Here is a 60,948-nt window from a genome sequence, read left to right on the forward strand (position 1 = left end):
TCGGAGGAAGAACATACTTTTCTGGAGCACTTATTGTAGCAATTTCTGGAGCTACAGGTTTTGCTTCTTCAACATGTGCTATATTTTCCTGCACTTCATTATCTGGATATCCATATTATTCAAAGTATGATGACTTGGCCCAGAATTACTTACCTCGGATATCAGATCTGGACTAGGGTTGTCACTTTGAGAGAAAGACTGTAAATCTGCGGAAGGAACACTCAAAGTCGAAGTAGTCTGAATCTCGGATGAATATTGAATCCAACTCAGTTTGTCACTCTGGTTCTCCCCCTGACTACTGAGTTCCTGAGAGTAAAAATACTTGGTTTCCAAAAAATCACAGTTCATCGTAGTAAACATACGACGAATTTTTGGATTATAACACCTGTATTCCTTTTGAGTAACCCCATATCCCACGAACACATTTTCCAGCACAAGGTTCAAGTTTATTACGAAAAGATTTTGGAATATGGACAAAAACAGTACAACCAAAAACTTTAGGTGGTAAGGTAAGAACCGGTGGAAGCTTATGAAACTCAGTGAGGACTTTCAAAGGAGTTTCATATTTAGAATCTTGGTAGGAAGTCGATTTATCAGATAAGTAGCAGTGGCTAATGCTTTTGGCCAAAAACTTTTTGGAACCAAAGACTCAATAATAAGGGCCCTAGTCATTTCCAAGAGAAGCCTATTTTTCCTTTCTGCAACACCATTCTATTCTGGAGTATGAGGACAAGTAGTTTGATGAAATATTCCCTTCGATTGAAAGAATGAATGCATTTGTGAATTCACATATTCTCCACCATTATCTGTTCTCATAATTTTGATAGATTTTTGAAACTGAGTTTGAATCATATTATAGAAAACAGTGAATCTATCATAAACTTCATCCTTATTTTTAAAAAATAAGTCCACGTCATCCTAGTGCAATCATCAACAAAAATCACAAAATACTTTAAACTATGACCCCCAATAACTTGAGCAGGGCCCCACATATCAGAATGAACTAATGAGACCAGAGTTTGAACTCTTGTATTAGTAGGTTTAAATGTTTGCCTATGACTTTTAGCTAGAATGCAAGTCTCACACTCAATTTGTTTATTCAAAGAAAAAAGTTTTGGAAACAAAACATGTAAATAACTAACTGAAAGATGTCCCAATCTTCTATGCCACAACCATGCTTCTCCTTCACTTGTTCCATGAGCCAGCAATACAGTTCCATTTTCAACGACTTCATCAACATAATACAGTCCATCTCTCTCAGTGCCACGTATTAGTCCCAACTACAAATAGATGAGTGCTGAAGACACCTCTATGTCAATGGTGAGTGTACTTTGCAACACGTTCACTTAATCTGGACGTGACCAATTTAGAGTGAACAGTGTACCAGGTTAACTGGAGTTATACTTATTAAGGTGACAAGTCGAATAAGTAAATGCAATGCAATAAAGTAAAGTACAAGTAAGTAAATTTGGTGAGACACTATGTATTTTTCAAGTGTATTTTATTTATTAATTGTTAAATAAAATACAAGGTTGTTGTGGAACCAAGATAATACAAAGATGTAATATCCTAACAACCTATGAAATACAATTGATCTATACTTGGAAAATTCTTTTAACAATCGAAACACTTAAATTTGTGAAATGTTCCTTTTAGCAACTGAGAGAATATTTCACAAGTTCACCAACAATATTGCAGAGAGTATGTGTTTGCAAAGTTGTGAAAATGCTTGTGCAAGGACCTCTATTTATAGTTGAAGGTTCAGCATTGGGATCTCAACTTTGATGTACAATTATGGTTGACAGCACACAAAAGTATTAGTAAATAATTCTTTGTGTATGCCAAATAAAGAAAGACAAAAGGTTACTTTGTTCAACCACTCTACATCTTTGCACTTTTATCCACAGACAAGATTATTATCCGGGTAAAAGAATGTAGTGGAAAGGTCCTCCTCATAATCAGTGTAAAGCTTTGTAAAGGCATTTACACTGGAGGATCTCCAGTTGATTAATCTGGTAGAATGTCAACTGGGTTTCGCTGCCATTGCCATTCTCTGTCTTCCACTTGTTGTCATCGACTTCAACTGGAAGGTCTTCAGATGTTGGTCTTCAGATCTCAACTGTAGGAAGTCATCAGTTGCATAAACTGTACATTGCAACTGGACTTCAAATATTTCGGACAACTCTTCATGCTCTCCAGTTGCAACTGGAGAGCTCCAGTTTTCAGCAAAACTGGACCTAACACCACGCCCAATAATCTGTCCCGTCCTGATATCCTTTAACATGCAAAAAGTTGGATGCATGAGAACTGAGCAATTAAGTTCCTTTGTCACATGACTTATTGACAAAAGTTTATGTGATAAGGATGGAACATAAAGACAATTAGTTAAATTGATGTTTGGAGAATTTGTAACAGTTCCCCCATTCATAACATCCATTTTCCCCCGGTTGGCAGCTCGTATATGAGTTTTTCGAGGTTTAGAAAATTTTGAAAAATCAAACAACTCATATGTCATAGTATCGGTAGCACCGCAGTCAAAAATCCATGACCCGTTTAAATTACTGTTGGATTGCGCCATATATACTTTCCCGTTAATTTTTTGTGGGCTTTTATTATTTGATGGACTATTAATACCAGCCGAAACCCTAAGCCCACCCAAAACATTACACCCATATACCCCTTTTGATTTATTATTGTAAGTATCTTTGATATATATATGTGTATCAGGAAAGTAAGCCTTAGGGTCAACACTGTCTCTTGGAGCTCTTGATGGCACGTTCAAGCGAGTTTATGAATGAATGAAATCAGTTGAAGGAGCGGCCAAGGACGAAAGCTTTGATTGCGTTCTTTCTACCTTCCACGACTGAAAAACCACCCCCATCATCCTCACTGTTTACGGCCGTCGCGACCCCACCAACACCTCTCTCTGATCAGCGATTATCACTATTATTATCTTTGATTGTGGGGTTTGCTTTGGTGGCCTTTTCGGTAGGATTGAATCGCCGCCCCTTTTTATTTTCGAACCACCATTCCGGATATCCCACTAGCCGGAAACATTGATCTTTTGTGTGTTTATTCATTCCACACTCATTACAAAAAAGATGTAATTTGTCATCAAGAACTTCTGATTTGGGTTTATCGCCTTTGAATTTATCATTGAAGCGGTTGAATTTTTTTGTTGCAAAAACTAATCCTTCATCTTCTCTTGCTACTAATCCAGTGGCGATGCCTGATGATTCACCCGTGGCAGTGTTGGTTGCTCCCAGAATAATCTGGTGAGCGGCCTCCATTCGAACGGTGGCGTAGGCTGCTTCGACTGCCGGTAATAGATCGGTTCGAAGAATCTCCCTCTTGATGGACTCGAATTTTCGATCCAGTCCATTTAAAAATTGGAATAACTTCTGTTCGGATCTAATCTTGGCATATGTTTTGATATCATCGGCACACTTCATGGGGTTTGGGTCAATACGATCAATCTCACCCCATACCCCTTGAAGTGAAATCCAGAAATCTTCTAATGATTTGTCTGATTGTTTGATGTCATTGGCTTTGACATGCAGATTGAAAGCTTGTAAACTATCCTTACCACTACTATATGTAGTAACCAAGGCATCCCATAGTTGTTTAGAGGTGGAGAACTTGGTCAGATTTTCGGAAAGGGCTGGTTCGATATTCTGTATTAGCCAAGAAAACACAATAAGGTCCTCTTGCTCCCAGATTTCATAATTTTCATATGTTGCCTTTTCTGGGGGTAAGTCGGTTAAGTGTTTTAAAAGATTTTTTGATTTTCCGCCTATGGCGACTCGAATCATTCAAGTCCATAAGGCGTAGTTATTGACTGTTGAGTTTGAGGTTAATCTGAAGTTTATCGGAGAGTTTTGGGTTTTGTGATTGATTATTATTGTTTTGTATCAACTTTGCCAATTGAAGCATTAATTCAGAATTTGTTCCTGAGCCGCCGTCGCCCATGGTGGCACAGATTTTGAACAAATTTTCCGAAGAACTTTAAGTTGTAGATGATGAGCCTAATTTACAAGCTCTGATACCATGTCAATTAGAGGGTTTTGGAACTGAATAATTGTTTATTGATTATCTAATCGATTACAATTGAGGAGGATATATCCTCTATTTATACAAAAAACAATTATCTAAATAAGGTAATAAAGTCTTGGTTAAGAAACCGACCCTAACTCTAAGTCCTTAAAAGAATCAAATTGTGTGTGCTCCAAGCCTTGATCTATTTTAGGGAAGTGATGATCTTCTATTCTGATCCCATTGTCTAACAAATGACAGTGACGAACATGTGATTATTGTACTACAAATTGCAAAGTATAACACTTAGAACCGTATATATTCACAATTATAAGCTTTTATGAATTAAATGTATGAAAATCTAATACTGATAATATTGTAAACCCTGTGTCCAGTATTAAACACGAGTCTAAAATCTAGTTTATTTATTATTTGAGGTTTCCTATCCTATTTCCATGAAAAAACTTATCAATTGTATCCCAATTTTCCAATTGCATGATTAAAATATTGAAGGTTCTCCATCACCGTATAACTTACTCTGTTCATAATAATGCATATGATGTGGTTCCAACCTTTCACAAGTTGGCCAAAAGAAAATAGATGGAAACAAGATAGAATATTTAGGGAGAAAACTACATGTTCATAATTTCATTAATACTTCAAGCAAAGTTAATAATATATGGCTATAAATAGTTAGCCTTACAAGCTACTAACCGTTAATCCTTACTTACATACTAAAGGAGGGTAACTTAATTTTTAAAAAAAGTGACGTGTCACAAAGAGGAGACATCCACATTGGAATTATGACATAGGCCATGACGATTTTGGTGTGTGTTTTGAAGTGTAGAGTGTGTGCTGGAGGGTGTTTGGGTGGGCCACTTGATTTTTGAAAAGTGAAAGAAATTGGGCGGGACATTTGATTTTTGAAAGTGAAAGAAATAGAGTGAAGGGACAGAGAGATAAATACTAAAACAAAAGGTAAGTGTTACATCTTTTACTGTCTCTTTGCTTTTATCAAGCTTCTTTCAAACTAAAGATTGTTATATCAATTTGATTTTGATGAAGAACACTATGAAGATATTGATTCCAATCCAAGCAATAAAAGTTTCTGATATTTTCAAGGTATTTTGTTATGAACACTTTAAAAGTTAGGCTTTTTTGTTAATAATGGCTGGATGGATGGGACTAACGAAGCTACAAACAACCAAATCAAATCCAACCATGAAATCCTCCAAATCAACAAAAAGTTGGTCATGATTCGATTTTCATTAGAGGTGAAGAAAATCAAGTAACACCTCACCTACCGCTACTCTACAGTAAGTTTGATTTATCTTTTATGATTTAGGATTGGGATAAGTGCCCAGAAATGCAGTCAACTAATGCTCAAAAGTTATTGTGTGCACAAACTCTAGGTCAGCTTTATTGTGTTCACGAAACTTGAAGTTTTGGTTATTGTGAACATAAAACGGGATTATGGCTATGTGGGACCGGTTACTTTCGCATTGACCCGTTCACTGCCTATGTGGCATGCACACAATAACTTTTTGGGATTAGTTTATGGATACAATTAAAATAAACAGATTATTTTTTTTCAAACTCGTCAGAAACTGCAAATACTCGCCGGAAAACTTAAAAATCCGATTAAACCTTCGTTTCTTCGAATTAGACCACGAAATTCGCACCAAAATACTCAAAAATCAGTCGCGAACAAACTCTCAACAAAATTTAAACCGATTGAGACTCATCAAAAAATTCACCAACTCGCCGGAAAAATTAAAATCACCATAAATTTGTTGTTTATTCGAGTTTCGACTTGAAACCAACACCAAACTGCTCAAAATTGTTGTCCGAAACTCAAAGAAACAACAAAGTTATGGTGATTTTAAATTTTACGGCGAGTTGATGAATTATCCGGCGAGTCTCAATTGGTTTAACTTTTTCCGAGGGTTTGTTCGCGGCTGATTTTTGACTATTTTGGAGCCAATTTCGTGGTCTAAGTCGAATAAACGAAGATTTAATCGGATTTTTAAGTTTTCCGGCAAGTATTTGCAGTTTCCGGCGAGTTTGAAAATAAATAATCTATTTTTTTTAATTGTGTGCATAAACTAATCTCAAAAAGTTATTGTGTGCATAAACTAATCCCAAAAATTTATTGTGGCATGTCACGTAAGCAGTCAACGGGTCAACGTGAAAGTGGTGACCGGCTAACTTTTGACCCGGTCACTTTTGCATGCTATAGGACTATTGAACAAGTTTCCTGAATACAATAAAGTTGACCTAAAGTTCGTGCACACAATAACTTTTGAGCATTAGTTGACTGCATTTCTGGGTATTTATGCCTTTAGGATTTTTTAAATCAAGGTTTCAAAATAAAGATTTGATTCATCTTTTATTAATTAAGTATATATGTATGTGTATTTGAGTTTCTATTTTGTTGATTCAATCTTTTATTATGGGTTCTAATAATTGGTTTTATTATAAAGGTTTTGAATCTTTGATTTACACTGTATATCAAAGTGGTTTTTAATATTATTTTCTATTTTAATTTAGGAAGGCTTGAATATTCATTGACTTGAGTTTGCAGGAATATATTTTTGTATGTTTGATGATATAATGCATCTATGAATCCTCACAATATAAAGTGTTTGATGATATAATGCATCTATGAGATTTGATATGGGTTTTAGATAATCATTCTTTTTATATATAGATCTTTTTATAGATCTGAGTCATATATATATTTTTAATATATATTTTGGTTACGATTTTTTAAAAAAAATCGGTTATATGATGTTTATCAACAAAATGGAAAATAAAAATATAATATATAAACACGTAATATTGGATACATATGTGCAGAATTCTTGGGGCATGAGTACAGGACCAGGCCGGCTGGAGAAAGAAGCTTTAGCATATATTAAGTAAGATCATTGCCTATATAAAAACTATGTTTTTCGGTTCTTAATTTTCCAGAAGTAAATATGCAACTCTGTTTTTCGGTTCTTAATTAGTATTTTAAAAATAATGAATATCATATGTATTTCTTGATTAGTATTTTAACAACTTATATGAATATCACATTCTTGATTAGTATTTTTACAATATTAGGAGGATTGTAGTTCTAGCAGCATACTTGTAGCTCATGTATTTGTAAGTATGTATATGATCTCATTGTGGATATTCAGCTGAGCCTTAAGAACAAAGCATGGGCTGATGGACAACAACTCTTTCATGACTGCAAGTATTTGTAAGTATGTATATGATCTCATTCTTTCAAATATCTGTGTATTGTGTTTAGTACTCATATTTACACATTTAGCAAATAAGAATGTGGTTAACTCCAAATTCAAAAACCAAGTCTACAATGTGGTGGGTTAAAGCAGTTATTTAAAATGATTGACACAGATAACATTGGAACAATAATATTTGAAGAACTGAAACAAGGGTTGCAAAGAGTCGGCTCCTATCTACAAGAATATGAGATTAAGGAACTTATGGATGCGATAAGTTACTTAATTTCTGTTTTCAAAAAGCAATGAATGTCTAACATGTATGTTTTGTTGATTTAATTGTGACTCTATTTGTGCTCCAATGGGTAAGAAATGGGGCCTTAACGGGTGTGTGTACTGGGGCTTTAACTAGTGTGTAAACTGTGGCCTTAACTGGTGGCTCAACTTGGGTTTGAATATATAAAAAGTTGAAGGTTTGTCTGGTATATTTAGGATGGACATTGATTAAGTACTCAGTTGGAAAGATGAGATACCATCAATACAAGAGGACGAGCAAAAGGTGGAGCTTGCAGATGTTTCAAGTATAGAAGAGCAGGTACAGAGTGAATGACTTGAGGTATTTGAGATAATAAGATGTTATTGAAAGAATCTGATGCACTTCAAAAAATGAGGTACTTTCGGGATTTTAATATTCTTTCTTTTAATAGTAGTTATCAATATCAACTTTCTGTGTACGGACTTGAAGTTGGGAATCTGGAACACGAGTTTCAGTTCCTTGACATGGATTTTATTCTTTAGGTTTTAACTTTCTGTGTACTGACTTGAAGGTAGGTTCTCATACGTAGGTTTGACCTATTTACCTGTGAGTGGATCGGTTTGGATTGTCATTTAACCAAGCAGGTAGCATTATTGTGTTTTAATACTTAAAAGTTCAAACCTCTTAATCTTATTTAAAAAATCAAATTATTATTTATCGAGTTATTTCTTTTAATGATGTTGAATATGCTTTTGTCTAAGTATAAACAAATTAAAAAGACAAAAAAAAGTGTTCACGTTTATCCCAAACTGGCTGTTATGACCCGCACGCACTGTGTCATGTTTTGAGCAGCTACCCAACCCTCCCATTTGGTGCCTTTGTGGTTGATCTTTGCATTTAAGCTGAAAAGTCACCATTATAAATCTATTGGTTTCAGGCCGAAGAACTTCAGAATCAAATGACCAAGACTATGACATTGGGTGAGTGATGTAATATTATTTTTACTGAGCACAGATGTTGTTGGTATGTTTCTAAGTCTTTAACCTGCAATGTTATTTGTATAGTTCAACCATACGGGACAAATTTATTCCATGGGCTATTTCGTGGTTCACGGGCGAGGTTGTCCAGGAGGACGAGTTTGAAGGCATAGAAGACGATGACGATGAAAAACTTGATGACGATGAAGACGAAGATGTCAAAGTCTGAGAGTCTACGTTTGTATCCTCAGCCTCCTTTGCTCATTAGGCGTTCTCTAAAACCAGATCAGTAATCCGGTATTATATAGTTTTCATTTGAATCTATAATTACTACTGAATTTCCTATTCTACATAGTTGCTAATGCCATGAACTTCATTCAATTTAATAGGAGGTTACCAAGGGTGATAAACAGGGATATCAAATCCCTGCTGGAACAAATATCTTCATTTCCGTAAGTACTCAACTGTGTTTTGAATCTTTCAGAAACAACATGTGTTTGGGTGCTAATTGCATTAGTGATTCACAAGGTCATAATTTTTCAAATAGATATATAATCTCCATAGATCTCCTTACTTCTGGGAGAAGCCCAACAAATTTGAACCAGGGAAGTTTCTGGTTCAAAGGGATAACAACAGCATTGAAGTGATCATAACATGTATTCGATAGTCTTTATGCAAGTATGATTACGCAACTAAAAAGGGATGTCGAACAAGAAAGGTGCATGTCGATTCCAACTCTGAGAATGATATTGAAATTTTATATTTTAGGAATGAAGCTAAAATGTTTACATGTATGCCATGTTTTTTTCCCTTTTGCATCCAAGTGATCATAACATGTATGCCACTATGAAAGTAATTGCTTGGTTGAATATGTAGTTTTTTTTTTTTTTAATTTTTTTTAAAAAAAAGAGGTTGCTTCCTCATTTTTATTAATCATCAAAAATATTACATCTTTTGAATTCCAATAGAGATGGACATGCCCATCCTGTTCAAATTTATACATCATCTTATATCAATAGATTTTCTATATGACATTCTGTTCAAATTTGTATTTGGTTGAATATGTAGTTATTTGATTTTGAAAGTTTGGTGCAAAATCACGTTCGTTTGAAGGTCATATGGGTAGGAAACAATTTGGTATTCTATTTTGGGTCATTTGGCCTGCTTAACCTTTTTTTTTTTTTTTACCAAAATAGGAAATTTGTAAGTCGGAAGTGATTAACTTGTTATTTGAAAGTAATCTGCAGATTTTGGGTGTGTTTTTAAGTGATAAAGCTTATGGAAATGGATTGAGTCATTGACGTTGCAAATACGGGTTGGCAAGCAACTTGGGTAAAAAGTAGAAATCGCCAGCACTTGCTAAGGACTATATTTTTCTGTTTGTTTTACTTTGGAAAACTGAAAGTAGCTAATGAAAGTAGGGTTGACGGTTTTTTTAAATGGTGTATGATTTGCTGAAAACTGCTAGTTGGAGTTGTGGGTTAAGTTTCTAGCAGCCTATATGACTTTTGGCGGCTGTTGCGAAGCTGTAAGTTAATGTTAAAACATGATAATGAGTAGCCGTAGTCAGGGTCAGTTGGCGTTTTCAAGTATGTATGACTATAGGGATCTATAGGTGGGCAGTTAGATGTTTGTTGGCACAACTGCTGGTTTGTTAAGTCTGCAATATTAGCTCCTTTAAGTCAATACTCACTTTGCGAATTTGAAGGCAATAGTTTGAACAGAATTTTATGTTTTGATGGTGGTTTGAAATTGATTGGGCCTTTATTCTTTAAGTTTAAATATATTGGTTTTAGTGGAAAGAACTTTGTATGGCATATGGTTTCCCTTGGAGAACTTTGTATGGCAGTTTTTGTACGTGTCTTTTTTGTAGTTTTACTTTTAGTGTAACGCCCCTAACTTACAAAACGTACAAAATGATATCAAAAAGAACTTAAAGGACAAAAGGGACATTAATCTTATTGAAAGTCAACCAAAGTCAAAGTAACAAAATATTCAAAAGTACTTATTATTCAACATAAAGAACTATAGCTTGAAGAACTCTAAGGCCAAAGGTGCTAGGTCCAAATCATTCTACACTCTTCGCTCGTTCCCAGTGCCCCCTTGATCACCTGCCGTATAAGAAAGAAAAAGAATACGGCTGAGCAAAAGCCCAGTGAACGGATATGACAAAAGCAGTAATATAGTATGAAAAGCGAAACATGTTTTATAAACAAACTTATTTTCGGAACAAACTTATTTTTGAAACAAACTTATTTCAAATCAAAGTTCAAATATGTATAATTCCATAATACATTATACATCAAATATATATATATATATCAGATATAAACCAGGTTTCACAAAATAATGCATATAAGAGTCAAACAAATAAGGGTCGAATGAAATCATAGGGTACCTACTCCCTAATCATCCATTTTTGGTGCGAAACGCCTCGTATGACACTACGATAAGCGCCCACCGTCAAACAAATATACTTAGGACCGATCCATACGCCTCCTATCAAATATAATATAATGAGCTCGAACCACACCGGGTTATCAAAAGGAGACGCCATAGAACAAATCAAATACACCGCTACGGCCGGTGCCACGTCATCGGTGTCACAATAACGCGCCCATGGGACCTCCATAGATAGGTTACTCTTACATGCACATCTTAAGAACCCGTTTTGACCAACTTATATATATAGATATATCAAATGAGTTTTTATGAGACAAAAATGGAATTTTTGGACAATTATTTTAAGACATTTAAATATAAACTTAAAATTTCATCTCCATCACCAAATTGTCACAAATATGCGACAATATTAATTTTCGTTAATCTAGGGACCTATATGAGTGTACGAAGTGGGGAACACTTGTACGAATCACCGCATCAAATGTAACACCCAAAACGCAACTCTTTCGGGACTATTAGAAATTTGGGATTCAAGAGATGGTTTTGACACACTTAATATATATATCAAAATATTAAAATTTTCGAATCAACAAATATGTTCAAAGACTAACAAACAAATAATTTTTTTTCAAATAATATATCGAATCCATACAAATTTCACAAAATTTAAATGGAGTTTTGAGAAGAAAGATTTTACCGGAAGGATTCTAATACCACCTAGAATATCCGTACCTTATCGCCGATCTCAACGAATTCAAAATGCAAGATCCACCAACGAAACGCGATCACTAAAACGAATCTAATCATATACAAGAGTATAAGCACAAAATATATTCAAATAAGGAGTATGTAATATCCTTTTTATTTTATGGATTATATATTTCGAATTGATGACCTTCTGTAATGTTTCTATATATTCGTTTAACTAGAAAATTGCGATCGACTATAAGTCACGTTTGTCATACTGTATATGCTAAATGTTATCCCATATCCAAGGCATATACAAATTTACCCATATGCCATTCTGTTGACTAAAATATAAATATAGATATAAAATAAACTATTGTTTTTATTTTGGTCATACATAACTAATTTAATAAAAAACGAACCCATGAGGTGTATTATAAAATTTAAAAGTATACTGATTATTTAATTTTAATAGAATCTAAGTTGTGTAAATGGAGGATAAGCTATATCATGATGTCCTTAAAGTTTACAAAACTATTTCGATATTTATATGTACTGGGAATATGTAGATTTAAAATCAAATTAACAAAACTCATATTACAATAATCTGTCAAAATAAAATAAAATAAAATAAAATAAAAATAAATATAAAAATCATACGTAGGACTTGATGTACTTTAAAAAATATATACATTTAAATAGATACAAGAAAAGTCATATTGTATCTAAATTTAAGAAATTAATTATTCTAAAAATATATATATATGAACATGCATGATACGTAAATGTATACATATATTTTTTCCAAAGTTTAAAAAATATGTAATCTTGACTAGTTATCATAATAATCTAGCAACACCCATAAACTAATTTGTTTATAATAATAAAAATGGTTTTCATGAGTATGAATATTTTAACAGATTTATTAAACAAAATATGAAGGGCTTAGAAAATTACCAACAAAATAATAAAGTTTAGCAATATATATACAGTTTTAGCCTTTTCTTCTATCCTTATGGGCTGCTAACTTCAACCCTTATATTATCTCATTTTCATTTTCTTCACCTACTCCAGCCATGTTATATGTCTGAATCTATAGTTAGCATCAAAAACAAAGTTTGGAAGTTGTAGTGTCAATTTACATGGATGGTTGTATGACTTGATTATCCTTTTTATTTATGCATTTCCTTCAAACAACCGTAAATATATAATATAAAAGGTCATGATCTTGATTACACAAAACTTTTAAGTTCCTATTGATTGATTAAATTAGATATTAATGTATTGCTCTTTAGTTTTCGTAACCGATTATCACCACCATACTTATACTAGCGTTTTATTAATTTTGTTTTATTACCATGATTATCCATTTATCTTTATCATGATTATCCATTAATCATATTATCATGGGTGGATTAATTGATTTAAAAGTATTTCCAATTGTTACACTTACTATGACACTTATTATTATTCAAATTCTAATCCTCGTATCATCACCATTAGTCCATTACTAGCTATTGTTATTTTTTTAAAATTTTTTACATAATGTTTTATCAAATTATCAAACTATCAAATTATAATATTTTAAATTTTTATAGGATATTACATTTAGTTTTTGTATATTGATCTATAATTATAGTTTACTCATAAAACATTATACTTTTTTGGTTAGACTATAATTAAATATTAATTTAATAAAAACAATTTAAAAATCTATACAACTTATATGGAGGAGTGGTAGTGTACTTCATCAAATTTATTTGTTTTGTTTTAAAAAATTGTATAAGAGGTATTTAATAGATACCAAATTTAAAATATAGTTATATTGATGATGAATATACATTTTTCTCCTATTTACTAATAACGTTATTAGTATGTCTTAGTAATTGGTTTTTATCTAATATATTAAACTGCTAAACTAATTATTTTATTTTCTCAAATATAATTTTGTATCAATTTACTAAAATCGATTTTTAAAAAAATATTCGCGTTTTTCGCAGGATAAAAATATAGTAACTCCTATAAACGTGGGACATGCAAAACAAAATAACTTAATACATAATATGTAATTATGTATGAACGTGGGTTCCTTAGGCACAGAAGAGCATATAACATAAACAAATTAATTAAATTTATCTCTGTTGTTGAGAATATGTTTTTTTGACATATATGAAAGTATTATGCCATTGTATATAATTGATTAATGGGTAATTTACACAAATCATATATGATGTTTGTTTGAAACTACACTAGTCATACCTACAATTTAAAAATTACACGAGACATACCCATCGTTGTCAAAAACTTACACTGACCATACCTATCACTAACGGTCGTCTATTTGGCCGTTAAGTCAAGTCACGTGTAGTACATGTGAGGTACAAAAACCGTAATTTCGTGTAAACTTCAGGTATCATCCGTGAAAATTTTATCATAATAAATGTTTTAAAGATATATATATATAGGGTATATATATTTCATTTGTTAAAATGGATAGATATTTTATATTAGAATTCACACTTCTCTATATATATATAATTCTCTATCTCAATTTGATGATGTGGCATATCTCAGAGCTCGCCACATCATATTTTTCCTACGTGGCGATCTCACTTCGTTAGTCTCTTAAACGTTGACACGTAAGCTAACACCTATACATACTTGACAAATCATCATCATAGCTTTTATTAATTATGAATAAATAGCATATTAAGAAGTCATAAGCATGATTAAAACCCACAACCTCAAGTTTTTTATGTGAAACATAAACCACTTGATCTAATGAGATTTTTGTTTATATTTTGAAAAACATGATAAATATTCGGACTAAAATCCCACAAAAAATTATTTAAAATATTATTTATATAATTAGATGACACTTAATATATATATAAAAGAGATATATGGTAATAGTTTCTTACCTAAAATATATATTAATGACATATTCCAAATTTATAAAAAAGTTTCCATATTTTAAAGATCTTTTTAATTCTTATTAAAAAATAATAATGATTCTTATTTTTTTTTTAATATAATATCTTTTGAGATGTAAATTTTTTAAATTTTTATTTAATTTTTATTTTCCAACATAAATATATTGCAAAAATATAAACTTTAGATTACTTGGAACATAAAAAAATGTTGTCTTAATTTAAGTTGAATTTATGTTTTTATATACTCTATGTTTAATTCTTTGAAGGTGGACTTAATACGTAAGGAGGCAAGATGGTGATCGACCGGTGACCAGTTGGAACACCACCCGCCCTGTAGGTACCAAAGGGGTGGGTAGCAAAGTGGTGATGGTGGTGTAAATCTGGTTTCTTTCTCACCCTCTCACCTTTTTAGTTTTATCTTTTTCTTTGTTTTTTATCACTCTCAACCTCACTCAGTATGTATATTGTGTATGTTAATATGAAAAGAGAGTAAATACATACAAAAATATAGAAAATTAAGGTGAAACTTATTTCTCATTTAATGACTAAACAAGCCTTAAATAGGCAAAACTACATCTCATGTGATCCTAAAAATAAAGAAATAAACTACCAACTTTACCTAAGGAATTAGTCATGGGTATGACCCATAATATCCATATTCTCAATTGCATATAATTCGGTCAACCCCATAACTTTATACCATTTATTTGAAGCAACACTAAAACCAACTCAAATACTAACTTAAATAAAACCAACTCAAACTAGATAATATGACTGAGTCAAGATTAATTCCTACATAGACGGTGAGAGAATGGTGAAATATTCATTGCTTGTGGAAGGGGTGATGGAGGATGAAAAAAGGTGAAGATTTATCTTGAGGTTTATAATTTTTCCTTCTAATAATGTTTATTACTTTGTCATTTGATATTTTACTTCTTACATAAAAAAATATCTTTGTTTTTCGATGACAGTTTTTTTTTTATATTGAACTATTTGATAGAAATTTATGTTATCCCGTGCAACGCACGGGGCTAAACCTAGTATATATATGTGTATATATTATTTTGTTTTAAAAACCTATTTAAAAATAAAAAATAAAAAGTTATTGAAAAAATGTGATCAAACCATACATGTTAAGGCTTAGAAATTTTATAATCAGACTAATGACTAACCCTAGAACTTTAAACCCAAAATGCTACAAATTGCTAATCTGAGGTGAAATTGTATTCGAAAACTGTGACGAGTTTTCAACTTTGTTTTACCTCTCTTACATGATGGAGATGTCATCAAACCATACGGAAAAATTATATTGCTTTTTTAGTTATTTTTTGTATTTTTTTAAATAGGTTTCTATTAAAAAGAACAAATTATAATAAATAAAATAAAATAAAATAATATAAAAAGTGATAACTTTAGAGGTTTTCATGGTTCTAATTTTTGTTTAATTCACTGTACACATATAACAAAATAATAATGATATATATAACAATAAATACATTTTTGTATCAACTATTTTTCTTGACATATTTTTTATTGAAAAAAAGAAAACTATTATTCCATAATAAATTCCATATCTATCCAACTTAATAAGTGAAGTATAAATAAAACTCTAAATTCTTATTAATTATATTTAGGGAGAATTGTAAGGATAATACCTGAAGTATGCGGAATTTACGGTTTTGACACCTCACATGCATGACACGTGACTTGACTTAACGGCCAAATAGACAACCGTCAGCGATAGGTATGGTCAGTGTAAATTTTTGACAACGATAGGTATGTCTCACGTAATTTTTAAATTGTAGGTATAATTAGTGTAGTTTCGAACAAACATCAGGTATGATTTGTGTAATTCACCCTTAGATTAATTAATACTCCTATCAAGCAAACTTATAACGAGAAGAAAACATTCATTCTTGTTTTGCAAATGTTCGTGCTTCGGGCCAAACCACACCAAGGTGACCCCTTATGTAACCCGGACCAAGACCAAACCACTGTAACATGGGCCAGTCCTCAAGTCATGTTTCTTCTACTTAGGTTGCATGGATAATGCAGACACATTGGTCTGACTAGTAATGTAGAAAAATAATTAAATAATTGGCAAATAGTAGAATCAATTAATCAATCCCCTTTCCCTGCTTCACATTACGTGGAGTTCATACATAATTGCATAAAAAGAACTAGTCAAAGTAAAGTAGTGGTTGTGGCGCGTTGATCGAGCCACTTCTTCCCGTACACCCGGCCTGCCATTTGTTGGTTACTAGCGGCATCCTGAAAACGTCCAAAAAAGTCGAAAAATATATATGGCGAGACAAAGACGTTTATATATAGAATTTAGTCTAAGGTTCTTCTGGCCATACAATAAGAGACACACATATTTTCACATTCTAGTTTTTAATATCAATCAATACAAAAAGATGCAACAACCTAACCACCACAATCTTAATCCCAACAGCCCACTACAATCTAAAGGTTTTTTTTATTACAAACTAATCGTTACAAACATAGGTGACATGTTAGGATGACAAACAGATTATAAACTAATTGTTATAAACATAGGTGACATGTGAGGTGGTCCAATGAAACAAGAAGATAGAAAAAAGGAAGAGAACACATAGAGATGGCTTAACTAATGAAAGTTGAGTTTGTAAAAAATTGTTTGTAAAAGGTTAATTTGTAACTTTAGAATTACTCTTTTAAGTAATTACTGTGATTCAATGCTTATATTGTTTGACTGATTAACTCATTGATTGCTTTTTAATACATTTTACACCCAAATTAATTTTTGGAAATAGCAAGTACTTGGGTTTTTGTAAATGGTTCAAACATTACTAAAGAAAAAGTTCTTTAGCGACCACTAATAATCTTATTTAGTTAGCCTTAAAAAAATGGCCACTGGATTTGGTCATTAAACAACATTAGTGGCACCATTTTTTTTGTCTCTAAACATAATTAGTGGCGGACCTTTAGTGACAAAAAGTGACCACTTAAAATTTGGTAACTAACCACAATAGTGACCAAATTTTGATTGTTAGTGCGAAAATTTGGTCACTAAGATGACCAAAATATGCTTTTTTCGATTTCCGAAGTGATTAATTATAAGACGTGCAATTAGAGAACTTTGATGAAATTGTAACGTTTACGCTAGCTAGCAGGAAAGTTAGTTTCCCAGTGATTATCAAGGTTTGACATTATGATAAACAATTTGTAAATAAGGTTATATATATGTCTTTTAAATAATACAGTACTACGTAATACTAAGATTCATTATATATTCTATCTAGAAAAAGTCAAGTAACACTACTACACGCTATATTTCTTATATATTTTGTTCCCTAGTTTCCCTATAAATAAAACAAAATAGCAAGAGATGTAATTCACCAAAACATGAGGAACTCTCAACCAAACTCTTTCTTGTTCGTCTTCGTTACAACCCTTTCTCTTTCTAATTTATTGGAAGCACAATCCTCCATTGGAGATTTCATTAGTTGTGTTGAATCAACCTCGGATAATTTTACTGCGATATCTGAGCTTATTTATACCCCGGTCAACTCTTCTTTCTTACCTCTTTGGGAAGCTAGACTTAGAAACCTTAGATTCAACAAATCCTCCACTCCTAAACCTTCAATCATTGTTACTCCGGACAACGAAATCCAGGTCCGCACGACTCTTTTATGTAGCAAGAGATACAAATACGAATTGAGAGTCAGGTGCGGTGGCCATGACTTTGAGGGCCTTTCGTCCATTGCTGATGTTCCATTTGTCATGCTTGATCTCAACAGAATGAGATCCGTAGACGTTGATGTTGGAAACAGAACCGCATGGTTTGAAGGTGGCGCGTTGCTTGGTGAAGTCTACTACGCTATTAGTAACAAGACAAATAGTTTGTATTTTCCAGCCGCTCTTTGTCCTACGGTAGGTGTTGGTGGCTACTTAAGTGGAGGTGGTTATGGATACCTTATTAGAAAATATGGTACTGGTGCGGATAATGTTATTGATGTTCGATTTATGAACGTTGATGGTGTTATTCTAAATAGGAAGTCGATGGGAGAAAATTTGTTTTGGGCGATTCGTGGTGGCGGTGCTTCCAGCTTCGGAATCGTTTTGGCATGGAAACTAAGTTTGGTTTCCGTGCCAGAATTAGTAACTGTTTTCTTCGTGACTAAAACTATAGAAGAAGGTGCAACAGAAATTTTACATAAATATCAATATGTTGTTCCAAGTGGTGATAGGGATTTAAGCATTAGAGTTGCAATAATTAACACCTTTATTGGCAACACCACCACACAAACCATAAATGTTACGTTTCAAGGGCTCTATCTAGGCAGAATTGATACGTTGCTTCCCTTGATGAACCGAACGCTCCCAGAGCTTAACCTCACACGACAGGATTGCGAAGAAATGACAATCGCCCAATCATCACTTGCATTAAATGGCTTACCCAGCGACACCCCACTTGAATTTCTTCGGTCCCGGGAGACCACCCTTTCAATGAGAACTAAAAGCAAGCTAGACTATGTACGAATACCTATTCCCAAACACGGACTGAGAAAAATCTGGAAAAAGTTGTTTGAAAATGAGGTCGGAACGGGGATGCTGTTCTTGCACCCTTTTGGTGGTAGGAATGATGAGATTTCGGAGACTTCAACTCCATATCCTCACAGAGCTGGGGTGTTGTATCAGTTTCACCAAATAATCACTTTTTCCGATCAAGCATCGGACACGACGCCAGCATCACTCCGACGTATTAACTGGTTAAGATCCTTCAACGATTTTATAGCACCTTATGTATCCAGGAACCCAAGAGAGGCGTATTTGAACTACATTGATCTTGATTTGGGTTTTGAAGCCGGCTCTTATGAACAAGCAAGTGTTTGGGGGGAGAGATACTGGAAGAGACACAACTTCAAGAAGTTGATTAGTATCAAAGCAATAGCTGATCCAGAGAATTTCTTTAAACATCCACAAAGCATACCGGTTTTCCCAACATATTGATCAAACAAGTTGGATTCTTTTTAGAACGTTTAGTTTTCACCCATGGTCATCAACTATATGCCGCTCGATCTTTATAGAATTCACGAAAGTCGGGTTGAAAGTTCTTATTGTGAAAGGTGGAAAAAGTTCAGACACAACTGCCGATATGGTCTATACAAAGAAGTTCTACAATGTTCTTGCAATATAGTTGCATGATACCCATATGTTTACCAATAGTTTTTATTGCCGATCAAGATGATGGATTTCCAGTTTATAAGAGTAGACGAATTAACCATAGAAATGAAGTTAAAATGGGTTCTTTATATATGGCTACAAAATACATATTTCCTATTTTATCACATATTGATTTCTGTTTCACAAATTTCCATCACCTAGTTATTTAGTGTATATATAACTGTTTGTATCTAATTAATACATTGATTTACCAAAGACTTGTTAATTATAACATTATTTCCTCAAACCGTATCAATTACATGTAAATGTCGATTGGGGTGACCAGCAGGTTAGAACAGTAAAGTGCCTTTTCAAATACGTGAACAACGGTCGATCTGGACAGGACAACTTCTACGATTTTCCGTTTAACTGCCATGTTTCTTATTAACAAAATAAAGATAATAAAGGTGCTATATACGCCTATATATGAAACATGTTGGAGGTTGTTTGGTTTAGAGATACGTAATGAGACACACTGCAATTGAACAAGTGTCATCTCATCTTGCTGGTTAACAACCGAAGACCTGATTTTAGTTGACAAGTTTAAGTGGTTTGAATGCAAATTATCTCTGTTAAAGTATTATGCTATTCAGCCAACATACGGATTGATACTCCTATCAAGCAAACTTATTAGGAATTGCAAATGTTCTTGCATCGGGCCAAACCGCACAAAACTGACCCCTTATCAGACCAAGACCGACCCAGTGTAACATGGGCCAGTCCTCAGGTCATGTTTCTTGTACTTTGCAGGTCCATCACCCGTCTGGGTCAGGTTTAGGCCCATGATCACCCTAGCCATATGGTATATAATGCAGACACATTAGTCTGACTTGTAATGTAAAATCATTCAAATAATTAGCAAATAGCAGAATCAATCAATCCCCTTTCTCTTCACGTTAAGTGGAGTTCATAATTGCATAAAAAGAGCTAGTCAAAGTAAAGTAGTGGCTCTGGCGCGTTGAGCCACTTCTTCAACGATTCCGTACCCCCAGCCTGCCATTCATTTTTTATTAGCAGCATCCTGAAAACGTCCGGGTCAAATTATGGCGAGACAGAAACCCTTTATAGGTTTTAGTCTAAGGTTCTTCTGTCAAACAATGACAGACACACACACATTGATCAATACAGAAAGATGCACCACAATCGATCTTAACCCCAACAACCCCCGTTAAACTCTGCTCCTATATTTTCGCTCGATTCTATCACTACTATACCGAACAGATCGACTTAAAAGGTTTTTATGTTTTAAGTTTTTCTTATTCAATGCTTATTTTGTTTGACTAATTTATATATTCTTTGATTTCTTTTTTAAACATTTTACAACCAAAGTACCTTTTAGGCGTGGAACTTATTATAAGTTCAAAATATGCTATTTTCGCTCGACTTGGGAAGTTATTATAAGGCGTGGAACTTTGTTGAAACTGTAACGTTCACGCTAGCTAGCCGTGATGTTATGCAATTATTTCCCAGTGATTATCAAGGTTTGACATTAATTATAATAAACAATTTGTAGATAAGGTTATATGACCCTTTAAATAATACTGTATCAAGATTAATTCATTGTTCTATCTAGAAAAAGTCAACTAACAATACTACACGTTATATTTCTTAAATAACATTCGCTACACATTATATTTGTTAAATAAAATCGACAATGTATATATAAATATATCTATATATATTTCTATTCGTTCCCTGGTTTCCACTATAAGTAAAACCGAATAGCATAATATGTAAGTCACCAAAACATGAAGAACTCTCATCAACCAACCTCTTGCTTGTTCCCCTTGTTTCTTCTAACACTTTTTCTTTCTGTTTCAAGGGGAGCACTTGAGATCACGCCTGACGGCGGAGATTTCATTAGTTGTGTTGAGTCAACCTCTGATAACTTTACGGCTTTTTCTCAACTCATTTATACCCCAGTTAACTCTTCTTTCTTACCCATTTGGGAAGCTAGATTCAGAGACCTTAGATTAATCAATAAATCCTCCACTCCTAAACCGTCAATCATTGTGACTCCGGACAACGAAATCCAGGTCCGAACGACTCTTTTATGTAGCAAGAGATACGGATACGAGCTGAGAATCAGGTCCGGAGGCCATGACTTTGAGGGCCTTTCGTCCATTGCTGATGTTCCATTTGTCATGCTTGATCTCAACAAAATGAGATCTGTAGACGTTAATGTTGGAAAGAAAACCGCATGGGTTGAAGGTGGCGCGGTGCTTGGTGAAGTCTACTACGCTATTAGTAACAAGACCAATAACTTGTATTTGGCCGCCGGTATCTGCTCTACGATTGGTGTTGGAGGGTACTTAAGTGGAGGTGGTTACGGATACCTTATAAGAAAATATGGTACTGGGGCTGATAATGTACTTGATATTCGATTTATGAACGTTGATGGTGTTATTCTAAATAAGAAGTCCATGGGCGAAGATCTGTTTTGGGCGATTCGTGGTGGTGGTGCTTCCAGCTTTGGAATAGTTCTGGCATGGAAACTAAGGTTAGTTCCCGTGCCAGAATTAGTAACTGTTTTCTCAGTGAATAAAACTTTAGAAGAAGGAGCAACGGAGATTGTACATAAGTTTCAATATGCTATACCAAACGGTGATAGAAATCTAAGCATAAGAGTTGGAATGATTAACACCTTTATTGGCAACACTACCATGCAAACAATAACTGTTATGTTTCAAGGGCTCTATCTTGGCAGAATTGACACGTTGCTTCCCTTGATGCACCAAACGCTCCCAGAGCTTAACCTCACACGAGAGCATTGCGAAGAAATGACAATGGCCCAATCATCAATTGTATTTAACGGCTTACCAAGCGACACCCCACTAGAGTTTCTTCGATCCCGTGTGACCACACTCACGAGGAGTACTAAAAGCAAGCTAGACTATGTACGAACACCTATTCCCATACACGGGCTCAATAAAATCTGGACAAAGTTTTTTGAAAATGAAGTTGGAACGGGGATTCTGTTCATGCACCCTTTTGGTGGAAGGAATGACAAGATTTCAGAGACTGCAATTCCATATCCTCATAGAGCCGGGGTGTTATACCAGTTTCACCAATTAATCAGTTTTTCAGATCAAGCATCAGATACGACGCCAGCATCACTTCGGCGTATAAACTGGTTAAGATCCTTCAATGATTTTATAGCACCTTATGTGTCAAGGAACCCAAGGGAGGCGTATCTCAACTACAATGATCTTGATTTTGGTTTTGAAGCTGGCTCTTATGAACAGGCAAGCGCTTGGGGGGAGAGATACTGGAAGAGACACAACTTTAAGAAATTGATTGATATCAAAGCCAAAACTGATCCAGAGAATTTCTTTAAACATCCACAAAGCATACCGGTTTTCCCAAAATATTGATCAGACAAGTGACACTCATCTCATTAAGTTGGCAAAAGTTGGATTCTTTTTAGAACGTTTAGTTTTCACCCATGGTCAACTATATGCCGCTCTTTATAGAGTTCACGTAAAGCCGGTTTGAAAGTTCTTATTGTGAATAAATTAAGGTGGAAAAAGTTCAAACACACCTACCAACATGGTCTACAAATAAGTTCTACCAAAGATTTGAAGTTTGTTTTTCACTTGTGTTTCTGCTTCGTGCTTGCATAGTTGCATGACATATATGTTTCCCAATAATTTAATGTTGTGATGATGTATTTCCATTTTATAAGTGACACACCATAGAAATGAAGTTAAAATGGGTAAAACACATACAGTAATATTTTTTAGGGGTTTGCTAAATAGAACCCCTATATATTATTGATCTCTGTTGTATAAATTTCCATCACCCAGTTATTTAGTATAAATGGTTGTATCTAATATATTATTTTTCCATTTCTTCTTACAACACTCCTTTCCTTAAACGGCATCAATCACATATAAATGTCGAGTGACTAGGTTGGATCAATAAAGTGCCTTTTCAAATACTAGCATGGTGCCCGCTTTGTTGCGGCGGTACCTTTAAAAAAGCGGTGGTTAAGTAACGGTAAAGTGTTATTGCGTAATGCCGTAATGGTACGATTGAAGTCGAGTGTTTTGAGGTAAAATATAACCAAAGTTGGTATCACCACATTAAGCTAACTAATATTTTGAGTATAGTATCAAATATCAATTTTTATGTGCTGACCAAATGAACTTTGAGTATCAATATCAATAATTTGGTGACCAAATGAACCTGAAATATGCATAGACTAAATGTGCTTGCTTATGTGTGTCATTGATTCAGTGGGTTGCCATTTTCACATTTTCAGATCTTGAAAGCCTATTACAAATTAATGAATTTCATGACATATTGGAATACAGAAACTTGGCAATTTCATGACACATGATTCAACAACGTACTCCAATCGAATTGTTGGTAGCAGGGGTGTGAAAAGGGTGAGTGTTACTTATATAGATATTCAGACAAATTAAGGTCAAAATAAGTTGTGTCAAACCGAATTGAGGCAATTTACCAAAAATATTGATATGAATATGTTTAGTGAAAATAACTTATATGAAACAGAAACTTAGCAATTTACCAAAAATAAAAATCATCATCAAGATCAATAATATAGAAACATGAATTCCAACCTACAATTCCGCAAACTATAGTTGAATAACAAATTAAGGTATAATAATTATCTTAGTTTCATGATTCAAACCTAAATTGGTCAAAAAGATAGAAAACCAATTTCAGATGTATGACAACGGTGACGGATAACAATGGTGGTGGAAACCTGCATCCAAAAAACAAATTTGATTGAAACATGTTTTAAAAGAAACCTGAATACTAAAATAAAAATCTTTCAATTCCTCATCATCATTATGTATAAATGTGAGCAACCAATTTCATCACTTTCAGCACTGTGAAGACATTTATTTGCAAAATATATCATGATGGATCGGATATAAATATAAATTGGTACAAACATTAAGTAAATTGAAATACATAAAATCTAAAGTCTGTATGGGAAAGTCGGCTAAGAGTTTGAAATAGTCTTTATCAAGGTTTCTTATTATGATAAACAGTTTGTTGCCTTTCAATAAAGACATCTTTCAATAAAGACATTAGTACAAGTAAGATTTTTCCATGCATCAACAGAAAGTCAAGCAATTTGTCTATTTCTCAAATAAATTCAACCTTTTTGTTCCCTGGTTTTCCCTAGCTAACTACCCAGGATTGACACTACTATACATAAATTAGCAGCCATAAATTAAACTACGTACTTGTAAAATCTATAAATAAAACCACATGGGTCACATGAGATGAAACTTACCAAAACATGAGAAACTTTCAACTAACATCTTTCTTGTTCTTCTTGGTTTTTCTAACACTTTCATTTTCTGTTTCATGGGGAGCATTATCTTCGATTCTTAATGTCACACCTGACGGTGGAGATTTCATAAGTTGTGTTGAATCAACCTCCGATAATTTTACTGCCATGTCTCGACTCATTTATACCCCGGTCAACTCTTCTTTCTTGCCACTTTGGGAAGCTAGAGTCATGATCCTTAGATTCAATAAATCTTCCACTCCTAAACCATCAATTATTGTGACCCCGGAAGACGAAACCCAGGTCCGTACGATTCTCTTATGTAGCAAGAGATACGGATACGAGTTGAGAGTTAGATGCGGTGGCCATGACTTTGAGGGCCTTTCGTACACCGCTGATGTTCCATTTGTCATGCTTGATCTCAACAGAATGAGATCCGTAGACGTTGATGTTGGAAACAGAACCGCATGGGTCCAAGGAGGCGCAGTGCTTGGTGAACTCTACTACGCTATTAGTAACAAGACGAATAGTTTGTATTTTCCTGCTGGTCTTTGCTCTACAGTGGGTGTTGGAGGGTTCTTAGGTGGAGGTGGTTATGGAAACCTTATTAGAAAATATGGTACGGGTGCTGATAATGTTATTGATGTTCGGTTTATGAACGTCAACGGTGTTATTCTAAATAGGAAGTCGATGGGGGAAGATTTGTTTTGGGCGATTCGTGGGGGTGGTGCTTCCAGTTTTGGAATCGTTCTGGCATGGAAACTAAGTTTGGTTTCCGTGCCAGAATTAGTAACTGTTTTCTTCGTGACTAAAACTATAGAAGAAGGTGCAACAGAAATTTTACATAAATATCAATATGTTGTTCCAAGTGGTGATAGGGATTTAAGCATGAGAGTTACGATAAATAGTGCCTTTATTGGCAATTCAACTTCGCAAACCATAAAATTTATGTTTCAAGGGCTTTATTTGGGAAAAATTGACAAGTTGCTTTCGTTGATGAACAAAACGCTCCCGGAACTTAACCTCACACGAGAGGATTGTGAAGAAGTGACAATGGCCCAATCATCAATTGTATTTAATGGCGTACCGAGTGACACCCCACTTGAGTTTCTTAAATCCCGAGTTACTAGCGTTCCATTGAACACCAAAAGCAAGCTAGACTATGTACGAACAGCGATTCCCAAACACGGGCTCAGAAAGATCTGGACAAAGATGTTTGAAACTGACGTTGGAGCAGCAACTCTAATCCTTCACACTTTTGGTGGAAGGAATGATGAGATTTCAGAGACAGCAATTCCATATCCTCATAGAGCTGGGGTGTTATACCAGTTCCACCAATTTGTCAATTTTTCTGACCAAGCATCGGACACGACACCAGCATCACTCCGACGTATAAACTGGTTAAGATCCTTCAACGATTTGATAGCGCCTTATGTGTCAAGGAACCCAAGGGAGGCGTATTCCAACTACAATGATCTTGATTTGGGTTTTGAAGCCGGTTCTTATGAACAAGCAAGTGTATGGGGAGAGAGATATTGGAAGAGACACAACTTTAAGAAGTTGATTAGCATTAAAGCAATAACTGATCCAGAAAATTTCTTTAGACACCCACAAAGCATACCGGTTTTCCCAACATATCTATTGGAGAAGCGACAATGGTCTTCTGTAAAGGAACCTTATTCAAGTCTTTGATAAGATATACATATATACATGCTCATAGAACAACCTACCATTTCTAAATAGTTTTTGGTAACAAATTTATGACGAAACCTACATCACTTTTTAATTAATAAACTTCGATGAATATTTTGTATATTTTTACTTTGAAACATGCATCTATGTGAAAACATGTTTTATTTGTTCATATCGAATGTGATATATTTTTACTAAATGAAGATATTAGTAACTAAATTTTAGTCGTTACTAAGTAAAGTCATCACTAATCAACATCAACATTTTTCTTGTAGTGACTTTATGTTTAAAGCCAAGTTGACTATAAAAATAAGAAAAAAACAAAGTTAATTAAATAAAAGATAAATTTGGAATTCTTAAATTTTTAACTATAACTAATATTAAATAAAAAATGATAATTTTTCAAACAAACAAATTTTAAATAGATAATAAAATATAAATATTTCTGTAATAAGGTAAACATGTAAAACAGTAAAAGATTTTAATTTCCTAGTTTTACCATATTATTAAGAGCAGACATGCTGTTTACTTTCGGGTATTTACTTTCAATTGTACTTTATGGAATTGCTCATGAATTAGCAGCCTTTGTTGTCCATATATGTTTACATTTTAATATGTTTTCCATCTTTTCTTTTGCTACATACGTATGATCCTTCCTACTGCTTATGGAATTGTGTTTTGGTTAACTCTGATGCAAATGAGGTTTTTTATTTTAAACAATGGTTAGTAGACTAATTGGTGTATATCAGGCATGCCAAAACATTCTTTCTCATAAATTGGGACATCTCTTATAATTTACACTATTGTGATTACATTTGTACTTGATATGTATTTTGTGGCATAGCTAAATAAAAGAATATATCTAGTTTGAGTTTTGTATGTAGTTTAGTTCACAATTATTAATCTCGATCCACCATACGGTATATCTATTGTCTAAAGTTTCATAGGCCATGTTTAATGGCAACCTCAATATACCACGAACTCATCAACATTGTTCCAATATATTAAATTAAAATACTGAACTTATTAATGCAATATATGAAAACTCAATATGTCAATGCCAAATTATCATTCACATTAAATTAAAAATGCATTTTATATTAGCTAAAAACATTATATAAACTTTAACTTGCCCCACTAAAACAATATCGCTTCAATATTTCAACCAGGTGAAAATACCAAACTCGATTCGACCATTTTATAAGATTTTTTTTTAAAGAATATTCTCAATTATAAACTTTCAACAAATACATTTACCAACACATTATAAAAGACAACGCACAAAAATGGAAAATTTCGGCATAACCTTTTCGTAAAATCTAATATCGATGCTTATTACTAAGCATCAAAACCTGTTACGGATAATGAGTCTTCAAAATATATTTGATCATAATCATTATATTACTATTATAAAATGACCCATAATAAATAAACAAAAACTTCTTGACTCTAATACTTTACATAAAAATAATTTTATCGAAATGACATATCACGATTCAAGATCAAGAGGGTCAATATCATTTCACCACAAATAGCTCATACTTCAAGTTTTACATTCAACTCAAATCTTCAAAACACTTAACTTTGTTTCCACCTCCGTGACAATATAAAAGGGTAAGAACTAAAAGAATAAGTTAAAGCTTAGTGAATAAAATTTGCATACGCTTGAAGGAGGGCAAAAACATAAAAAACTATCACATGTAACAATGATATCGTTATACCATCACTTGCATACTTACTTTTATATTAACAAAACATATATGAATCCATATACGTTAAAAAAATACAATCAAAGAGGTTCTTAGGCCTCAAGTTCAATATAATAAGAAGTTCTTAGGCCTCATCTCAATATAACTATTAGGTTCTTAGGCCCCGACTTCAAACTAGGCCTAACGCCAAATCAATTATCACACACAGAATTCACCATCATATGATAATCGACCCAATATACCTATAAGAGTATACAAAGTTACTCACCTCTTTCGCAATAACCAAATCCAAGATGACCACACAGTACTCTACCGCTTAAACAACTCTACTCATTCCATTTTTTCCCCCTCTATACTACTCCTTTTAACCTAATTTTTATAAAAAAAAAAAAACATGGACAAGCAATGGTAGTTAACCTAAATGGGAAGCAAACCTGCAAAACTATACAAACATGCCCAAAAAATAATCTCCTTTGAAATTTATTTTAAGAAATAAATGTGTTTCTTCACCTGAGTTCAAATAAAAAAATACCCACATAGTGTGTGAGTTTGTTTTGTCGGGTATTACTTTAAAGTCATAACCACTTTGAAACACAATCAAATCTATCAAAAATCAAATTCCCCTTTTTCTCTTTCTCTCTCCCAAAACACAACCTCTGATAGGGTTTAGTCCAAGGTTCTTCTGTCAAAACAATAACACACTCTGTTATCATTGATATCAATCAATAAATCAATCGAATAAATAATTAAAGATGCAACAGTCACCACAATCGCAACCCCAACAACAACCACCCACCTTAAACTCTGCTCCTGCTTTTGTTCCCAATGCTATCACTACCGAACAGATTCAAAAGGTTAATTTTTTTTTTTTTATATACATGTTTTGTTCTATTTGTGTTATGTTATTTCGATTCAATGCTTATGTTGTTTGAGTGAATTATAACCTCATTAATTCCCTTTTGAATATGTTTTACACCCAAATTGATTTTTAGGAATAATAGCTAGTAATTATAATATTTTATATTTTGTAAATGGTTCGGAAATAGTCACAGGATACCCCGGGTAGGCCAAGACTAAATATGATCAAAGATTAGTGTCTTTTAGAGGGGCTTTTATCCCTAAATTATATATAGTTTGTAAATTGACTATGCATTCTGTTTTTGGAAAATACTAGGCATAGGGAAAGTTATGCAAATGTGGTTAATTTATTAATTTACGGTTATAACTGAAACGCAATGTAAAACGTCTACTGGTCGTCACAAACTACGCAATATGAATTCAAAATATGTCCTTTTTGACTTCTAGAGTGATTATAAGGCGTGGAACTAGATAACTTTTTTGAGATTGTAACGTCTACGCTAGTCGTGATTTTAATTGGCCAATGAGCTTTAGTAGCTGAGTGGTGGGGTTGCAAATGTTAACTTGTGTTTATATCGCGGTGACGATTTATCTTCTGACGTAATGATGGTAGCCTGTTTTTGCAGTGTCTTGATGACAACAAAAATCTGATCTTGGCCATCTTAGAAAATCAAAATCTTGGCAAATTCCAGGAATGTGCTCAGTAAGTTATTTTTCAATACAGCTTAAATAAGTGTTGTAAATATATATCCTTGTCCTGCCACCTTGGCTCATAGTATGGTTCTATACTCCTATGATTTGATGAGTTTTTTGTGAAAAAGATTATTTAATTAGGCTAGTAGGGGTCCGCTAAGGACATAAGGCTTATTTTCGGTATAACACCAAATTGAAAATATAAGCTTCATCTATCCCGTAATTGTTGTTCACAAATTTAAAACACAAATTTTGAGAAGAAGTGTGATAAATCCTGCTTTTTGATAAAAAAAAAAATTGTCAGTTTCACCCTTAGTTGCAATACTTTTTACTTAAAGAAACTTGCATTATTAAATTAACACATAATGGTTTTTAATTTCCTAAAATTCTATGTTTGATTTTTATGTTACTATTATTTCTACCAATGTTATGTCAGCATATATCTGCTATTCTGCAACCAGTTCATTTTATATGGAGGAACTAAACACTAAAATTGATACAATATTTGTACCTTTGATATAGTTAAAGGCGAAATGCTAATTAAGGCAACACGTCTTTGCTTCATGCCTTCAAACTTGCATCCAGCCTTATAAGACAATGCTAAAGGCGAGGGCTAACATTAAATGTATCCCCATTGTGTTTGTGATAAATTTGATGTAGAAATATAAAACAGACATGTAAACTGAAATACTAGAAGTCTTGACAGGTAAGTAGTTCGTGATAATACATTGATAAACAAAAGAAGTCTCAAACAAAAAATTGTCATTCATAATCATAGTTCATCTCTTTTAAGTCTTTTGTCTCGGTCTTCATCAATATATTTCATTTGCCTGGCCTACTTGAAGATGATAGCCACTTGAACTTGATATATTTCTGATGTAAATCCTTTATTCCTGCCAAAACAAACTCATCTTCTTCATATGGGGACCACTTTCCAATTTTTCAAGTTAACGGAGCCAAATCTTTATATAACTTCAGGTCTTCAGCCAATAGTGTGTGTTTTATCATTGCAATTCATTGTAGTTTACAAACACCAATTGTCATCACTTCATTGTTATTGTTTATTCCCCCTTTTTATGGCTATCTATAAAAGGAAAATTAATCGGAATAATTAAACTGGTAACAAGCCATAGTATTCATTTATTTTACAATTAAGCGATTAAAGGTAAGGTATTATGGTCACTGCATGTTATACGTTCCAATTTCTATCAATACTACACCTATAAGGTACACTTACGATACGAAGTTTGATGCAACGGTGGAGTTAAGGAGTTTTTATTTTTGGGCAAAAGGTTCACCGAGATCCCTAAAAACTAGATACTCTAACTCAATAAATAACAATGTAATATTTGCCTGCTTACGCTATTCAATCAAGTTAGTGGACATTCCCAGGGACAATTAGAATTTGTGGGATGCTTGCGTTAGGACGTGAGATGATCTAATCTAGTTAAAGGTGCCCAATTTTTTGTTCACTAAGTCTTTAGGTAAATTATTCACACTACATAATTTAGTATTATACCTTTAACAATGTAAGAATGTATTCATACATGCATTGTTAAAACTAAAAAGTCCTACTTTAACCATAGCTGAATAGTGTAGATTGTTTCGGGCTTCAATTCGTCTTTGCAGCAATTGACAGTTAAGCATAACTTGTAGCTAATTTAAAAAAAAAAAAAAGAAGCATATATTTTAGCTCATGTGATTGCAAGATAAGTTGAATTTTATTCCAAATGGTATTGACCTTGGATAGGTCATTCAGTTTCATCTTTTAATTCAAAAAAGTGAATATTACAATTTATTACTAGTCTTCTCTTCTTGATTTTAGATTCTTACAAAAAGGAACAAGTAGTAACAACAAATGCTTAAAGATTTGGTGTTTGTGAGTTATAAGCTTAATGGTGGTTACGATTATTACGGTTGTTGGTGATCCATTTGTTTACTTTATGTGGCGGAGTTGGAATATTTGAAGAGTAGTCATTGAATGTAGAAGATGTGGCGTTTTTGGTGAGGAAGAAGTATTGTCCTGGGGAAAATAGCCATTTCAGTGAGCCTTAATGAGGCACGAAAGTATGTTAGGAGAAGTTCCAAATCAGTTTCTACGTAAAATAGTACCACAAGTTAAATAAGAATCAGAGGCAAATGAAACTGATGTGGATGAAGAGAAAGTTGAGGGACTAGACCGTGAGGTACAGGAAGTGCTTAATAATAACTTGGAACAGGTTGATTAAGGTTAGAGATGACAACTCTAAATTGAGGGAGTGACTAGTGAGTTAGTACTTTATAATGTAGAAATGCAACTGCATCTTCGGAAATGTTGAGGACTGGCGTTCAGCATGGCGTCTTTCGCCTTCAATGATCTCACTTGAACAATCCGTAGTATAATTTAGTATTTTAAATGTAAGGTTTACTTCCAAACTAGGAATTACTTTAGCAAGTAGTAAATTTTGGCTAATAGTTTCAGCTTCCTTTTCACTTCAAAGTATGGAAAAGTTGCTGAACTATAACCACCAAATCGATGTGAATAAGTTATGTAAATCAACATGTAGAAAGTTTCCGTTAATATTTTCTTTTCCAGTTTCAAGGATGCATACATGCTGCAAAGCGAAACCAGTGATCTTATAGATGTATTAATGAGAATTTATGATACTTATGGTCCAGTATTTTCATCATTAATATCTATTTTAGTGTGTGCCTTTTAACAAATATGCAATATGTTTAGTTATATATTACTTAATCAAGAACCTATGCAAAAGCTCTTTTCTAGCATTTTCTAAACATATATGTGCACCTTTAGCATGGAATTTTTACATATGATCTGATTAAAACACCACTGTATATAGAATATTTTGAGGGGAGATTAATCCCAGGTTTTTTAACCATTGAAATGACTAAGGTATCAAGCCGTTTTACAAAAGAATCTAATGTACTTGGCTGCAATTGCTGATGCTCAACCACCAGCACCAACACCACAAGCATCAAATCCGTCACAAGTGAGTTCTAATATGAAGTTGTCCTTTCTAGAGGTGGCAACTTCCGAATTGACTTACGAGTGGGTCAAATAAAAAGGTTGGTCACTTGGGCTGAACGAATTAAAAAGTTTTAAACCACCTGAAGTATAATTTTAAATTATGCAACCATCTAGATTGTTTTTATTCATAAATTTTAATTATTATCGTATGGTGCATTATTAAGTTTTTAAAATCATAAATGGAAAAATCTTTTTTATACAGCCAACCTAACCCATTTCATCCCCGCTATCGACTTAGACCCATTCCCTGATCTGCCCATCGTCACCTCTAGTTAGCATAATTCCAACTATTTGTGTTCTTGGTTTTCTTACTTTATTGTTTATACATCGTGCAGATGGCACCAAATTCTATTCCTCAGCAGGCAAACAATTACATGCAGCAGCAACAGATGCAACAGCAGCAGCAGCAGCAGCAGCACCAACAACAGCAACAACAGGCTGCAGCAGCATCAGCAGCCTCTCAGCAGTCTCAGCAAGGTGGCGTTTCAAAACTGCCCTTCCAACTTAATGCCCTACGGCCGCAAGATCAGCAGCAGCAATTACTCCAATTTCAGCAACATCAACAGCAACAAATGCAAGCACAGATGGGCATGAGGGCTGGTGCCCAGAATGGGATGCTAGGTATGCATCAAGCAATGCAATCTGCAATGGCTGGAAATCCGATGGATGGCCGCGGAATGAAGCAAGACGGATCCGAAGCAGCTTCTGGAGGTGATGGACAAGGCAAATCACGGTCGTGAGATGGGGCATCCATAGCAGCTTCTGGCGGTGATAGACAACGCAAATCACGTTCATGAGATAGGGCTGCGTACGCTTTTCTGATGTACTTTTTGATTTGCTGGGTCAGGGTGTAAGTTGGAAAACAAAAAAGTGGTGGCATCATTTCGTTTAGTTGGTCTGTTGTTCTAGTATCTTTAGTTGTATGCAACTTGGCCATGTATCTTTTCCGTAAGGGTCGGAAGTCAAAAGAAGTGACCTTATTATCGCCTTCCTCGTAAACAGGTACCCCGTATATCTTTAGCTCTATGCAACTTGATGACTGGTGAGTCTCCCCATTTATGTGATTGTACGCAAATTAGATAACATAGAAACCGGGATCTAGAGTTCTTTCAGTCAGCAAAAATATTCGTCAATCAAGTATTGTTATTTTAGTTCTATTATTTCTGTCTGATGGTTAATCATAATTTACCAAAATAGATGTTCATTATAGGGAAATAGGAGAAAGGGAAGAACAATTTAAGAGATACGATGCTAAACTGCTAATCATTTCAAACATTATTCATTTGTAATCGCTCAAGTATCGGATTGTTATAGCATTGTGTTGAGGCATACAACTGGTAATACCAATAGAGTTATATGATTACAGTTACTTTTTTTGGCTTGAATGGATGTTAGGTATGCGGCCAGAACCGACCATCATGACATAAGGAAAAACAATATAACAAACTGTTGCTTCGATACTAAATAAGTGAATTAATCTGTATTTGGGATATACATATATGCAGGTCAATTATAAATTGGAGGAAGCTAGATGCACTTGTTTACATTTTAGGCATCCAATCAATACAGATTATTTAGGAGTCGGCAGGTTATCTAGGAAGAAAGTAACTTCCCCTTCCATATGACCCTTCCATAAGAGCAGATCGCAGATATATGATCAGCGTGCGCCAAGTCATTGAGTATATATTTTAGACATTTACTTCTGAGATACATGTTACTTATCTATAGTTACAACAGTAGTAACAAATAACAGCAATGATGATGTTAACCTGTCGATGAAAGAGTAACCTATCTCATACTCTAAGCTATCTCACTGAAATTAATAACATGCTCTTTATTGATTATCGCTACATGTTACTCGAAGTCAAAGTCACTGAATACGGAAACTATTTGTTCGTATACGTCGCATGTGCCTTTAATCACTGTAGCTGACTAGAGAACAGGCAGGTCATACGGCAAGCTATAGTTAAGATGATTGACATACTATTTTCTTACATTGAATGCATACCTTGTCACCAATGTTCATTGATTTCTTTCTTCTTACACATTTTATCCAATGGTTTTCTAATCTAAATGGTGTGATAATAAGCTTGAATAATCACAAAGTATTTAGCATCTACAAGTTATTGTTATAATCATAAGAATAGATATAGAGAGCGAGATGATCAGCTGGACTAGTGATTCGTTAGTGATCCTAGATGATCAAGTGGACTAATGGTCAGTCAGTGATCTCAATCCGTCGTTAAAAAAATAATAAGAATAAAAATAAATTCTGTAAGTTCGTTTCTAAGACTGCAAAATCCAAAACAACTTCTGGCCCAAGACCTTCAAATGGCAAATTAAATCATGTTGGAATGTGTTGATTGCTCACAGCTAAAGACTTGCAAGTACATCCCAACTTCTTTCATTGTTCCATGTGACATGAGTTATTACACTAACATAGTGTTTAAACATTGCAGTGTGATTTTTTATGTGGAATTTTTATTTGTAGCCATGTGGGAAAAAAAAGTAGATTTATTAATGTTCTGTGTACCTAACTTATGGGAGAACAAGTGTAAAATGATTATTAGCATTATAGTCCTGCTTTATATAAGATTGGTGCTTACATTTTGACTTTCATATCCATATTTTATATTTTAGTTTAAGAAATTACCATATCTTTTTTTCTGGGAAAATATTCTTTTAATGTCACATGTCATAATCTTGTAATTAGGAGGATTTTTGGATGGATTAACTAAGAGGATTAATCATTTCCTTCTATTAGATATGTACAACCATACTCAATTCGAGTCCAAGATCACATACATTAATCAATGGCGTATTGAGGTCTTGTTCATTAAAGACCATCTTGGAAACTCATTAACTCGTATTTAATGGGGGCTATTGTCAATCGATGCTTTTGCTTTAATTTGGTCCCTCGTTGATTCTTCATGGTCACACCCGGAAGAAAGAAAGGGCTCCTTATTTAACTCGGTGTGTGCGACGGCGTTTAAAGAATTTATTTTTGAGGCAGATTTACATGAGTATGAGTTAAAAGGATCTAAATTTACCTTTCTCAAAGAAGATAAGGGCCGATATAAATTGAGCAAAATCGATAGGGTCCTCGTTGGCAATGCGGTTATGGACAAGTGGCCAAATGCTTGTCTTAGAGATTTACCTCAGCTTCTATCAGATCATAACCCAGTCCTGTTGTCCTTCAAGAATGTGAACTATGGGCCCAAGCCCTTCCACTTCTTCAATTCTTGGTTAGATAATAGCGAGTTGGAAGGTGTTGTGACAAAGGCAGTGGAGTCTTTTGATTATAATGGGCCTACTGACCGATATCTGAGTATGAAGTTAAAGCATATTAGGTAGCACATCAAAGAGTGGCGCGAAGAAGTAAAAGAAAAGAATGATGAGGAGATAGAAGTAAAAGAGAACTCGAGAATGTGGAGTTGTTAGATGAAAGAGAGTTGACTGAAGAGGAGAGCTGGATCCGTACAAAATGTCTAAAGAATATTCTTGATATTGAAGATTCGAAAGCAAAGGACTTAAAGCAAATATCTAGAATCAAATGGGCGATTGACGGTGATGAGAATTCGCATTTTTCTCATGGCTACTTAAACAAAAGAAGAGTGATGAATGCCATTCAGGGGATTCAGGGGATTCAGGCTGATGGAAAATGGGAGGAAAAGCCAAAGTTAGTCAAAAAGCATATATATAACTTTTTCAGAAACAAGTTCCAAGAGGACTGGGCTAATCGACCCAAGTTGACAAACTCAGGGGCGAGGCTTAGTAGTGAAGAGGCTAGGGGGATTACTTTGGAGTTTAGTCAAGATGAGATTAAACGGGCTGTGTTCGAATGTGGTGATGATGAAGCGCCCGGTCTGGATGGATTTAATTTTCGTTTCATTAAGCGTTTCTGGAATCTAATGGAGAATGATATTATCGTTTTATTTAGCGAATTTTTTGTTTCAGGAAAGATAAACAGAGGTTGTGGCTCATCTTTCATAACCCTCGTTCCAAAAGTGAAAGACCCGGTGGAGCTAAACGATTATCGTCCGATTAATCTGATCGGGATAATCAATAAAGTTATCTCGAAGGTGCTCACTAACAGATTAAAGAAAGTTTTGGGGTCGGTTATTTCCCCAAACCAGACAGCCTTTTTAGGAGGAAGAAATATCATTGATGGACCACTTATTCTCAATGAGATATTGGCATGGGCAAAAAGGAAACAGAAGAGAATTTTCGCATTCAAAATTGATTTTGAGAAGGCATATGACAACGTAAACTGGAAGTTTCTGATCTCGGTCATGGAGTGGATGGGTTTTCCAAGTAAGTGGTGCAAATGGGTCTCGGGTATTCTTGAGTCTGCTAGATCCTCGGTGTTCGTGAACGGGTCACCCACTTTCGAGTTTCAATGCCATAAAGGCATGAGGCAAGGCGACCCAATCGCCCCGTTTTTATTTAATATTGTTATAGAAGCTCTTTCAACCCTTATCAATAATGTTATCGCGGCTGGATCTTTTAAAGGAGTCGATATTGGAAATAATGGGGTAGTGGTTTCTCATCTTCTTTATGCGGATGATTGTATGATTCTGGGGGCATGGGATGAGGGTAATGTGAAAAGTGTGGCGAATCTTCTCAGAATATTTAAATTCTGGCCGGGTCTAAAAATTCATCTCGGAAAGTCTAATTTGTATGGGGTCGGGGTTAGCAACAACGAGGTGAAGAGGATGGCAAACATGGTGAAAGGTTCTGCGGGCAGCTTCCCTTGTAAATATCTTGGAGTCACGATAGGAGCTAATATGAACCGGCTAGCTAACTGGAGATTTCTGTTCGATATCTTCGAGTCAAGATTATCAAAGTGGAAAGCTTCTAGTTTGTCGATAGCAGGGAGAGTTACCATTATTAAATCGGTCTTGGAATGTATTCCTACCTATTTTTTCTCACTTTTTAAAGCCCGGTGGGGGTCATTGATGGACTTGAAAGACTCATTAGAAAGTTCTTGTGAGGGTGCTCAGAAGAGGGTAGGAAAATTCATTGAGGTGTCGTGGGATAGGGTGGCATCTCCTATAAATAAAGGAGGTTTAGGGATTTGCAAGCTGAAAGAGGTCAATATTGCTCTTCTTAGCAAATGGATGTGGAGATTTAAATATGAAGTTAATAGCTTATGGAGAAAGATTATTGTTGCAATCCATGATACAAAAAAAGGGTGGTCCTTCATTCCGTACAACAAATACATCCCATGTATGTGGTCTAACATTGTTAAAAGTGTCAAGTCTGTGAAAGTGGGTGGTCAAGGAATCAAAGATCAAATTAAAGGTGTTCTGGGAGATGGGAATGATATTAGTTTCTGCAATGGGCCGCTTAAGGTGTCTTATCCAAATTTATTCAAGTTGGAGAAAGATAAGAAGGCCCATGTTTGCAATAAGATGGTGTGGGATAATGGCGTGTTAATACTAAGTTGGAATTGGGTTAGACAACCCATGTCAGTTCAAGAAAAGAAAGAGTTGGAGCTGCTGATCACGGATTTGGAGCAGGTGAAAGTAATTAACGGGCCAGATAAGTGGGTCTGGATAGGAGGGAAGGACGATATTTTGAATGTTAAAAATGTGAGGAGTTTCTTTTGAAAGAGATTGATTACGGAGACAGATTGATGTTTGATTGGTGTAAATGGGTACCGAAAAAAGTAATTTATTCTTATGTAGAGCGCTGATGGGTCGCATCCCCACAATGAAGGCATTGTTGGATCGTAACTGTTTGCACAGAGATGAGGGCGATATGAACTACGTGTTTTCTAGTAAAGGGACTGAAACGGTGGAGCATATTTTCTGTGAATGTGTGGTGGCTTCGAGGGTATGGCATATGCTTCAGAGCTAGTGCAATACGACGCCTTTCTTCATGTTTAAGCTGAAAGACCTGCTGGATATTAATGAGTTGTCGGGTAAGTCCAAAGAGGAAAAGGAGGCAATAAAAGGCTTAATCATCACAGGCTGCTGGAGCATTTGGAAACTTAGAAATGACATCAAGTTCAATAATGCTACACTCAACATCAATAACCTTCTTCAAGGTATCAAGTCAATGGATTTTTGTGGTTTAAGACGAGAGCGAAACATAAAGGAATTTCTTGGAACGATCGGTGTAAATTTAAGATAACATAGCTCATGTTGTAAATATTGTATATATACACCACCGGTGATTAGCAGGGGTGAGTGTGAATGAATCTTTACTTTTTAAAAAGAAAAACTTACCGTGTGAATAACAATGTCCAAAAACTAGCATAAGAGCACACTATATAGATCTAGGGTTGCGTATGATGTTGCCTGGGTGGCGTCCGATGCCAATTTCCTTTCATTACTACTTCTCACACACTCTATTAGATAGGGAGTGTCGAACATTGTTCAAGTTTCCTAACATCCATACCGAGATACAACTAATAAACTTGATGATTTGATTTGACACTAAGTTGACGTTTTGCATCAAATTAACATCAAATATTAATGACATGCCTTTATACGATTTGTATAATTATTTTAACAAAGTGATACTTTTTAAACTAAAAAATTAGATACAAATCCAAAAAGTGTCTCAACAATCATCCTAGTAATGATTGTTTAATACTGTCTATAAGTATTCTTGTTTAAAGACAAATATCAACACCACACAGAAATAATTTGTACATTTTTTCACTACGAGACTTGAACCCATAACATTTTGAGTAATGAGCTAGCACGGATACCGCTAAAGTATAAATCTTTTAACGGATTATTTTTATATTAATAATGACATGAGATATTGTGTTAGATACCTACATTATACCATGAATCATGCCATACTTTATTGTTTCAATTTTACAATCTCGAATTGTTATAATCATTGTCGAGTGTATGAAACCTATAGAGTCAACGTTGTTGTTGTTAATATATAGTTAAAAATCAAAATCCAATCATGGAGCAAGGGTTGTTATAGGATAAATGATAATAAAATGTGTTACACAAAATGTCAAAAAGTAGATAGAAAATAATATATCCCATTTTTATACGTGTTATGATTAGAAAAAACACAATGCTAAAGCAATGAAGCGATGTCACAAACTCACAAGAGTCAGAGAAGAATATTACTGAAAAATAGAACAACAATTACCAGAAAGATTCGTTCAAAGGCAAGCTACTATTAAATATTTTTCTAGACTTTCAAAAAAAAGAATTAATAAATAGATATTTTTCTAGTTGGTAGAGTAAAAGAATTTATCAATGACTGTCTAGGAAGGATATCAATGAGAGGGGCCAAAATTATTATTTTTTTGACAATTTCGTATAGGTGCTTTAGCAATTTAGCAAGTGACAAGAACATTTCTTTCTAAAGATTGCCTGCAAAAGACCACAAATGAGTTTCATTTGACCTTCGACTAGTCTCTTTTATTAAATCCATCTTCATATGTATCTATTGGACTTGATTATTGTCTAAAATCATTCCCATTTTTATTATCAAAAAAGTCCTAAAGAATAATCAAGATAATAACATATGAAATTCTCAAACTCAAAATATCTCTCAAAAAAAAAAAAAAAAACAAAAACAAAAACAAAAAGAAAAAAAAGAAGTCAAGAATGTTTGACAACGTTAATACAACTCTGCCTTTCAAAAAAAAAAAAGAATGTTTGACAACTATCATATGTTGATCCTTGTTATATACGTATATATATAAGTGTGTTTGGAAATACATTCTTTTATTCTTTGAAATCTGTATAATATTTCATATTAATATGTTGTTATTACTTATTATGTAGATTAACTTTAAATTATGGTTATTGTATATAGCCGATAACATGATATCGATGATAATTTCTTTTGCCAACATCTATTGTATATAAAAAAAGTTGAAAGTTTTGAATAAGCAATATGAACTTAAACTAAAACCAGACCATAACTATATAATTTTAAGCACAAATCCTTTAGAAATGTGTTTGACTTTCATGATATAATATACTAGTAACTAAAGACTTGGAAAGCAAAATTGATTTTGGCAAACATTAATGCTTATGGTATACTTTATAGTTTATACTACTCGTATTAATTAAGTTATTGATGAACTATATCTTGGCATTCATATTTTTTTTTTTAATGGTTTGGATCATTTAATTGAAACTTCTCACCGTCTATCACCTAGTAAGAGAAGAAACCCCAACTAAACTGCCTGAAGGCACGACGTTAGTTGAGGTAAAACTCTGCCCTCTCTGCAGGACTCAAATCTGTTTCATTAGAGGATTTTTTGTGAAATTCCTTTAAGTGTCTTTCTCATGTCTCGAACTCGAGACCTTCAATATGTAAATCTGGTGCTCAACCATTGAGCTATAATAAGAAGTACTCTTGTCATTCATATGGTCCATGGGAACATAGAGCATTTGGGTTATGAAGATGATTATTTATTATTTGGATCATAAGTTAGAAGTCTTTTTAAAGATATTATTGTACATACTTTATACTTTTTCATATCCCGCACTATTATTATTCTCTTTACTGGATTATACAAATTTAAAATTGCTAAAATGTTATTATATAGATTAGAAGGAAAGATGTATTCTAAATTTCCAACATAGAATTTTTTTTCAACGTACCGTTTATATTGAACTTCATTTTAAAATTGTCATGTCAAATTTTTAGGTTAACCTTGTTCTTTATATTCATCATCATTAATCTTTAATACAATATAGAATAAAATTATTAACCAAAAACCATTGTGAACCTTTCTATTATATATATTCATCATTACAATACGGCTAATTAAGATCCAAGCACTGAAGTTCTCATTGTGAAAAGTTTGACGACAAATTGAAAAATTACCATTGCCTCATTTTCTTTTTCTCCTTTTGAGACAAAAAGAAAAATTACAACTTCAAACATGCGAACAAAATTATTTTATCAAACACGGAGGTTCACCCATGGCTAACTCGAGCTACCCTTTGAAGCGATGCTAAAACCTTATATATTTTTTGGAAACTATACCTATGTGGTATAAAGTAATAGGGTGAAAAAGCATGGGTACATTGGTATACATATTAATGGTAGTTGTTGTTAAGAATTTATGATGATAAATTGATGACAAAGGAACGGAAATACATGTTAGTTGTTGTGGGTAATTCACTCGATAGTAAGTAGGAAATAGGAAATAGGAAATGAGAAATACTTTAGAAACCTACAAATAAGGGTATTTTGATGTGTAACTTTTAGCTAGTGTATATGGTGCCATACATATTTACTCACATTTAATTAATATTTCAAACATAGCATTATATATATGTTTATCCAAAAGATAAATTTACTAAACAAATATATTAGTATGATTTTTAGGTACTAGATAATCATCTAATTTATTAAAATGTCACAATTTGTCTCCATTGTTTATTTTTAATAAGGGTTTAGCTTGATGCAATTAACTGCATCATTTTTTTATGCAGTTACCATGAAAATCAAGGGACACATTTTTGTAATATATCAATCATCTATGTAATATGTATGTGTGATTGCATCTAAGAACTTTAACTACATATTCAATTTTCCGACGTAGCATTTCTTGTCAAGATATTATTTCATTTGGTTTATTATTAAAAGAAGCACAATGTAGAAATAGTGTTCGATTCCTCCTGATTTTAAGTTGGAGATCTCTTATACTATGAACTTATAATAATTATAAAGGGTATGTAGAGAATGAATAACGAACTTTTTTAACGAGAGGTGAATTAGTACAGTATTATGAACTTTGGTTTATTCAGTATACTCTTAATTACTTTTATAGTTGATTGTATAAACTGTAAAGTATAACTATGTTGAATGAATCAAATTTTGTGGTAGGTATATTAATTCTCTTTATTAACAAATCAATCTTACATTGTCATTGTTATTACATACAAAAAGAAAAGGTCTACTCCATTAATCCAGAATCTAAAGTAATGAATTTTTTAAGACAAACTTTTTTCATTTGGAAAAGAAAAAAAAAATCACATACATCGCTATATATCAATTCTCATTGAGTTGAATAATACTCTCTTTTTAAACATCAATCAATATCAATATATATACTAGACAAGAATTTAGAATAATACCTAAGCCGATGAGTTGAATAATATTTAACCATCAATTAATATATATACTAGAAGTTAGAATAAAGTCCAATAATATCTATCATCACTGTGTTTATATATATTCTATCAAATAAAAAAATGATGATGATAGGTAAACGTATTAATTCTGAAAAAGTATGAGCAAAGTGTGACATGTAAAAAGTTGACGATCCATAAATAAAAACAAGCAAAATAATAGACACAAATTTATAAACAAAGTTAAGACGGTGATGATTTTAGGTTAGTTGGAAAACGTTGGCTTAGCTTACTTGCTTTGCCTGTTCAAAGTTTACGGCTTTCTATACATTTTGACTTTCTTGAGAGAGGTCATAAATCCATAATAACCTCTAATTATTCATAATAATGTATAAAGTATATATGTAAATTTGTTACTAAATTAGCACTGTAAATTTGTCAAGCAAATATTTAAGAGGTAATTTAGGAACTGGTTGGAACTGACCATAAGCACAAATCAAACTCGCTTATTTCGCTACATGTAAAAACTAAACAGAAACTCGAAATATTTTTATCAAGTAAAACCTTATCCGTTTACATGCACATTAAAAGTACTAGCGCAAACAACATCTGAAAATGTTGGCACAACTTCATCAAAAAACTTTGCCATGGTGTTTTGTCGGGGAGCCGATGAGGAAGAGATGAAATGATGGGCCCTCTATACTGTGAAAAGTGAAAAGTGTTTAAATGTGTGTTTATGTTTTATTTTTCATAAGATTTTTTTAATTAAAAGTAATAATTAGATAACTAGAGAATGATATAGTGTTAACATAAATATATTAATCGAACAACACCAAATATCAAATGTGTTTTAGAATGTTATATGACTTGTGAGAAGTATCTATTGTAAGTAACTCTCAGTATCGTGTTCTACGGGTTTTGGGTCCTAATACCGTCTTCGACGGTGTATGAGGGAGGTTGATATGTAGACAGTCTTACCCCTACCAAAGGTAGAGATGCTGCTTCCAGGTTCTACCATAGGTAGAAAAGGACCTTCAGCCTTGCTGGGCATGAAGATCGAACCCATGACCTCTGTTTCCAGAGGCATAAGCTCCAACCACTGATCCAACCCAGTTGAAGGGCTTTTTCTACCATTTAGGTAGAAACTGAAAACAGCCTCTCTACTTAGGTAGAGGTAAGATCTGCCTACATCTTAACCTTCCCATACACCGTCGAAGTATTGGGGCTCAAAACCCGCAGAAAGCAGCACTAAGCAGTTACTTGTCTATTGTGCAAATCACTACTCTAAGTACGGGACTAGTTAAAAATAGTTAACACGAGTTGTTAATATGTACTTTAAATTAAATTAAGTTGTTTTTTTAATTAATTATATCATCAAAAATTCAAACCCTCTCTTTGATTTTTCTTTCTTTTCTTTGCTTTCTCTCTAGTCATCATCAACATCTTTTTCAAAAAAAATATATATATATGTTACACAGTTTACACACACATTATTAATTTTAAAAAAAATCATAACAAACACTATTGAAATTTCCATATAACAAAACCAAACCAGTAGACTTTTCAAAAGAAAAAAAAAAGAGCTAGATCATAAGCAGCAGCTGCCGTTAATGGGTCATTGCTGCAGCAAAGACGCCGTTGTAAAAGACGAAAATACCCCTGGATCCACCGTCCAAAATCACCACCACCACCCACAACCACCTCGCCGGAGTCCAAAACCCAGAACCCCATCTCCGGCAGTCAACGGTGGTGGGAGGTCAAACACCACAACCCCAAGTCATTCTTTCACCGGCAGCCCATGGGGACAGACTTACCCTGCCGGAATACCTCCGACGCCGTCTCCGGCGAGGACTCCAAGACGGATGTTCAAATGGCCTTTCCCACCTCCTTCTCCGGCGAAGCCCATCATGTCTGCCCTTTTGAAACGGCAGAAGACGGCAGCTATACCGGAAAATGACGGTGGAGCTGGCGGCGGCGGCGGCGGTGGTGGTGAGGTGAATGGTAACGGTAACAGAGAATTGGATAAAAGTTTTGGATATAGTAAGAATTTTGGGTCAAAATATGAGCTGGGTAAAGAAGTTGGGAGAGGGCATTTTGGTCATACTTGTTGGGCCAAATGTAAAAAAGGACCTCTAAAAAATCATCCTGTTGCTGTTAAAATCATTTCTAAATCCAAGGTTTTTTACTTTATTTATTACTCTTCATATCTCCGTGTGTTTATTATTGAAACGGGTAAACGTAGAGGGATAATTGTTTAAGCGAAAGTCGAGCCTTTAGTTCTTATATATGCTGTTTAACTGTTTTATCGATGCCCGTTTCCTAGACTTTTTAACTGGCCGTCCCAACATGTTTACCTAGTGAGGTGGTTTGAATTTTGAGACCTTTAGGACGCCTTACCACTAGACCACCTTGGAGACGGTTTGCGTTTTAGTAACGAGTTTTGATATATTTGATCGAATACTGTTGTTATAAAGTTTTTGGGTAAGTGATTCATTTACCCCGTGTGTTGATTTAGATGATAAAGATTTGAACTATAGGATTATTTGTCATTTGCTAAGAAAGTGACTTGAGTTGTTTTGGTGCCAAACGATTTGTTTTAATTATTGTACAAGTATTGAATTTTGATGCATATGATCATAATGTCTTTGGTATCAGAATTTAGGATAAGCCAGCTTATACATTTCTTTATTGATTTAGATGATAAAGATTTGAACTTTAGGGTTATTTAGTGAGGACCTTGTTATTGGTGTTATTTGCTAGGAGGGCAACTTTTGTTTCTTTCAATGCTAAAAGATTTGTTTGCTTTTTTGGGTAGATGACAACAGCGATATCGATTGAAGATGTACGTAGGGAGGTGAAGTTATTGAAGGGTTTATCTGGACATCAACATATGGTCCAGTTTCATGAGGCATTTGAGGATGATCAGAGTGTATATATAGTTATGGAGTACGTATTCCATCTCGTCATGTTCTCATTTGTAAAGCCATTTATTATTTCGATGCATGTGATATTAATTGAGCGTTTAGGATTGCATATTTTCAAGTACTTATAGCTAATTGTGTTTATGACAAAAAGCACTTATAAGTGTTTGGATGCATAAATCAACTTTTGCTTTTTAGCTTATTTTGAGAGGAAAAACTTGTCTTTTTGAAAGCACCTTAGCCTTAGGAGGTTCTTATTTTGAATGCGATAAGCACTAAATATGCAATTCCAAACACCCTTTAAGTTACATGTAATATGATTCTGTAAGTTGAAAATTCAAATACTTGATGGCGGAGTTTATGTTTCATGTCCCATTCTGGGAACATCTTTCGTCTCTGATTTCTGATATCAACGAAATTATGGTATATGACAGACTGTGCGAAGGGGGAGAATTGCTTGACCGCATTTTAGCCAGGTGATAATGAAATACCATGTTTTTTATTGGTTATGTTGGGAGCATGTGGTATCTATTTTCTTATGCATTAACATAGTAGCCTTTATATTATTGCAGAGGTGGAAGATATACCGAAAATGATGCAAAATCAATAGTTGTTCAAATTTTGAGTGTAGCTTCTTTTTGTCATCTTCAGGGTGTTGTGCACCGTGATTTAAAGCCGGAGGTACGTGTCGTGTATGATTTGTTTTAATTGATTTAATTACCGTTTGAATTTTCTGGACGTAATGAATTCATTTATCATTCTAACATGGCTTTTAATACGTTGACCTGTTTTTGGGGCAGAACTTCCTTTTCAGCACACGAGACGAAGAATCGCCAATGAAGGTTATAGATTTTGGTTTATCTGATTTTGCTAGACCAGGTACGTTGTATTTTCTTTACACAGCTTCTTCCCATCTTTGCTAGGCTGATAGGTCCTGAGTGATATTTTACTGGAAATAATGTAAGTATGAACAAAATGTAAATTTAGGCAACCATCTCGCCAACATAGATTGCTTTTGAGTGACGAGTTCTTTCCAATGATGCTCGACTTAGCACCACATAATTTATCAAATTAAGCATAATACTTGACTTTTAAAACTTATTTATGGAGATGCTTTGTTTTGGAAGTAATATTGTTACTTATTTAATGATTGCAAAGTGGCATACTATAATTGTATACTTTGCCTCTTTAGCTAATTATTAACCCTGAAAAGCACAATTCTTACATTTAGACTACCCTTGCCACATATGCCTGCTACGAGAATTCAAATCTTGGTAGATGCGTTTCTCATGTTTTTAGCTCTTATCGTAATTTTAACCCTTTCGTATATCACCTGATTACTTGCACGAATTCGGGTAACGGATACAACGGAGGATGAAAAGGAAACTGTACCCAACCGGGGATGGGCGTATTAAGAAAGCTGTTTAAGTGAACTAGGTGGAGAACATTTTTCCTATAGTAAAAACAATTCGAACTGTAATTTAAATGGGGACATAAGATTCCTTCGATCTTGTGAAGCTGCTAATTTAAATTGCAAGATTCATAACAGAAAGCATGTTAGTTTTGATGATCTAAAGTATCTGAAAGTTTTTCCAATCATGGTAAAGAGCATCGAGTGTCAAGTATAGAAATGGCACTTGTTAGCCATTCCCCTTATGATTGGTCAATTGGATTGTGTTTTATTTTCAAGCGGATCACAACTCTCTAATTGGTTAATTAAAATATTTAGATCAAAGGGGAATGGGTTAACCGGGCTAACAGTCACACAAAGTTTATTATTTATGCAGTCTCCTGAATCGTTTTAATTGAAGTCTCAGATTACTGTTGGAATGACCCTTATTTGTTGTCAGGGTTAGTAGATGAATGATTTATAAGATAATAAAATGATTGATGATTGGTGGGTCGACCCAAACCAAACTGGCCTTTTTCGATACGGTCGCAAAGTGACCTGTTTCAATATGATACCTTTTTGACTTGTTACCGACTGCTTGACTGCCTATCGCTACCTCTTAGGAAAATACTTAAGCTATTACCATGTATGAATCATTGCTTCACTGTTTTTATGTCTAATAAAAATGATTTCTTGTGCATTTGCAGACCAACGACTCAATGATATTGTTGGCAGTGCATACTATGTAGCGCCAGAAGTACTCCACCGGTCATACAATGTGGAGGCTGACATTTGGAGTATCGGTGTTATAACATATATATTATTATGTGGGAGTCGACCCTTCTTTGCTCGGACAGAATCCGGAATATTCCGATCCGTATTGAGGGCTGATCCTAATCTTAATGATTCGCCTTGGCCTTCCGTAACTCCTGAAGCCAAAGATTTTGTCAAGAGACTTCTCAACAAGGATCATAGGAAAAGAATGACTGCTTCTCAAGCCTTGAGTAAGAGTTTTTACTTTTAAGGGTTCTTTTTTTGTACATATATATATACTACTGGCACTTGTCAGGTCTATTATTATATTAGTAACTGGTAAATGACTATCTGCAGCTCACCCTTGGTTAAGAGATGAAGACCGTGCAGTCCCGTTAGACATTTTGATATACAAGTTAGTCAAGTCATATCTTCGATCTTCACCTTTAAAGCGTGCAGCATTGAAGGTATCCATCACTTGACAAGTGATTTTGAGTTTTTACTTTTAAGGGTTCTTTTTTTTTTTGTACATATATAGTTTATTTATGGTTTGATGTATAAATATATGCTACTTATTGATGTTGTAAGGCACTCTCGAAAGCTTTGACTGAGGATGAACTTGTTTACTTGAGAGCTCAGTTTGATCTCTTGGAACCAAAAGATGGATATGTTTCTCTTGACAATTTTAGAATGGTGAGTCATACTTTTGTTACTTAATACGAGCATCTATCTTAGGATATGAGACCTTCATATCTAATTGAGAAATGTGCAGGCTCTTGTGAAACATTCCACTGCCGCCATGAGAGAATCAAGGGTTCTTGATATATTGGATACAGTAAGATAATTTCTTGTTATGTAAGTTTTGTGTCAGCAGGTTTAACTCATGGTAACAATAAATCTTTTTTTTCCATTAAAGATGAAACCCCTTACATACACTCGGATGACATTTGAAGAGTTCTGTGCCGCTGCAATTAGCCCACATCAACTTGAGGCGCTTGAAGGATGGGAGACCATTGCCACTACGGCATTTGAATTTTTTGAACTAGAAGGAAACCGAGTCATTTCAGTAGATGCATTAGCACAGGTACTTGTTAACTTCTTGTCTATCTTGACTACAAGTGATGAAATGGGTGGGTAATGATGAGTAAGGTCCAAACGGGTAACTTTTGACACCGTAAGGATCTAGTTGGTTTGACCAGAACCACTGTCCATATATTTTTAATTATTTGTCATTAATAGTTTGTGTTTAATATCATTGAAAAAGTTATACATTTACAACAATAATCCAACTCCTAATAAAGTGATTTAGTTGGTGGATTTCAATAAGAGAAAAGACCATTAGGTGACTATCGATCTGTTAGGACAACTGGTCTCATTTTTGTTATGAACTTTTTGCTATATTTTGTGCTTGACCAGTTTCACTTGTCACAAATAGAACATGACCAAATCAACCCTTCTATAACTAATTGTTTTTAGATACCACCCTACCATACTTTAATATGAATTTTGTTCTCAAATCTAAATTATCACGGAACACCAACGCAGGAAATGAATGTGGGGCCAACGGCACACGCAGTACTGAAGGATTGGATAAGAAGTACAGATGGAAAACTCAACTTTCTTGGCTATGCTAAGCTTTTACATGGTTTGACAATTCGTAGCTCGAACACAAGGCATCATTAAGAAAACTAAGACTAAATAGGTGATTCATGTTTGTTTATTCTTAATTTATTTCCGATGCATAAACAAAAAAAGATAGGGCAAGCGTCATCGCCCATGAGATGACTGATAGCATGTTATTAACTTTTGTGGTTCTTGTCAAAATTGATTTGTTGTGAACTTGTTTTAAAAATCTGTAAAGGTCAATTATTTTTTTCCCATACAGTGTTATGCTAATTAATAGAAAGAGTTGCTATATACATATTACTATATTAGATACATTGGCCTTCAACACATGTACTAATATTTCCTTATGTATATGAAAAAAATTACAACTAGCCATATCAAATGCTTATCGTATGATATTGATATATCATACAAATGTTGCTATTTCGACCCATTTATTTATTAATGTGACACTTTTTGGAATACATACAATTCTTAAGGTATGGAAATCGTTTTTTATGTAAAGATCAATTACAATGTTATCTTTTATATTACTAGCTAATTAGCCTGGGTTCAACTCGGGCATATTAATGAAAGTTTTTTAAAAACGTAAGATCATCATTGAGTTGTGACGAAATGGATTGAGTCTATTCTTAAATATCTATGTAATTATTTACAACATTTTTTTTTATAGTTTTGTAAACAAAATGCATATAACTATATATATTTTACTTCAAAATATTCTTTTTACTTGAAAATAAATAAAAAAAAATGTCTAAATTTATTAAAGTTTCATCAAGACTTAAATATAATTATAAAATTATATGAAAAATTAATAAAGTAATTAAGATAGTGTTAAGATGGATTAATTTTTGAAAAAACTAAAATGTTGCTAAAATTATAATTTTAAATATGATGTCATAATTTCTAAAATCATTTATATGAAAAATTAATAAAGTAATTAAGATAGTGTTAAGATGGATTACTTTTAAAAAAAAACTAAAATGTTGCTAAAATTATAATTTTAAGTATGATGTCATGATTTCTAAAATCATTTGTAGGAAAGGTTGTAAGTTTGTCACATAGAAAATTTTCTATAAAAATTTTCTAGAAACAATTCTCTTTTATTTTTATAAAAGATTATTATTATTTATTTTTCTTCTGGATAGTGCAAGATTGTATTTGAATCACCATAACTAAGGCATTTTCCATTTATTAATATACTTGTGTTTATAGAAAAACTAAGGGGTGTTTGGTTCGCAGAGCTCGTTGGAATATGAATTTCATTTCATATCCTGTTTGGTTCACAGAATGGAATTCAGATTCCATTCTATGACTTGTTTGGTTCGTAAGGAATTGGAATTTGAATCCTTTAAATTCCATCATATAAAGGAATTCAAGATTCCATGGCAATTTGGATGAAAAGTTTGAATTCCAATGGAATTCATAATTTACCTCTTTTAAAATTATTATTATGTTTTATTTCATAGATATTGTATTTTTCAATTACTATTATTTATAATAATAATAATAATAATAATAATAATAATAATAATAATAAAATATGAATTACTAATACCATAATTTATATAACTAATATAATATTAATTATTATTAGTTATTATTATTATTATTATATTAAATTATAATAATAGTTATTATTATTATATATAATAATTGATATTATAAAAATATAAATAATTATTATTAGTAAAAATAATAAGTATTATATATAATAATATTTATTATTATTATTATTAATAAAAAATAATATTATAATGAAATAATTAATAAACATATTTATTATTATTAGTTATTATTACTCTTATTATTATTATATTAAATTAAATAATAGTTATTATTAATATTTATAATAATTAATATTATAACAATTAAAAATAACTAATTTTAATATAAATAAAAATTGTTATTATAATTAATATAATAATTTAATAAAAATAATAATATTTAGTTATAATAATAATAATAATTATTATTATTATTTATAATATATTAGTATTATTATTATTACTATAAAATTAATATATATTCTTATTCAACAATAAGTCAGAATTTTATATAATTATTCTATTTTATAAAAGTTTATTTTTAATTTATGTAAAATAATTAATTAACAAATAGTTATTTATTTTATAATGTAATAATGTTAGATTATAAAAATTTTATTTTTTTATAAAAATATTTATTATACTATAATATTTTTTTTATTATTTTATAAAATATAATAATATTTTATAGACATTTATAACTTTTTTTTATAGAAAGTACTAATATTTAAATTTTATAAAAATATATTTATTAATTATTTTATTATTATTATTTATATTATGAATTTCATTCCATTCAATTCAATTTAACTTCGGTCAATCAAACAAATACAAATTATAATTCATTCAAATTCTAATTCCATTAGATTACAATCCATAGGGCGCGTTTGGTTCGCGGAATGTTTTTGGAAGGAATGTAATCTTTCAAAGGAATTGGAATCTGAAGGAATGGAATTTGACGGAATGTTTTTTATTTTTTGAAGATTTAAGTGAGGGACGGAATGAGATTCCTTCCCCCATCCCAAGGATTGGAGATTCCATCAAATGAGGGAATGTTAACATTCCAATGGAATGTGATTCCTCCATCTTTAACCAACCAAACACACTAAGGAATGGAATTCAATTCCAATTCCATCATATTCCATTAAATTCTGTGAACCAAACGCGACCTAATTAGTTTCCAATTCATTCAAATTTCAATTCATTTGAAAAATATTAATTTCTTCAAAAACATTATGCAAACCAAACGACCCCTAAGAGTCAATTTGGTGTCATTTGACACTATTTTCTCACGGCAACATTGTAATTTAAACATACAAATACTTTTTAAAATCACGATTTACATTGCTATTAAATTTTCACATTAGGCATTGCCCTAAAATAACAATTTATATCAAATTAACCACATCGGTTATTGTATTTAACTCTTCCTATTTTAACAGCAAAGCTATTTATATCTATTTTTAAATTTAAATACACCAATTATGCTCCCAAAATATTTGAACCTCCATCTACTCAATAGGGGATACACCCCTCACCACTCCAACTAATGATCATATTTAACTTGCATCAATTTGCCCATGTCACATCTAAATCTAGTTAATGTCGCCCATGTCACATCTAAATCTAGTTAATGTCGGATGATGGCGTGACGCCAGAAGTAATTTTTTTCTATCATTCGGCATGACATCACAACATGCTTCGATTCCGAATTTCCAACCCCCAATCCCAAGTTTATTATAAAACACTTTTCCGGTTTGTTTTCTGCCAAGGATTTCGACAAGTTTTAGCAAACACTTATTATCTTTTGGCAAGTATTGACAAATTTCGACTTGTACACATGTCATAATTTTAGTGGTTGCAACCATTTAAGTTTTGGCAACCGCACATTAACACTAACACACCCTACAACGTCTAGTGAGATCAAGAGAAATGAAAAAGGGCATAATCAATGCTTTTAAAATTAGTTTAAACTAGCCCGTTCAATCGGATTGACATCCATCGGTTTAAAAGAAGTATGTTATTTTATTTTTTTTTGTTTAAGCAAGAAAGGGGTTGCCTAGCTCAAAACCGGTTTGTTTAGTTTTTTTTTTTCTTTTTAAACATCATTTTACTTTTTTGTTAAATCAATGTCTTTTCATCACACACTCTTAGGCCGCTCCATATTCTAACACCGTCATCTCATCACTGTCACATCAGTTTTTTTCCTCCTCCAAGATATACTCAAAAACTACAATCTCCTTACATACCTTCATTTTCATCTCATCCTTAATTAAAAAATTATAAACTCACATATATACACTCTCTCTTCTCATTTCCAAATAAAAAATATAAAATCGTACACACATACACACTTAAATGGACCCCACCTTGAACCCACTGGATTGTCTAAGGTGGTACATAAGGTCTTGGTCGACGAGCATTTAGATGAGCAAATGACGACCTATAGTGAGCGGCTTTATCACATGTCTTTCTTAGACTCAAGCACTCCCTAAATGCCCCACCCCTACCCCCACTTATAGGTTGACAAGTGGACTTTTTGAAGAAAAAACAAAGGACAAGGGCATTCAAAATGGAATAGGAAAGCAATTTTATGGTTGGGTACCCCCGGGGGCATTCACGGGCGTTTCGAAGCACTTTTTGAAGAGGGAATGCTCTTGAAAGGGCTACTCCTAATAGTCGACTATCAAGAGTCGAGACATTCCATTAATGTCCCTTAGACACTACCAGGTTGACAAGTTAACTTTTTAGGAAAAAACAAATATAATGTCCGTTCAAAATGGAAGAGACAAAACATTTTTTATGGTCAAGAACACCCCTGAGAACATTTCGGGACGTTCTTAAGTACTTCTTGAAGAAAAAAAAAACTCTTTAAACGGATACTCCCGATAGTCTAGTCTCAATATATTAACCATGGTTTTTTTTTTGGGGGGTACGGCCTTTACTAGCAAATGTTGACATCCCATCTTTTTGATACCTTGTTTTTAACAAGACTTGATATTGTTGTAAGAAATTTCGATCAAACATTATTCGAAGTAATGGAGCTTCAAACAAAAAACTTACGTGTGTGACATACATAGTATAGTTCGCCAAGATAATTTTATATTTTCATATATGCCGACCAAACCAAGCAATAACAAAACTTCATCAAACACGTGAAAGTGTTAGGTAAAATCACTTACACTTCAATCAATCACTTAAAATAAAATCCCCAAAAAAAAAGTACACACATCATCATCATATCATTCATATATATGGCAATATCATCTATATATACATCCCAGTCTTTTTTACACACACTTACACACACTCCTCATATTCAATCCGTTTCACCATCTTCATCTTTACTGTTTCCAGTCACCAACCGATCTTTTCGGCCCACCATTTCATTAACAGTCTCTGCTCAAAACCCTGCAAAACCCATCTGTTTCAAGACAAAAGCAGCAGGGTCAACAACAACATCTGCAAACATGACTGACAAAAAAGTACACGTGTTTGATTCAGAAGAAGCCCTTTCTGTATCTCTTGCTAAATATACAGCTGATCTTTCTGAAAAGTATATTAAGGAAAAGGGGTCTTTCACTGTTGTTGTTTCTGGTGGATCTTTGATCAAGTCACTCAGGTAATTGTTATTTAAATCAATAAAAGATTCTTGCTTTTTTAATATTGGGTGAAAAAAGATTTGATCTTTAGGCTTAATTTTGGTTTTTTGATTGTGGGTATATGTTTGGATGATGTGATTTGGATTTTGGTGAAAGAAAGTTATAAACTTTGATTATGAATCTTGGTTTTTGATTGTTTTCTTGATGGTTTGATTCCTTGTAATTTCATGTAGGTGATCAAATAAGCCATATATGAATTCTATTTTGTTTTTGTTAATTTTTGGTAATTTGGATTTGATAGAGTGATTTTTCCAATTGTAAATTTTATGAGGGAAAAGATTAAATCTTTGTGGAAGCTATGCTAGAGTGTATCCTGCAACTTTAACATAATTATTATTATCGTATGTATCGAACTAAGTACTCTCCTATTGTATGTATCAAAGTCTCAGAATTTACTGCTGTATGTATTGTAAGACTTAATAGGAAGTCTTAGAAAGTTGAATATACTCAAATGTGAAAATATACATTGAAGTTATAAAGTTTTCCTGGATACATGTATATGGAGTCACATGCTACACAGAAATATAAGTCTTGAAAATTTGATGCATACAATAGGAATTTTTAGATTGATTCAATCGTAATTTTGGTAAAGTTGGATACGTTTATACATAGTTTTCCCTAAATCTTCAAGCTCATTCTTGTATTCCGGACAATTCAATATTCTTTTCTTGATAGTTAGTTTTGTGTTGTTGCTGTGGGTGAGTTATGTAAGTAATAGGATCATTAGTTAGCTTAGTTTTGCTTTCATGATTTATCTACATATTAACGTGAATTGGGCGCTAATATTTGGATGGGTATTTGTGTTGTTGCGATTACAGGAAGCTAGTGGAAGCACCGTATAAAGATTCAGTAGATTGGTCAAAATGGCATATGTTTTGGGTCGATGAAAGAGTTGTTCCTAAAGATCATCCAGATAGCAATTATCTTCTTGCCTATGATGGGTTTCTCTCCAAGGTATGTTTCTGAAATTTATTTATTCTGTTTTCAAAGAAAAGAAAGGTTTCCTTGTTTGATTACACAAAGTCAAGGGCTGTCTCTGAGACTGATTATATGAGAATTAATTATCATAAGTAAATTCTTTATGAAATGTGCCAGTATGCAAGAGTGTGTACCTTTAGTAAAACTTGTCACAAGTGATAGTGTTTCAGTCGTCTGTATTTGTAATATGATCTAATCAACTTGATTGTTTGGACAATTTTGGTCATTTGTAGAAGTTAATAGATAAAAATTACTGTTCATTATATCATTGAAAAGGGTGAAATTTTACTGATGACACTTCATTTTATATAATTAGAGTCCTTTTACCAACTACTTTTAACTATTATGGCAATGTCAAGTTGCCATAATATGTTAATCTGCTTCATACCGCCATGCCAAACGCCCCCTAATATTGGAGTTTGAATTCTAGACATTGAGATATCTTCATGCTTGTTGGAATTATTGTCACCAAGTAAATGTTATTGACAGTTGCCGATTCCTTCTGGAAATGTATATGCCATCAACGATGCCTTGTCAGCAGAGGCGGCAGCAGATGACTACGAGACCTGTGTCAAACATTTGGTTCATAATGGCATAATCAGCACATCTGAGACGAGCAGTATTCCTAAGTTCGATGTTATGCTATTGGGTATGGGCCCAGATGGACATGTGGCATCTTTATTCCCCGGACACCCTCTACTTCAAGAGAAGGACAAGTGGGTTACCTTCATTAAGGAATCACCGAAACCTCCTCCAGAAAGAATTACATTTACTTTTCCAGTAATCAATTCATCTGCAAATATCGCACTTGTGGTAGCAGGGGCAGGTAAAGCCCATCCAGTGCATGTAGCTCTGGGAAATGGTCTAGATTCCGAGGTATTGCCTGTTCAAATGGTCGCACCTGAAGGTGAACTCACTTGGTTTTTGGACAAAGAGGCTGCATCAAAGCTCTAAGGCAAGAGTGTGAGCTGGTTCCGACTTTTTTAGACTTTTGAATTCAGAGGACCACTTTAAGCTTCAAGATTGTAATGTGCTCTAAGTGAAGGGTGTGCCTTTTTTGCTCAAGTTCCAAGTAAGAATGAGATAGAAAGATAAAGATGCCAAAGTGACATTACCTTGTGTTTGTTGTTGAGGTTATTCTCCGTCATTTGCCATTGAACCTGCATGAAGTATCGTTTCATTTCTCGATTGAGTACAAGAAAGCCCCACTAGTGTCTAGTAATAATATCTTTCAGCTACTTAAACTTTGATTACATTCATAGTTACTGTTCTGCATTTTGGGCAAATACAGTATCTTCAACTGGTTCTGTAATTTTTGTCGTCTCTGGCTTTACCCGAGTTGACTTGGCCGACATGATCTACTTCATTGTCAGGTATGTCAACGTGCAAGGAATGATTAGTTAAGGAGTGCTTGAACGTGTGTTTTGGAAATCAGTGTATGATAGACAATAATCACAATCAGATAATTACATGTAACAAATCATTTTGGGTGCTTCATCGATTGAAGTTTTATTAACTACAAGATGTTTAGGTGTTTAATAAAACTCATTATATAAATCAACTGATTGCCACATATTTGCTTCAACAGAAGCGACGTACGAGTAAAAAACTCCCACAGTAGGTGTAGAATTTGGTTAATAGATAGGTCATATGCTTTTACCTGGATAATGAGTTTTATTGAAGACAAATCTCTTTATCCAAACAATAATTGCTGCAATGTGGTTCACCGTGAGGGTTATGCGATTCACCTTACTTGGGCTGACTATGAGATGTGTTGGTAAGGGCATAGAGTGAAATATACCCTATTCTGCATTGCATATAGTAGTTTGTGTGGTGTCATTTCTCATGAAAGAACAATGCTAGTGTTAAAACTTATTTTGGATCATGTCGTACACTACCCAATTTAGGACCATAACATCCCCCAAAAAGTGGAGATATGATAAGGGTAGAGTTAGTATCCTCAAATTACATTCTGAAGAAGTTGCAGGCCATTGCTCTGGCTACATACATTCTGATCTGTATGCTAAAAAGATCAAGAACTGGCAAATTTGCAAACTTTGATCTGATGCTGCCAGGAGCGGGAATGGTCATGTGGTGCAGTGGCGTCTCTATTTTGCTATATATCAAGATGTTTGAGAAAATAAGATGGTTTTCAAAGAAAGTATTTGGTGTAGTTATATTTGGAGAATAAATGTATGTAAATGGCATGAAATTTAAAATTTAGAACCATTAAGATAACAATTTATTAGTAGCCTTTTTACACTTGAGGCAACAAATTGCACACCTAAATAAGAAAAATGGTAAACTTAAGAAAATATTAGTCCTGGACTTTCCATAGACAAAGATTAAGGAATCTTGGTTCCGTAGTTCGAAAAGATTCAAATTCAAAAAGTAGAATGCAAACAAATTAATGAAACTTATGATTTTATTCCGCTTGATTCCTCCAAATTCTAATGAACCAAATGCTCCCAAGTGGTTTTCAGTGCAATGCAATATTAAAGACAGACTTGTCCTAATGGCACATTCATCAGAAAACCAACAAGGATTCCAAGTAATAACACAAGTCTCACGCAATAAAGACAACCTCGACATGTTTAAAATGGTAGCCAGAGTCAGACACCATAAACTAACTTTAACATTCTTCATAACATAATTTCAACACCACAAACAATCTAAACCTCAAGCGAGGTCTCAAGCAGACTTCTCCTTTGTGTAAGATCTGACCACAAAAGCTAACCCCAGGATCAAAAGTGGCACGAGAAACTGTAAAATCTTAACAACAAAATCTTGAGTCTTGTCGGGATTGTAGGCCCTGTCAGTCGGTGCAACATACGTGCGTTTCTTAGGAACGGTTGCCGAGTCTACCTTACCAATGTAATACTTTTCCATCATTTCTCTAGCCTCATCACTGTGGCCCACATCCTCAAAATCATCGGTTGCATCTTTCCCTGCAACCATTTCACGCATACATCAAAAACTGAAATTACTGTCATATGTCTGGATCATGAACACGCTAGAGTGATATTTCATACTTACCAGTTGCAGCTAACAAAACTTCATCACCTCCGGGGTGATCCTCCATAAATGGGGTTACATCATAAACCTGGTAAAGTTTAGGTCTATCGATACTTAATGCCAAATAAGATGTATAATAAAAGGAAAAGAAAAGGAAAATAAAACTATATAAGGCTCATAATTGAGCTTCGTTTGTCCAGATATATGTAGTGTTGTTTGATGATTGGAAGGCATTTCCGTCATACAATTTGGGAAATAGGGACAAGTTAATACACTCATTTAGTGTGTGCTTCTATAAGTGGCTGAGATGAACTCTCTTTAGTAGAGAACTTTGGCCCTTTCGTAAATTCAAAACGTTTCAATACAACATGATATATCATAAACCAACCGACACAAACTGATATTATCACTGAAAACTCTTCAAAAAGAAATCATATTTCATATCAATACTTGATAATCTCATCTAACTGAAACCATTACCTGTACAACAAGATTTACATATTTTTAAGTGCTTTTCAGCTGCTTTGAACAACTTATATACAAAGCACTTTTCAGTATTTGGATGACGAAAACCACACATGCTTATCTCAAGTTAAAATACGCTGTTTTCCAAAAAAAATGTCTTACATAGCTAAGTTTAACAAGCCATGAAGGTACTCGAATTTGCTTATTTAAGCACTTTCCGACTTATTGTTTATTTAAAACATATCAACAATCCCAAACACTCTCCTGAAAACGGCCTATCTACTTATTTTGTAACAATAATAACACACAATCCTGAACACCCCCTAAAATTCTTAGTAGATCCAAGCCTAAGAGCTTTACAGTTGAAGTAAAATAAGTTATTCTTAACAATAAGTTAATCATTTCATCTAGAAGCACCCAAACTCTAAAAACACCCCATAATTCCCAAAATCAATAATATATCAAATTATCTACAAAAAAATCACTCTCAACCTATTGGCTATAAAACAAAAAAATTAACTAGATTCAACAAAAACTAAAACCCATAAAGCAACAACAAAATCCAAGTGATCAAAACATCATACAATCAAGATCAGATCAATATATATATATATATATATATATATATATAATAAATGGTAAAAAAGATTTGACCTTTCCATCAACGATAAGCCAGCAATCTTTGGTTTTGTTATGCTTAGATACGTCTTCAAACAGGAAGGTTTTTGGATCTGTAGAACCCATTTGATTGTATCTGCTACTGCAAAACAAAAAGATAAAAGATTTACATATATAAATGAAAAAGATGCAAACTTTATTTATATAAAGAATGTAAAGAAAAAGAATCTTGGATACTGAAAAGAGAAGAATCTTGATCTGAAAGTAAAAGTACAAAAAGGGATTTGATGAGCTTACAAAGAAGAGAGAAAAAAGAGAGAATTTAGGACGGCTGAGAGGGTGTGTTTATTCAAGTTTTCTCCGTCTGTCTATCTATATAAAAACAGTCGTTTTATATTAATGGGGGTTTGGTGTGTGGTATGCATACGACATATAGATATAGATAAACAAATATAAATATGAAATATTTATTTCTATGTGGGCAGATCTGGACTTTCTTATTATACTCCGATTTTGACTTCTTATGTGTAATATTTCATGATTTTGTTAATCCGGTTCTAAGATTATATGGAGTGAGGCGTTAGGCGTTTGTTGCATGTCCGAAAACCATCGGGGACGTCAACGCCATGCTCGCGGGACGCGAAGCACAACGCCACGGTGGCGTTATAGTCCAAAAAAACCTTCCCCGTCTCATTTCGAACGCCCATTTTCGCACACTCCCAAGGCCAACTAGCTGTTGGCAACGACTCTCCACCTTTAACCTTTTTTAAAACCCATTTATTTCTAACTTATATGTTTAATTTTACGTTGTAGCCTCTTTTTATGCAAACACAAACTTTTATGCAACGGGTGATAACATATACCTGGAATATGCAATTTTCGGGGAGACTTTTACCGACTCGGTGAATGAAAAGAGAAAACT

At 33.5% G+C, this 60,948-nt stretch overlaps 7 protein-coding genes across 8 annotated transcripts; 6 read left to right on the plus strand and 1 right to left on the minus strand.

Annotated features, from left to right (window-relative positions):
- Positions 1-17,905: 17,905 nt before the first annotated feature.
- LOC122586057 (tetrahydrocannabinolic acid synthase-like) lies at positions 17,906-19,705 on the plus strand. Its single transcript, XM_043758168.1, has one exon. The coding sequence runs from the start codon at positions 17,906-17,908 to the stop codon at positions 19,511-19,513; it is 1,608 nt and encodes a 535-aa protein (XP_043614103.1). The 3' UTR covers positions 19,514-19,705.
- Positions 19,706-21,474: 1,769 nt separating this feature from the next.
- LOC122587712 (tetrahydrocannabinolic acid synthase-like) lies at positions 21,475-23,100 on the plus strand. The gene has a single exon (XM_043759879.1). The coding sequence runs from the start codon at positions 21,475-21,477 to the stop codon at positions 23,098-23,100; it is 1,626 nt and encodes a 541-aa protein (XP_043615814.1).
- Positions 23,101-25,004: 1,904 nt separating this feature from the next.
- LOC122604945 (tetrahydrocannabinolic acid synthase-like) lies at positions 25,005-26,794 on the plus strand. Its single transcript, XM_043777805.1, has one exon. It carries the CDS (start codon positions 25,005-25,007, stop codon positions 26,685-26,687), a length of 1,683 nt encoding a protein of 560 aa, XP_043633740.1. The 3' UTR covers positions 26,688-26,794.
- A 2,188-nt stretch (positions 26,795-28,982) lies between these two features.
- Positions 28,983-33,974, plus strand: LOC122604956 (GRF1-interacting factor 2-like). The gene is made up of 4 exons (XM_043777814.1): positions 28,983-29,250; positions 29,881-29,957; positions 32,841-32,937; positions 33,311-33,974. The coding sequence occupies exons 1-4, from the start codon at positions 29,149-29,151 to the stop codon at positions 33,713-33,715; spliced, it is 681 nt and encodes a 226-aa protein (XP_043633749.1). The 5' UTR covers positions 28,983-29,148; the 3' UTR covers positions 33,716-33,974.
- A 10,538-nt stretch (positions 33,975-44,512) lies between these two features.
- LOC122600137 (CDPK-related kinase 6-like) lies at positions 44,513-49,993 on the plus strand. Its single transcript, XM_043772805.1, has 11 exons — positions 44,513-45,228; positions 45,867-45,997; positions 46,407-46,448; positions 46,545-46,653; positions 46,773-46,851; positions 48,070-48,366; positions 48,473-48,582; positions 48,704-48,808; positions 48,888-48,950; positions 49,032-49,199; positions 49,661-49,993. Exons 1-11 carry the CDS (start codon positions 44,662-44,664, stop codon positions 49,796-49,798), a joined length of 1,809 nt encoding a protein of 602 aa, XP_043628740.1. The 5' UTR covers positions 44,513-44,661; the 3' UTR covers positions 49,799-49,993.
- Positions 49,994-54,494: 4,501 nt separating this feature from the next.
- Positions 54,495-57,425, plus strand: LOC122602924 (probable 6-phosphogluconolactonase 4, chloroplastic). The gene is made up of 3 exons (XM_043775538.1): positions 54,495-54,910; positions 55,769-55,904; positions 56,418-57,425. Exons 1-3 carry the CDS (start codon positions 54,543-54,545, stop codon positions 56,880-56,882), a joined length of 969 nt encoding a protein of 322 aa, XP_043631473.1. The 5' UTR covers positions 54,495-54,542; the 3' UTR covers positions 56,883-57,425.
- Positions 57,426-58,335: 910 nt separating this feature from the next.
- LOC122586163 (cytochrome b5-like) lies at positions 58,336-60,442 on the minus strand. Of its 2 annotated transcripts, none has more exons than XM_043758272.1 (4): positions 60,324-60,442; positions 60,063-60,165; positions 58,965-59,031; positions 58,336-58,876 (listed from the first exon to the last, which is right to left on the minus strand). In XM_043758272.1, exons 2-4 carry the CDS (start codon positions 60,150-60,152, stop codon positions 58,620-58,622), a joined length of 414 nt encoding a protein of 137 aa, XP_043614207.1. In that variant the 5' UTR covers positions 60,153-60,165; positions 60,324-60,442; the 3' UTR covers positions 58,336-58,619. The 2 variants fall into 2 exon arrangements, with proteins under 2 accessions (XP_043614207.1, XP_043614206.1); XM_043758271.1 differs by having other exon boundaries at positions 60,063-60,168.
- Positions 60,443-60,948: the final 506 nt, after the last annotated feature.

This window comes from Erigeron canadensis, chromosome 1 (genome assembly GCF_010389155.1).
Source record: "Erigeron canadensis isolate Cc75 chromosome 1, C_canadensis_v1, whole genome shotgun sequence".
Taxonomy (NCBI): domain Eukaryota; kingdom Viridiplantae; phylum Streptophyta; class Magnoliopsida; order Asterales; family Asteraceae; genus Erigeron; species Erigeron canadensis.

Excerpts from the sequence above, each read along its gene's own strand:
- LOC122586057 (XM_043758168.1), top strand. The coding sequence starts at position 17,906 with ATGAGGAACTCTCAACCAAACTCTTTCTTGTTCGTCTTCGTTACAACC.
- LOC122587712 (XM_043759879.1), top strand. The coding sequence starts at position 21,475 with ATGAAGAACTCTCATCAACCAACCTCTTGCTTGTTCCCCTTGTTTCTT.
- LOC122604945 (XM_043777805.1), top strand. The coding sequence starts at position 25,005 with ATGAGAAACTTTCAACTAACATCTTTCTTGTTCTTCTTGGTTTTTCTA.
- LOC122604956 (XM_043777814.1), top strand. The coding sequence starts at position 29,149 with ATGCAACAGTCACCACAATCGCAACCCCAACAACAACCACCCACCTTA. Across the intron at positions 29,251-29,880 it reads CTACCGAACAGATTCAAAAG|TGTCTTGATGACAACAAAAA; the intron begins GTTAATTTTTTT and ends CTGTTTTTGCAG. Across the intron at positions 32,938-33,310 it reads AAGCATCAAATCCGTCACAA|ATGGCACCAAATTCTATTCC; the intron begins GTGAGTTCTAAT and ends TACATCGTGCAG.
- LOC122600137 (XM_043772805.1), top strand. The coding sequence starts at position 44,662 with ATGGGTCATTGCTGCAGCAAAGACGCCGTTGTAAAAGACGAAAATACC. Across the intron at positions 45,229-45,866 it reads AAATCATTTCTAAATCCAAG|ATGACAACAGCGATATCGAT; the intron begins GTTTTTTACTTT and ends TTTTTTGGGTAG. Across the intron at positions 48,951-49,031 it reads TTCTTGATATATTGGATACA|ATGAAACCCCTTACATACAC; the intron begins GTAAGATAATTT and ends TTTCCATTAAAG.
- LOC122602924 (XM_043775538.1), top strand. The coding sequence starts at position 54,543 with ATGGCAATATCATCTATATATACATCCCAGTCTTTTTTACACACACTT. Across the intron at positions 54,911-55,768 it reads TCTTTGATCAAGTCACTCAG|GAAGCTAGTGGAAGCACCGT; the intron begins GTAATTGTTATT and ends TTGCGATTACAG. Across the intron at positions 55,905-56,417 it reads ATGATGGGTTTCTCTCCAAG|TTGCCGATTCCTTCTGGAAA; the intron begins GTATGTTTCTGA and ends TGTTATTGACAG.
- LOC122586163 (XM_043758272.1), bottom strand. The coding sequence starts at position 60,152 with ATGGGTTCTACAGATCCAAAAACCTTCCTGTTTGAAGACGTATCTAAG. Across the intron at positions 59,032-60,062 it reads GGCTTATCGTTGATGGAAAG|GTTTATGATGTAACCCCATT; the intron begins GTCAAATCTTTT and ends AAACTTTACCAG. Across the intron at positions 58,877-58,964 it reads AGTTTTGTTAGCTGCAACTG|GGAAAGATGCAACCGATGAT; the intron begins GTAAGTATGAAA and ends AAATGGTTGCAG.